Source organism: Schistocerca gregaria, unplaced genomic scaffold (genome assembly GCF_023897955.1).
Source record: "Schistocerca gregaria isolate iqSchGreg1 unplaced genomic scaffold, iqSchGreg1.2 ptg000407l, whole genome shotgun sequence".
Taxonomy (NCBI): Eukaryota; Metazoa; Arthropoda; class Insecta; order Orthoptera; family Acrididae; genus Schistocerca; species Schistocerca gregaria.
In genome coordinates, this window is record NW_026061844.1 from 1,669,627 (window position 1) to 1,741,715 (window position 72,089).

The following is a 72,089-nucleotide window of genomic DNA, read 5'->3' on the forward strand; positions in this document are numbered from 1 at the left end:
GGAGAATGTGAAAAGTGTTCATATGTAGTAAAAACCTGAGAAATCCTTCCGTTTCCGTCATTTGTTATCGAATCGACTTAAAGCCAGATCGTCACATAGGCCGCTTTTCTCTCTGAGACGGTTACATTTATCGTCTGCAAAGCTTATTCGCGTGCTGCGGTATGCGGAGACTCTAAAAGCACCATAGTAGAACACAGAAGAAGCTTCTAAATTGAAGCAATAGCCAGTAAGAAGTAGTACAATACAAGTTTTAGTTGTCGATTATTCACTTTTTAGCCGGCTTTGGTGGCTTGGACATGACCTAGGTCCTTAAGATTTTGCATGAAAGAAGGACTAGCAGCCGCGTTGTATGGGAGAATGTTAAAAGTGTTCATATGTAGTAAAAACCTGAGAAATCCGTCCGTTTTCGTCATTTGTTATCGAATCGACTTAAAGCCAGATCGTCACATTGGCCGCTTTTCTCTCTGAAACGGTTACATTTATCGTCTGCAACGCTATCTCGCGTGCTGCGGTGTGCGGAGACACTAAAAGCACCATAGTAGAACACAGAAGAAGCTTCTATGTTGAAGTAATAGCCAGTAAGAAGTAGTACAATTCAAGTTTTAGTTGTCGATTATTCACTTTTTAGCCGGCTTTGGTGGCTTGGACATTAGGTGGAACCTTAAGATTTTGCATGAAAGGAAGACTAGCAGCCGCGTTGCACGGGAGAATGTGAAATGTGTTCATATGTAATAAAAACCTGAGAAATCCGTCCGTTTTCGTCATTTGTTATCGAATCGACTTAAAGCCATATCGTCAGATTGGCCGCTTTTCTCTCTAAGACGGTTACATTTATCGTCTGCAAAGCTTATTCGCGTGCTGCGGTATGCGGAGACACTAAAAGCACCATAGTAGAACACAGAAGGAGCTTCTAAGTTGAAGCAATAGCCAGTAAGAAGTAGTACAATTCAAGTTTTAGTTGTCGATTATTCACTTTTTAGCCGGCTTTGGTGGATTGGATATTACCTAGGACGTTAAGATTTTGCATGAAAGGAGGACTGGCAGCCGCGTTGCACAAGAAAATGTGAAATGTGTTCATATGTGGTAAAAACCTGAGAAATCCGTCCGCTTTCGTCATTTGTTATCGAATCGACTTAAAGCCAGATCGTCACATTGGCCGCTTTTCTCTCTGAAACGGTTACATTTATCGTCTGCAAAGCTATGCCGAGTGCTGCGGTATGCGGAAACACTAAAAGCACCATAGTAGAACACAGAAGAAGCTTCTAAGTTGAAGAAACAGAAAGTAAGAAGTAGTACAATTCAAGTTTTAGTTGTCGATTATTCACTTTATAGCCGGCTTTGGTGGCTTGGACATGACCTAGGACCTTAAGATTTTGCATGAAAGGAGGACTTTTAGCCGCGTTGCACGGGAGAATGTGAAAAGTGTTCATATGTAGTAAAAACCAGAGAAATCCGTCCGTTTTCGTCATTTGTTATCGAATCGACTTAAAGCCAGATCGTCACATTGGCCGTTCTTCTCTCTGAAACGGTTACATTTATCGTCTGAAATGCTATGTCGCGTGCTGCGGTATGCGGAAACACTAAAAGCACCATAGTAGAAAACAGAAGAAGCTTCTAAGTTGAAGAAACAGCCAGTAAGATGTAGTACAATTCAAGTTTTAATTATCGATTATTCACTTTTTAGCCGGCTTTGGTGGCTTGGATATGACCTAGGACCTTAAGATTTTGCATGAAAGGAGGACTAGCAGCCGCGTTGCACGGGAGAATGTGAAAAGTGTTCATATGTAGTAAAAACCTGAGAAATCCGTCCGTTTTCGTCATTTGTTATCGAATCGACTTAAAGCCAGATCGTCACATTGGCCGCTCTTCTCTCTGAAACGGTTACATTTATCGTCTGCAAAGCTATGTCGCGTGCTGCGGTATGTTGAAACACTAAAAGCACCATAGTAGAACACAGAAGAAGCTTCTAAGTTGAAGCAATAGCCAGTAAGAAGTAGTACAATTCAAGTTGTAGTTGTCGATTATTCACTTTTTAGCCGGCTTTGGTGGCTTGGACACCACCTAGGACCTTAAGATTTTGCATGAAAGGAGGACTTGCAGCTGCGTTGCACGGGAGAATGTGAAAAGTGTTCATATGTAGTAAAAACCTGAGAAATCCGTCCGTTTTTGTCATTTGTTATCGAATCGACTTAAAGCCAGATCGTCACGTTGGCCGCTCTTCTCTCTGAAACGGTTACATTTATCGTCTGCAAAGCTATGACGCGTGCTGCAGTATGCGGAAACACTAAAAGCACCATAGTAGAACACAGAAGAAGCTTCTAAGTTGAAGTAATAGCCAGTAAGAGGTAGTACAATTCAAGTTTTGGATGTCGATTATTCACTTTTTTGCCGGCTTTGGTGGCTATGACATGACCAAGGACCATAAGATTTTGCATGAAAGGAGGACTAGCAGCCGCGTTGTATGGGAGAATGTGAAAAGTGTTCATATGTAGTAAAAACCTGAGAAATCCGTTCGTTTTCGTCATTTGTTATCGAATCGACTTAAAGCCAGATCGTCACATTGGCAGCCTTTCTCTCTGAGACGGTTACATTTATCGTCTGCAAAGCTATGTCGCGTGCTGCGCTATGCGGAAACACTAAAAGCACCATAGTAGAACACAGAAGAAGCTTCTAAGTTGAAGAGACAGCCAGTAAGATGTAGTACAATTCAAGTTTTAACTATCGATTATTCACTTTTTAGCCGGCTTTGGTGGCTTGGATATGACCTAGGACCTTAAGATTTTGCATGAAAGGAGGACTAGCAGCCGCGTTGTATGGGAGAATGTGAAAAGTGTTCATATGTAGTAAAAACCTGAGAAATCAGTCCGTTTTCGTCATTTGTTATCGAATCGACTTAAAGCCAGATCGTCACATTGGCCGAATTTCTCTCTGAGACAGTTACATTTATCGTCTGCAAAGCTATGTCGCGTGCTGCGGTATGCGGAGACACTTAAAGCACCATAGAAGAACACAGAAGAAGCTTCTAAGTTGAAGTAATAGCCAGTAAGAAGTAGTACAATTCAAGTTTTAGCTGTCGTTTATTCACTTTTTAGCCGGCTATGGTGGCTTGGACATGACCAAGGTCCTTAAGATTTTGCATGAAAGGAGGACTAGCAGCCGCGTTCCATGGGATACTGTGAAAAGTGTTCATATGTAGTAAAAACCTTAGAAATCCGTCCGTTTTCGTCATTTGTTATCGAATCGACTTAAAGCAAGATCGTCACATTGGCAGCTTTTCTCTCTGAGACGGTTACATTTATCGTCTGCAAAGCTATGTCGCGTGCTGCGGTATGCGGAAACACTAAAAGCACCATAGTAGAACACAGAAGAGGCTTCTAAGTTGAAGAAACAGCCAGTAAGATGTAGTACAATTCAAGTTTTAATTATCGATTATTCACTTTTTAGCCGGCTTTGGTGGCTTGGATATGACCTAGGACCTTAAGATTTTGCATGAAAGGAGGACTAGCAGCCGCGTTGCACGGGAGAATGTGAAAAGTGTTCATATGTAGTAAAAACCTGAGAAATCCTTCCGTTTCCGTCATTTGTTATCGAATCGACTTAAAGCCAGATCGTCACATAGGCCGCTTTTCTCTCTGAGACGGTTACATTTATCGTCTGCAAAGCTTATTCGCGTGCTGCGGTATGCGGAGACTCTAAAAGCACCATAGTAGAACACAGAAGAAGCTTCTAAATTGAAGCAATAGCCAGTAAGAAGTAGTACAATACAAGTTTTAGTTGTCGATTATTCACTTTTTAGCCGGCTTTGGTGGCTTGGACATGACCTAGGTCCTTAAGATTTTGCATGAAAGAAGGACTAGCAGCCGCGTTGTATGGGAGAATGTTAAAAGTGTTCATATGTAGTAAAAACCTGAGAAATCCGTCCGTTTTCGTCATTTGTTATCGAATCGACTTAAAGCCAGATCGTCACATTGGCCGCTTTTCTCTCTGAAACGGTTACATTTATCGTCTGCAACGCTATCTCGCGTGCTGCGGTGTGCGGAGACACTAAAAGCACCATAGTAGAACACAGAAGAAGCTTCTATGTTGAAGTAATAGCCAGTAAGAAGTAGTACAATTCAAGTTTTAGTTGTCGATTATTCACTTTTTAGCCGGCTTTGGTGGCTTGGACATTAGGTGGAACCTTAAGATTTTGCATGAAAGGAAGACTAGCAGCCGCGTTGCACGGGAGAATGTGAAATGTGTTCATATGTAATAAAAACCTGAGAAATCCGTCCGTTTTCGTCATTTGTTATCGAATCGACTTAAAGCCATATCGTCAGATTGGCCGCTTTTCTCTCTAAGACGGTTACATTTATCGTCTGCAAAGCTTATTCGCGTGCTGCGGTATGCGGAGACACTAAAAGCACCATAGTAGAACACAGAAGGAGCTTCTAAGTTGAAGCAATAGCCAGTAAGAAGTAGTACAATTCAAGTTTTAGTTGTCGATTATTCACTTTTTAGCCGGCTTTGGTGGATTGGATATTACCTAGGACGTTAAGATTTTGCATGAAAGGAGGACTGGCAGCCGCGTTGCACAAGAAAATGTGAAATGTGTTCATATGTGGTAAAAACCTGAGAAATCCGTCCGCTTTCGTCATTTGTTATCGAATCGACTTAAAGCCAGATCGTCACATTGGCCGCTTTTCTCTCTGAAACGGTTACATTTATCGTCTGCAAAGCTATGCCGAGTGCTGCGGTATGCGGAAACACTAAAAGCACCATAGTAGAACACAGAAGAAGCTTCTAAGTTGAAGAAACAGAAAGTAAGAAGTAGTACAATTCAAGTTTTAGTTGTCGATTATTCACTTTATAGCCGGCTTTGGTGGCTTGGACATGACCTAGGACCTTAAGATTTTGCATGAAAGGAGGACTTTTAGCCGCGTTGCACGGGAGAATGTGAAAAGTGTTCATATGTAGTAAAAACCAGAGAAATCCGTCCGTTTTCGTCATTTGTTATCGAATCGACTTAAAGCCAGATCGTCACATTGGATGTTCTTCTCTCTGAAACGGTTACATTTATCGTCTGAAATGCTATGTCGCGTGCTGCGGTATGCGGAAACACTAAAAGCACCATAGTAGAAAACAGAAGAAGCTTCTAAGTTGAAGAAACAGCCAGTAAGATGTAGTACAATTCAAGTTTTAATTATCGATTATTCACTTTTTAGCCGGCTTTGGTGGCTTGGATATGACCTAGGACCTTAAGATTTTGCATGAAAGGAGGACTAGCAGCCGCGTTGCACGGGAGAATGTGAAAAGTGTTCATATGTAGTAAAAACCTGAGAAATCCGTCCGTTTTCGTCATTTGTTATCGAATCGACTTAAAGCCAGATCGTCACATTGGCCGCTCTTCTCTCTGAAACGGTTACATTTATCGTCTGCAAAGCTATGTCGCGTGCTGCGGTATGTTGAAACACTAAAAGCACCATAGTAGAACACAGAAGAAGCTTCTAAGTTGAAGCAATAGCCAGTAAGAAGTAGTACAATTCAAGTTGTAGTTGTCGATTATTCACTTTTTAGCCGGCTTTGGTGGCTTGGACACCACCTAGGACCTTAAGATTTTGCATGAAAGGAGGACTTGCAGCTGCGTTGCACGGGAGAATGTGAAAAGTGTTCATATGTAGTAAAAACCTGAGAAATCCGTCCGTTTTTGTCATTTGTTATCGAATCGACTTAAAGCCAGATCGTCACGTTGGCCGCTCTTCTCTCTGAAACGGTTACATTTATCGTCTGCAAAGCTATGACGCGTGCTGCAGTATGCGGAAACACTAAAAGCACCATAGTAGAACACAGAAGAAGCTTCTAAGTTGAAGTAATAGCCAGTAAGAGGTAGTACAATTCAAGTTTTGGATGTCGATTATTCACTTTTTTGCCGGCTTTGGTGGCTATGACATGACCAAGGACCATAAGATTTTGCATGAAAGGAGGACTAGCAGCCGCGTTGTATGGGAGAATGTGAAAAGTGTTCATATGTAGTAAAAACCTGAGAAATCCGTTCGTTTTCGTCATTTGTTATCGAATCGACTTAAAGCCAGATCGTCACATTGGCAGCCTTTCTCTCTGAGACGGTTACATTTATCGTCTGCAAAGCTATGTCGCGTGCTGCGCTATGCGGAAACACTAAAAGCACCATAGTAGAACACAGAAGAAGCTTCTAAGTTGAAGAGACAGCCAGTAAGATGTAGTACAATTCAAGTTTTAACTATCGATTATTCACTTTTTAGCCGGCTTTGGTGGCTTGGATATGACCTAGGACCTTAAGATTTTGCATGAAAGGAGGACTAGCAGCCGCGTTGTATGGGAGAATGTGAAAAGTGTTCATATGTAGTAAAAACCTGAGAAATCAGTCCGTTTTCGTCATTTGTTATCGAATCGACTTAAAGCCAGATCGTCACATTGGCCGAATTTCTCTCTGAGACAGTTACATTTATCGTCTGCAAAGCTATGTCGCGTGCTGCGGTATGCGGAGACACTTAAAGCACCATAGAAGAACACAGAAGAAGCTTCTAAGTTGAAGTAATAGCCAGTAAGAAGTAGTACAATTCAAGTTTTAGCTGTCGTTTATTCACTTTTTAGCCGGCTATGGTGGCTTGGACATGACCAAGGTCCTTAAGATTTTGCATGAAAGGAGGACTAGCAGCCGCGTTCCATGGGATACTGTGAAAAGTGTTCATATGTAGTAAAAACCTTAGAAATCCGTCCGTTTTCGTCATTTGTTATCGAATCGACTTAAAGCAAGATCGTCACATTGGCAGCTTTTCTCTCTGAGACGGTTACATTTATCGTCTGCAAAGCTATGTCGCGTGCTGCGGTATGCGGAGACACTAAAAGCACCATAGTAGAACACAGAAGGAGCTTCTAAGTTGAAGCAATAGCCAGTAAGAAGTAGTACAATTCAAGTTTTAGTTGTCGATTATTCACTTTTTAGCCGGCTTTGGTGGACTGGATATTACCTAGGACGTTAAGATTTTGCATGAAAGGAGGACTGGCAGCCGCGTTGCACAAGAAAATGTGAAATGTGTTCATATGTGGTAAAAACCTGAGAAATCCGTCCGCTTTCGTCGTTTGTTATCGAATCGACTTAAAGCCAGATCGTCACATTGGCCGCTTTTCTCTCTGAAACGGTTACATTTATCGTCTGCAAAGCTATGCCGAGTGCTGCGGTATGCGGAAACACTAAAAGCACCATAGTAGAACACAGAAGAAGCTTCTAAGTTGAAGAAACAGAAAGTAAGAAGTAGTACAATTCAAGTTTTAGTTGTCGATTATTCACTTTATAGCCGGCTTTGGTGGCTTGGACATGACCTAGGACCTTAAGATTTTGCATGAAAGGAGGACTTTTAGCCGCGTTGCACGGGAGAATGTGAAAAGTGTTTATATGTAGTAAAAACCAGAGAAATCCGTCCGTTTTCGTCATTTGTTATCGAATCGACTTAAAGCCAGATCGTCACATTGGCCGTTCTTCTCTCTGAAACGGTTACATTTATCGTCTGAAATGCTATGTCGCGTGCTGCGGTATGCGGAAACACTAAAAGCACCATAGTAGAAAACAGAAGAAGCTTCTAAGTTGAAGAAACAGCCAGTAAGATGTAGTACAATTCAAGTTTTAATTATCGATTATTCACTTTTTAGCCGGCTTTGGTGGCTTGGATATGACCTAGGACCTTAAGATTTTGCATGAAAGGAGGACTAGCAGCCGCGTTGCACGGGAGAATGTGAAAAGTGTTCATATGTAGTAAAAACCTGAGAAATCCGCCCGTTTTCGTCATTTGTTATCGAATCGACTTAAAGCCAGATCGTCACATTGGCCGCTCTTCTCTCTGAAACGGTTACATTTATCGTCTGCAAAGCTATGTCGCGTGCTGCGGTATGTTGAAACACTAAAAGCACCATAGTAGAACACAGAAGAAGCTTCTAAGTTGAAGCAATAGCCAGTAAGAAGTAGTACAATTCAAGTTGTAGTTGTCGATTATTCACTTTTTAGCCGGCTTTGGTGGCTTGGACACCACCTAGGACCTTAAGATTTTGCATGAAAGGAGGACTTGCAGCTGCGTTGCACGGGAGAATGTGAAAAGTGTTCATATGTAGTAAAAACCTGAGAAATCCGTCCGTTTTTGTCATTTGTTATCGAATCGACTTAAAGCCAGATCGTCACGTTGGCCGCTCTTCTCTCTGAAACGGTTACATTTATCGTCTGCAAAGCTATGACGCGTGCTGCAGTATGCGGAAACACTAAAAGCACCATAGTAGAACACAGAAGAAGCTTCTAAGTTGAAGTAATAGCCAGTAAGAGGTAGTACAATTCAAGTTTTGGATGTCGATTATTCACTTTTTTGCCGGCTTTGGTGGCTATGACATGACCAAGGACCATAAGATTTTGCATGAAAGGAGGACTAGCAGCCGCGTTGTATGGGAGAATGTGAAAAGTGTTCATATGTAGTAAAAACCTGAGAAATCCTTTTGTTTTCGTCATTTGTTATCGAATCGACTTAAAGCCAGATCGTCACATTGGCAGCCTTTCTCTCTGAGACGGTTACATTTATCGTCTGCAAAGCTATGTCGCGTGCTGCGCTATGCGGAAACACTAAAAGCACCATAGTAGAACACAGAAGAAGCTTCTAAGTTGAAGAGACAGCCAGTAAGATGTAGTACAATTCAAGTTTGAACTATCGATTATTCACTTTTTAGCCGGCTTTGGTGGCTTGGATATGACCTAGGACCTTAAGATTTTGCATGAAAGGAGGACTAGCAGCCGCGTTGTATGGGAGAATGTGAAAAGTGTTCATATGTAGTAAAAACCTGAGAAATCAGTCCGTTTTCGTCATTTGTTATCGAATCGACTTAAAGCCAGATCGTCACATTGGCCGAATTTCTCTCTGAGACAGTTACATTTATCGTCTGCAAAGCTATGTCGCGTGCTGCGGTATGCGGAGACACTTAAAGCACCATAGAAGAACACAGAAGAAGCTTCTAAGTTGAAGTAATAGCCAGTAAGAAGTAGTACAATTCAAGTTTTAGCTGTCGTTTATTCACTTTTTAGCCGGCTATGGTGGCTTGGACATGACCAAGGTCCTTAAGATTTTGCATGAAAGGAGGACTAGCAGCCGCGTTCCATGGGATACTGTGAAAAGTGTTCATATGTAGTAAAAACCTTAGAAATCCGTCCGTTTTCGTCATTTTTGTTATCGAATCGACTTAAAGCAAGATCGTCACATTGGCAGCTTTTCTCTCTGAGACGGTTACATTTATGGTCTGCAAAGCTATGTCGCGTGCTGCGGTGTGCGGAGACACTAAAAGCACCATAGTAGAACACAGAAGAAGCTTCTAAGTTGAAGTAATAGCCAGTAAGAAGTAGTACAATTCAAGTTTTAGTTGTCGATTATTCACTTTTTAGCCGGCTTTGGTGGCTTGGACATAAACTAGGACCTTAAGATTTTGCATGAAAGGAGTACTTGCAGCCGCGTTGCACGGGAGAATGTGAAATATGTTCATATGTAGTAAAAACCTGAGAAATCAGTCCGTTTTCGTCGTTTGTTATCGAATCGACTTAAAGCCAGATCGTCACATTGGCCGAATTTCTCTCTGAGACAGTTACATTTATCGTCTGCAAAGCTATGTCGCGTGCTGCGGTATGCGGACACACTAAAAGCACCATAGTAGAACACAGAAGAAGCTTCTAAGTTGAAGAGACAGCCAGTAAGATGTAGTACAATTCAAGTTTTAACTATCGATTATTCACTTTTTAGCCGGCTTTGGTGGCTTGGATATGACCTAGGACCTTAAGATTTTGCATGAAAGGAGGACTAGCAGCCGCGTTGTATGGGAGAATGTGAAAAGTGTTCATATGTAGTAAAAACCTGAGAAATCAGTCCGTTTTCGTCATTTGTTATCGAATCGACTTAAAGCCAGATCGTCACATTGGCCGAATTTCTCTCTGAGACAGTTACATTTATCGTCTGCAAAGCTATGTCGCGTGCTGCGGTATGCGGAGACACTTAAAGCACCATAGAAGAACACAGAAGAAGCTTCTAAGTTGAAGTAATAGCCAGTAAGAAGTAGTACAATTCAAGTTTTAGCTGTCGTTTATTCACTTTTTAGCCGGCTATGGTGGCTTGGACATGACCAAGGTCCTTAAGATTTTGCATGAAAGGAGGACTAGCAGCCGCGTTCCATGGGATACTGTGAAAAGTGTTCATATGTAGTAAAAACCTTAGAAATCCGTCCGTTTTCGTCATTTGTTATCGAATCGACTTAAAGCAAGATCGTCACATTGGCAGCTTTTCTCTCTGAGACGGTTACATTTATCGTCTGCAAAGCTATGTCGCGTGCTGCGGTATGCGGAGACACTAAAAGCACCATAGTAGAACACAGAAGGAGCTTCTAAGTTGAAGCAATAGCCAGTAAGAAGTAGTACAATTCAAGTTTTAGTTGTCGATTATTCACTTTTTAGCCGGCTTTGGTGGATTGGATATTACCTAGGACGTTAAGATTTTGCATGAAAGGAGGACTAACAGCCGCGTTGCACGGGAGAATGTGAAAAGTGTTCATATGTATTAAAAACCTGAGAAATCCGTCCGTTTTCGTCATTTGTTATCGAATCGACTTAAAGCCAGATCGTCACATTGGCCGCTCTTCTCTCTGAAACGGTTACATTTATCGTCTGCAAAGCTATGTCGCGTGCTGCGGTATGTTGAAACACTAAAAGCACCATAGTAGAACACAGAAGAAGCTTCTAAGTTGAAGCAATAGCCAGTAAGAAGTAGTACAATTCATGTTGTAGTTGTCGATTATTCACTTTTTAGCCGGCTTTGGTGGCTTGGACACCACCTAGGACCTTAAGATTTTGCATGAAAGGAGGACCTGCAGCTGCGTTGCACGGGAGAATGTGAAAAGTGTTCATATGTAGTAAAAACCTGAGAAATCCGTCCGTTTTTGTCATTTGTTATCGAATCGACTTAAAGCCAGATCGTCACGTTGGCCGCTCTTCTCTCTGAAACGGTTACATTTATCGTCTGCAAAGCTATGACGCGTGCTGCAGTATGCGGAAACACTAAAAGCACCATAGTAGAACACAGAAGAAGCTTCTAAGTTGAAGTAATAGCCAGTAAGAGGTAGTACAATTCAAGTTTTGGATGTCGATTATTCACTTTTTTGCCGGCTTTGGTGGCTATGACATGACCAAGGACCATAAGATTTTGCATGAAAGGAGGACTAGCAGCCGCGTTGTATGGGAGAATGTGAAAAGTGTTCATATGTAGTAAAAACCTGAGAAATCCGTTCGTTTTCGTCATTTGTTATCGAATCGACTTAAAGCCAGATCGTCACATTGGCAGCCTTTCTCTCTGAGACGGTTACATTTATCGTCTGCAAAGCTATGTCGCGTGCTGCGCTATGCGGAAACACTAAAAGCACCATAGTAGAACACAGAAGAAGCTTCTAAGTTGAAGAGACAGCCAGTAAGATGTAGTACAATTCAAGTTTGAACTATCGATTATTCACTTTTTAGCCGGCTTTGGTGGCTTGGATATGACCTAGGACCTTAAGATTTTGCATGAAAGGAGGACTAGCAGCCGCGTTGTATGGGAGAATGTGAAAAGTGTTCATATGTAGTAAAAACCTGAGAAATCAGTCCGTTTTCGTCATTTGTTATCGAATCGACTTAAAGCCAGATCGTCACATTGGCCGAATTTCTCTCTGAGACAGTTACATTTATCGTCTGCAAAGCTATGTCGCGTGCTGCGGTATGCGGAGACACTTAAAGCACCATAGAAGAACACAGAAGAAGCTTCTAAGTTGAAGTAATAGCCAGTAAGAAGTAGTACAATTCAAGTTTTAGCTGTCGTTTATTCACTTTTTAGCCGGCTATGGTGGCTTGGACATGACCAAGGTCCTTAAGATTTTGCATGAAAGGAGGACTAGCAGCCGCGTTCCATGGGATACTGTGAAAAGTGTTCATATGTAGTAAAAACCTTAGAAATCCGTCCGTTTTCGTCATTTGTTATCGAATCGACTTAAAGCAAGATCGTCACATTGGCAGCTTTTCTCTCTGAGACGGTTACATTTATCGTCTGCAAAGCTATGTCGCGTGCTGCGGTATGCGGAGACACTAAAAGCACCATAGTAGAACACAGAAGGAGCTTCTAAGTTGAAGCAATAGCCAGTAAGAAGTAGTACAATTCAAGTTTTAGTTGTCGATTATTCACTTTTTAGCCGGCTTTGGTGGATTGGATATTACCTAGGACGTTAAGATTTTGCATGAAAGGAGGACTGGCAGCCGCGTTGCACAAGAAAATGTGAAATGTGTTCATATGTGGTAAAAACCTGAGAAATCCGTCCGCTTTCGTCATTTGTTATCGAATCGACTTAAAGCCAGATCGTCACATTGGCCGCTTTTCTCTCTGAAACGGTTACATTTATCGTCTGCAAAGCTATGCCGAGTGCTGCGGTATGCGGAAACACTAAAAGCACCATAGTAGAACACAGAAGAAGCTTCTAAGTTGAAGAAACAGAAAGTAAGAAGTAGTACAATTCAAGTTTTAGTTGTCGATTATTCACTTTATAGCCGGCTTTGGTGGCTTGGACATGACCTAGGACCTTAAGATTTTGCATGAAAGGAGGACTTTTAGCCGCGTTGCACGGGAGAATGTGAAAAGTGTTCATATGTAGTAAAAACCAGAGAAATCCGTCCGTTTTCGTCATTTGTTATCGAATCGACTTAAAGCCAGATCGTCACATTGGCCGTTCTTCTCTCTGAAACGGTTACATTTATCGTCTGAAATGCTATGTCGCGTGCTGCGGTATGCGGAAACACTAAAAGCACCATAGTAGAAAACAGAAGAAGCTTCTAAGTTGAAGAAACAGCCAGTAAGATGTAGTACAATTCAAGTTTTAATTATCGATTATTCACTTTTTAGCCGGCTTTGGTGGCTTGGATATGACCTAGGACCTTAAGATTTTGCATGAAAGGAGGACTAGCAGCCGCGTTGCACGGGAGAATGTGAAAAGTGTTCATATGTAGTAAAAACCTGAGAAATCCGCCCGTTTTCGTCATTTGTTATCGAATCGACTTAAAGCCAGATCGTCACATTGGCCGCTCTTCTCTCTGAAACGGTTACATTTATCGTCTGCAAAGCTATGTCGCGTGCTGCGGTATGTTGAAACACTAAAAGCACCATAGTAGAACACAGAAGAAGCTTCTAAGTTGAAGCAATAGCCAGTAAGAAGTAGTACAATTCAAGTTGTAGTTGTCGATTATTCACTTTTTAGCCGGCTTTGGTGGCTTGGACACCACCTAGGACCTTAAGATTTTGCATGAAAGGAGGACTTGCAGCTGCGTTGCACGGGAGAATGTGAAAAGTGTTCATATGTAGTAAAAACCTGAGAAATCCGTCCGTTTTTGTCATTTGTTATCGAATCGACTTAAAGCCAGATCGTCACGTTGGCCGCTCTTCTCTCTGAAACGGTTACATTTATCGTCTGCAAAGCTATGACGCGTGCTGCAGTATGCGGAAACACTAAAAGCACCATAGTAGAACACAGAAGAAGCTTCTAAGTTGAAGTAATAGCCAGTAAGAGGTAGTACAATTCAAGTTTTGGATGTCGATTATTCACTTTTTTGCCGGCTTTGGTGGCTATGACATGACCAAGGACCATAAGATTTTGCATGAAAGGAGGACTAGCAGCCGCGTTGTATGGGAGAATGTGAAAAGTGTTCATATGTAGTAAAAACCTGAGAAATCCGTTCGTTTTCGTCATTTGTTATCGAATCGACTTAAAGCCAGATCGTCACATTGGCAGCCTTTCTCTCTGAGACGGTTACATTTATCGTCTGCAAAGCTATGTCGCGTGCTGCGCTATGCGGAAACACTAAAAGCACCATAGTAGAACACAGAAGAAGCTTCTAAGTTGATGAGACAGCCAGTAAGATGTAGTACAATTCAAGTTTGAACTATCGATTATTCACTTTTTAGCCGGCTTTGGTGGCTTGGATATGACCTAGGACCTTAAGATTTTGCATGAAAGGAGGACTAGCAGCCGCGTTGTATGGGAGAATGTGAAAAGTGTTCATATGTAGTAAAAACCTGAGAAATCAGTCCGTTTTCGTCATTTGTTATCGAATCGACTTAAAGCCAGATCGTCACATTGGCCGAATTTCTCTCTGAGACAGTTACATTTATCGTCTGCAAAGCTATGTCGCGTGCTGCGGTATGCGGAGACACTTAAAGCACCATAGAAGAACACAGAAGAAGCTTCTAAGTTGAAGTAATAGCCAGTAAGAAGTAGTACAATTCAAGTTTTAGCTGTCGTTTATTCACTTTTTAGCCGGCTATGGTGGCTTGGACATGACCAAGGTCCTTAAGATTTTGCATGAAAGGAGGACTAGCAGCCGCGTTCCATGGGATACTGTGAAAAGTGTTCATATGTAGTAAAAACCTTAGAAATCCGTCCGTTTTCGTCATTTGTTATCGAATCGACTTAAAGCAAGATCGTCACATTGGCAGCTTTTCTCTCTGAGACGGTTACATTTATCGTCTGCAAAGCTATGTCGCGTGCTGCGGTATGCGGAGACACTAAAAGCACCATAGTAGAACACAGAAGGAGCTTCTAAGTTGAAGCAATAGCCAGTAAGAAGTAGTACAATTCAAGTTTTAGTTGTCGATTATTCACTTTTTAGCCGGCTTTGGTGGATTGGATATTACCTAGGACGTTAAGATTTTGCATGAAAGGAGGACTGGCAGCCGCGTTGCACAAGAAAATGTGAAATGTGTTCATATGTGGTAAAAACCTGAGAAATCCGTCCGCTTTCGTCATTTGTTATCGAATCGACTTAAAGCCAGATCGTCACATTGGCCGCTTTTCTCTCTGAAACGGTTACATTTATCGTCTGCAAAGCTATGCCGAGTGCTGCGGTATGCGGAAACACTAAAAGCACCATAGTAGAACACAGAAGAAGCTTCTAAGTTGAAGAAACAGAAAGTAAGAAGTAGTACAATTCAAGTTTTAGTTGTCGATTATTCACTTTATAGCCGGCTTTGGTGGCTTGGACATGACCTAGGACCTTAAGATTTTGCATGAAAGGAGGACTTTTAGCCGCGTTGCACGGGAGAATGTGAAAAGTGTTCATATGTAGTAAAAACCAGAGAAATCCGTCCGTTTTCGTCATTTGTTATCGAATCGACTTAAAGCCAGATCGTCACATTGGCCGTTCTTCTCTCTGAAACGGTTACATTTATCGTCTGAAATGCTATGTCGCGTGCTGCGGTATGCGGAAACACTAAAAGCACCATAGTAGAAAACAGAAGAAGCTTCTAAGTTGAAGAAACAGCCAGTAAGATGTAGTACAATTCAAGTTTTAATTATCGATTATTCACTTTTTAGCCGGCTTTGGTGGCTTGGATATGACCTAGGACCTTAAGATTTTGCATGAAAGGAGGACTAGCAGCCGCGTTGCACGGGAGAATGTGAAAAGTGTTCATATGTAGTAAAAACCTGAGAAATCCGCCCGTTTTCGTCATTTGTTATCGAATCGACTTAAAGCCAGATCGTCACATTGGCCGCTCTTCTCTCTGAAACGGTTACATTTATCGTCTGCAAAGCTATGTCGCGTGCTGCGGTATGTTGAAACACTAAAAGCACCATAGTAGAACACAGAAGAAGCTTCTAAGTTGAAGCAATAGCCAGTAAGAAGTAGTACAATTCAAGTTGTAGTTGTCGATTATTCACTTTTTAGCCGGCTTTGGTGGCTTGGACACCACCTAGGACCTTAAGATTTTGCATGAAAGGAGGACTTGCAGCTGCGTTGCACGGGAGAATGTGAAAAGTGTTCATATGTAGTAAAAACCTGAGAAATCCGTCCGTTTTTGTCATTTGTTATCGAATCGACTTAAAGCCAGATCGTCACGTTGGCCGCTCTTCTCTCTGAAACGGTTACATTTATCGTCTGCAAAGCTATGACGCGTGCTGCAGTATGCGGAAACACTAAAAGCACCATAGTAGAACACAGAAGAAGCTTCTAAGTTGAAGTAATAGCCAGTAAGAGGTAGTACAATTCAAGTTTTGGATGTCGATTATTCACTTTTTTGCCGGCTTTGGTGGCTATGACATGACCAAGGACCATAAGATTTTGCATGAAAGGAGGACTAGCAGCCGCGTTGTATGGGAGAATGTGAAAAGTGTTCATATGTAGTAAAAACCTGAGAAATCCGTTCGTTTTCGTCATTTGTTATCGAATCGACTTAAAGCCAGATCGTCACATTGGCAGCCTTTCTCTCTGAGACGGTTACATTTATCGTCTGCAAAGCTATGTCGCGTGCTGCGCTATGCGGAAACACTAAAAGCACCATAGTAGAACACAGAAGAAGCTTCTAAGTTGAAGAGACAGCCAGTAAGATGTAGTACAATTCAAGTTTGAACTATCGATTATTCACTTTTTAGCCGGCTTTGGTGGCTTGGATATGACCTAGGACCTTAAGATTTTGCATGAAAGGAGGACTAGCAGCCGCGTTGTATGGGAGAATGTGAAAAGTGTTCATATGTAGTAAAAACCTGAGAAATCAGTCCGTTTTCGTCATTTGTTATCGAATCGACTTAAAGCCAGATCGTCACATTGGCCGAATTTCTCTCTGAGACAGTTACATTTATCGTCTGCAAAGCTATGTCGCGTGCTGCGGTATGCGGAGACACTTAAAGCACCATAGAAGAACACAGAAGAAGCTTCTAAGTTGAAGTAATAGCCAGTAAGAAGTAGTACAATTCAAGTTTTAGCTGTCGTTTATTCACTTTTTAGCCGGCTATGGTGGCTTGGACATGACCAAGGTCCTTAAGATTTTGCATGAAAGGAGGACTAGCAGCCGCGTTCCATGGGATACTGTGAAAAGTGTTCATATGTAGTAAAAACCTTAGAAATCCGTCCGTTTTCGTCATTTGTTATCGAATCGACTTAAAGCAAGATCGTCACATTGGCAGCTTTTCTCTCTGAGACGGTTACATTTATGGTCTGCAAAGCTATGTCGCGTGCTGCGGTGTGCGGAGACACTAAAAGCACCATAGTAGAACACAGAAGAAGCTTCTAAGTTGAAGTAATAGCCAGTAAGAAGTAGTACAATTCAAGTTTTAGTTGTCGATTATTCACTTTTTAGCCGGCTTTGGTGGCTTGGACATGAACTAGGACCTTAAGATTTTGCATGAAAGGAGTACTTGCAGCCGCGTTGCACGGGAGAATGTGAAATATGTTCATATGTAGTAAAAACCTGAGAAATCAGTCCGTTTTCGTCGTTTGTTATCGAATCGACTTAAAGCCAGATCGTCACATTGGCCGAATTTCTCTCTGAGACAGTTACATTTATCGTCTGCAAAGCTATGTCGCGTGCTGCGGTATGCGGAGACACTTAAAGCACCATAGTAGAACACAGAAGAAGCTTCTAAGTTGAAGTAATAGCCAGTAAGACGTAGTATAATTCAAGTTTTAGTTATCGACTATTCACTTTTTAGCCGGCTTTGGTGGCTTTTACATGACCTAGGACCTTACGATTTTGCATGAAAGGAGGTCTAGCAGCCACGTTGCATGGGAGAATGTGTAAAGTGTTCATATGAAGTAAAAACCTGAGAAATCCGTCCGTTTTCGTCATTTGTTATCGAATCGACTTGAAGCCAGATCGTCACATTGGCCGCTTTTCTCTCTGAGACGGTTACATTTATCGTCTGCAAAGCTATGTCGCGTGCTGCGGTGTGCGGAGACACTAAAAGCACCATAGTAGAACACAGAAGAAGCATCTAAGTTGAAGAAATAGCCAGTAAGAGGTAGTAGTATGAGAGTTTTAGTTGTCGATTATTCACCTTTTAGCCGACTTTGTTGGCTTCTACATGACCTAGGACCTTAAGATTTTGCATGAAAGGAGGTCTAGCAGCCGCTTTGCATAGGAGAATGTGAAGAGTGTTCATATGTACTAAAATCCTGAGAAATCCGTCCGTTTTCGTCATTTGTTATCGAATCGACTTAAAGCCAGATCGTCACATTGGCCGTTCTTCTCTCTGAAACGGTTACATTTATCGTCTGCAATGCTATGTCGCATGCTGCGGTATGCGGAAACACTAAAAGCACCATAGTAGAAAACAGAAGAAGCTTCTAAGTTGAAGAAACAGCCAGTACGATGTAGTACAATTCAAGATTTAATTATCGATTATTCACTTTTTAGCCGGCTTGGTGGCTTGGATATGACCTAGGACCTTACGATTTTGCATGAAAGGAGGACTAGCAGCCGCGTTGTATGGGAGAATGTGAAAAGTGTTCATATGTAGTAAAAACCTGAGAAATCCGTCCGTTTTCGTCATTTGTTATCGAATCGACTTAAAGCCAGATCGTCACATTGGCAGCCTTTCTCTCTGAGACGGTTACATTTATCGTCTGCAAAGCTATGTAGCGTGCTGCGCTATGCGGAAACACTAAAAGCACCATAGTAGAACACAGAAGAAGCTTCTAAGTTGAAGAGACAGCCAGTAAGATGTAGTACAATTCAAGTTTTAACTATCGATTATTCACTTTTTAGCCGGCTTTGGTGGCTTGGATATGACCTAGGACCTTAAGATTTTGCATGAATTAGGACTAGCAGCCGCGTTGTATGGGAGAATGTGAAAAGTGTTCATATGTAGTAAAAACCTGAGAAATCAGTCCGTTTTCGTCATTTGTTATCGAATCGACTTAAAGCCAGATCGTCACATTGGCCGAATTTCTCTCTGAGACAGTTACATTTATCGTCTGCAAAGCTATGTCGCGTGCTGCGGTATGCGGAGACACTTAAAGCACCATAGAAGAACACAGAAGAAGCTTCTAAGTTGAAGTAATAGCCAGTAAGAAGTAGTACAATTCAAGTTTTAGCTGTCGTTTATTCACTTTTTAGCCGGCTATGGTGGCTTGGACATGACCAAGGTCCTTAAGATTTTGCATGAAAGGAGGACTAGCAGCCGCGTTCCATGGGATACTGTGAAAAGTGTTCATATGTAGTAAAAACCTTAGAAATCCGTCCGTTTTCGTCATTTGTTATCGAATCGACTTAAAGCAAGATCGTCACATTGGCAGCTTTTCTCTCTGAGACGGTTACATTTATCGTCTGCAAAGCTATGTCGCGTGCTGCGGTATGCGGAGACACTAAAAGCACCATAGTAGAACACAGAAGGAGCTTCTAAGTTGAAGCAATAGCCAGTAAGAAGTAGTACAATTCAAGTTTTAGTTGTCGATTATTCACTTTTTAGCCGGCTTTGGTGGATTGGATATTACCTAGGACGTTAAGATTTTGCATGAAAGGAGGACTGGCAGCCGCGTTGCACAAGAAAATGTGAAATGTGTTCATATGTGGTAAAAACCTGAGAAATCCGTCCGCTTTCGTCATTTGTTATCGAATCGACTTAAAGCCAGATCGTCACATTGGCCGCTTTTCTCTCTGAAACGGTTACATTTATCGTCTGCAAAGCTATGCCGAGTGCTGCGGTATGCGGAAACACTAAAAGCACCATAGTAGAACACAGAAGAAGCTTCTAAGTTGAAGAAACAGAAAGTAAGAAGTAGTACAATTCAAGTTTTAGTTGTCGATTATTCACTTTATAGCCGGCTTTGGTGGCTTGGACATGACCTAGGACCTTAAGATTTTGCATGAAAGGAGGACTTTTAGCCGCGTTGCACGGGAGAATGTGAAAAGTGTTCATATGTAGTAAAAACCAGAGAAATCCGTCCGTTTTCGTCATTTGTTATCGAATCGACTTAAAGCCAGATCGTCACATTGGCCGTTCTTCTCTCTGAAACGGTTACATTTATCGTCTGAAATGCTATGTCGCGTGCTGCGGTATGCGGAAACACTAAAAGCACCATAGTAGAAAACAGAAGAAGCTTCTAAGTTGAAGAAACAGCCAGTAAGATGTAGTACAATTCAAGTTTTAATTATCGATTATTCACTTTTTAGCCGGCTTTGGTGGCTTGGATATGACCTAGGACCTTAAGATTTTGCATGAAAGGAGGACTAGCAGCCGCGTTGCACGGGAGAATGTGAAAAGTGTTCATATGTAGTAAAAACCTGAGAAATCCGCCCGTTTTCGTCATTTGTTATCGAATCGACTTAAAGCCAGATCGTCACATTGGCCGCTCTTCTCTCTGAAACGGTTACATTTATCGTCTGCAAAGCTATGTCGCGTGCTGCGGTATGTTGAAACACTAAAAGCACCATAGTAGAACACAGAAGAAGCTTCTAAGTTGAAGCAATAGCCAGTAAGAAGTAGTACAATTCAAGTTGTAGTTGTCGATTATTCACTTTTTAGCCGGCTTTGGTGGCTTGGACACCACCTAGGACCTTAAGATTTTGCATGAAAGGAGGACTTGCAGCTGCGTTGCACGGGAGAATGTGAAAAGTGTTCATATGTAGTAAAAACCTGAGAAATCCGTCCGTTTTTGTCATTTGTTATCGAATCGACTTAAAGCCAGATCGTCACGTTGGCCGCTCTTCTCTCTGAAACGGTTACATTTATCGTCTGCAAAGCTATGACGCGTGCTGCAGTATGCGGAAACACTAAAAGCACCATAGTAGAACACAGAAGAAGCTTCTAAGTTGAAGTAATAGCCAGTAAGAGGTAGTACAATTCAAGTTTTGGATGTCGATTATTCACTTTTTTGCCGGCTTTGGTGGCTATGACATGACCAAGGACCATAAGATTTTGCATGAAAGGAGGACTAGCAGCCGCGTTGTATGGGAGAATGTGAAAAGTGTTCATATGTAGTAAAAACCTGAGAAATCCGTTCGTTTTCGTCATTTGTTATCGAATCGACTTAAAGCCAGATCGTCACATTGGCAGCCTTTCTCTCTGAGACGGTTACATTTATCGTCTGCAAAGCTATGTCGCGTGCTGCGCTATGCGGAAACACTAAAAGCACCATAGTAGAACACAGAAGAAGCTTCTAAGTTGAAGAGACAGCCAGTAAGATGTAGTACAATTCAAGTTTGAACTATCGATTATTCACTTTTTAGCCGGCTTTGGTGGCTTGGATATGACCTAGGACCTTAAGATTTTGCATGAAAGGAGGACTAGCAGCCGCGTTGTATGGGAGAATGTGAAAAGTGTTCATATGTAGTAAAAACCTGAGAAATCAGTCCGTTTTCGTCATTTGTTATCGAATCGACTTAAAGCCAGATCGTCACATTGGCCGAATTTCTCTCTGAGACAGTTACATTTATCGTCTGCAAAGCTATGTCGCGTGCTGCGGTATGCGGAGACACTTAAAGCACCATAGAAGAACACAGAAGAAGCTTCTAAGTTGAAGTAATAGCCAGTAAGAAGTAGTACAATTCAAGTTTTAGCTGTCGTTTATTCACTTTTTAGCCGGCTATGGTGGCTTGGACATGACCAAGGTCCTTAAGATTTTGCATGAAAGGAGGACTAGCAGCCGCGTTCCATGGGATACTGTGAAAAGTGTTCATATGTAGTAAAAACCTTAGAAATCCGTCCGTTTTCGTCATTTGTTATCGAATCGACTTAAAGCAAGATCGTCACATTGGCAGCTTTTCTCTCTGAGACGGTTACATTTATGGTCTGCAAAGCTATGTCGCGTGCTGCGGTGTGCGGAGACACTAAAAGCACCATAGTAGAACACAGAAGAAGCTTCTAAGTTGAAGTAATAGCCAGTAAGAAGTAGTACAATTCAAGTTTTAGTTGTCGATTATTCACTTTTTAGCCGGCTTTGGTGGCTTGGACATGAACTAGGACCTTAAGATTTTGCATGAAAGGAGTACTTGCAGCCGCGTTGCACGGGAGAATGTGAAATATGTTCATATGTAGTAAAAACCTGAGAAATCAGTCCGTTTTCGTCGTTTGTTATCGAATCGACTTAAAGCCAGATCGTCACATTGGCCGAATTTCTCTCTGAGACAGTTACATTTATCGTCTGCAAAGCTATGTCGCGTGCTGCGGTATGCGGAGACACTTAAAGCACCATAGTAGAACACAGAAGAAGCTTCTAAGTTGAAGTAATAGCCAGTAAGACGTAGTATAATTCAAGTTTTAGTTATCGACTATTCACTTTTTAGCCGGCTTTGGTGGCTTTTACATGACCTAGGACCTTACGATTTTGCATGAAAGGAGGTCTAGCAGCCACGTTGCATGGGAGAATGTGTAAAGTGTTCATATGAAGTAAAAACCTGAGAAATCCGTCCGTTTTCGTCATTTGTTATCGAATCGACTTGAAGCCAGATCGTCACATTGGCCGCTTTTCTCTCTGAGACGGTTACATTTATCGTCTGCAAAGCTATGTCGCGTGCTGCGGTGTGCGGAGACACTAAAAGCACCATAGTAGAACACAGAAGAAGCATCTAAGTTGAAGAAATAGCCAGTAAGAGGTAGTAGTATGAGAGTTTTAGTTGTCGATTATTCACCTTTTAGCCGACTTTGTTGGCTTCTACATGACCTAGGACCTTAAGATTTTGCATGAAAGGAGGTCTAGCAGCCGCTTTGCATAGGAGAATGTGAAGAGTGTTCATATGTACTAAAATCCTGAGAAATCCGTCCGTTTTCGTCATTTGTTATCGAATCGACTTAAAGCCAGATCGTCACATTGGCCGTTCTTCTCTCTGAAACGGTTACATTTATCGTCTGCAATGCTATGTCGCATGCTGCGGTATGCGGAAACACTAAAAGCACCATAGTAGAAAACAGAAGAAGCTTCTAAGTTGAAGAAACAGCCAGTACGATGTAGTACAATTCAAGATTTAATTATCGATTATTCACTTTTTAGCCGGCTTGGTGGCTTGGATATGACCTAGGACCTTACGATTTTGCATGAAAGGAGGACTAGCAGCCGCGTTGTATGGGAGAATGTGAAAAGTGTTCATATGTAGTAAAAACCTGAGAAATCCGTCCGTTTTCGTCATTTGTTATCGAATCGACTTAAAGCCAGATCGTCACATTGGCAGCCTTTCTCTCTGAGACGGTTACATTTATCGTCTGCAAAGCTATGTAGCGTGCTGCGCTATGCGGAAACACTAAAAGCACCATAGTAGAACACAGAAGAAGCTTCTAAGTTGAAGAGACAGCCAGTAAGATGTAGTACAATTCAAGTTTTAACTATCGATTATTCACTTTTTAGCCGGCTTTGGTGGCTTGGATATGACCTAGGACCTTAAGATTTTGCATGAATTAGGACTAGCAGCCGCGTTGTATGGGAGAATGTGAAAAGTGTTCATATGTAGTAAAAACCTGAGAAATCAGTCCGTTTTCGTCATTTGTTATCGAATCGACTTAAAGCCAGATCGTCACATTGGCCGAATTTCTCTCTGAGACAGTTACATTTATCGTCTGCAAAGCTATGTCGCGTGCTGCGGTATGCGGAGACACTTAAAGCACCATAGAAGAACACAGAAGAAGCTTCTAAGTTGAAGTAATAGCCAGTAAGAAGTAGTACAATTCAAGTTTTAGCTGTCGTTTATTCACTTTTTAGCCGGCTATGGTGGCTTGGACATGACCTAGGACCTTAAGATTTTGCATGAAAGGAGTACTTGCAGCCGCGTTGCACGGGAGAATGTGAAATGTGTTCATATGTAGTAAAAACCTGAGAAATCCGTCCGTTTTCGTCATTTGTTATCGAATCGACTTAAAGCTAGAATGTCACATTGGCCGCCCTTCTCTCTGAAACGGTTACATTTATCGTCTACAAAGCTATGTCGCGTGCTGCGGTATGCGGAAACACTAAAAGCACCATAGTAGAACACAGAAGAAGCTTCTATGTTGAAGTAATAGCCAGTAAGAGGTAGTACAATTGAAGTTTTAGTTGTCGATTATTCACTCTTTAGCCGGCTTTGGTGTCTTGGACATGACCAAGGACCTTAAGATTTTGCATGAAATGAGGACTAGCAGCCGCGTTCCATGGGATACTGTGAAAAGTGTTCATATGTAGTAAAAAACTTAGAAATCCGTCCGTTTTCGTCATTTGTTATCGAATCGACTTAAAGCAAGATCGTCACATTGGCAGCTTTTCTCTCTGAGACGGTTACATTTATCGTCTGCAAAGCTATGTCGCGTGCTGCGGTGTGCGGAGACACTAAAAGCACCATAGTAGAACACTGAAGAAGCTTCTAAGTTGAAGTAATAGCCAGTAAGAAGTAGTACAATTCAAGTTTTAGTTGTCGATTATTCACTTTTTAGCCGGCTTTGGTGGCTTGGACATGAACTAGGAACTTAAGATTTTGCATGAAAGGAGTACTTGCAGCCGCGTTGCACGGGAGAATGTGAAATGTGTTCATATGTAGTAAAAACCTGATAAATCCGTCCGTTTTCGTCATTTGTTATCGAATCGACTTAAAGCTAGATCGTCACATTGGCCGCCCTTCTCTCTGAAACGGTTACATTTATCGTCTACAAAGCTATGTCGCGTGCTGCGGTATGCGGAAACACTAAAAGCACCATAGTAGAACACAGAAGAAGCTTCTATGTTGAAGTAATAGCCAGTAAGACGCTGTACAATTGAAGTTTTAGTTGTCGATTATTCACTCTTTAGCCGGCTTTGGTGTCTTGGACATGACCAAGGACCTTAAGATTTTGCATGAAAGGAGGACTAGCAGCCGCGTTCCATGGGATACTGTGAAAAGTGTTCATATGTAGTAAAAACCTTAGAAATCCGTCCGTTTTCGTCATTTGTTATCGAATCGACTTAAAGCAAGATCGTCACATTGGCAGCTTTTCTCTCTGAGACGGTTACATTTATCGTCTGCAAAGCTATGTCGCGTGCTGCGGTGTGCGGAGACACTAAAAGCACCATAGTAGAACACAGAAGAAGCTTCTAAGTTGAAGTAATAGCCAGTAAGAAGTAGAACAATTCAAGTTTTAGTTGTCGATTATTCACTTTTTAGCCGACTTTGGTGCCTTGGACATGAACTAGGACCTTAAGATTTTGCATGAAAGTAGTACTTGCAGCCGCGTTGCACGGGAGAATGTGAAATATGTTCATATGTGGTAAAATCCTGAGAAATCCGTCCGTTTTCGTCATTTGTTATCGATTCGACTTAAAGCCAGATCGTCACATTGGCCGCTCTTCTCTCTGAAACGGTTACATTTATCGTCTACAGAGCTGTGTCGCGTGCTGCGGTATGCGGAAACACTAAAAGCACCATAGTAGAGCACAGAAGAAGCTTCTAAGTTGAAGTAATAGCCAGTAAGAAGTAGTGCAATTCAAGTTTTAGTTGTCGATCATTCACTTTTTAGCTGGCTTTGGTGGCTTCGACATGACGTAGGACCTTAAGATTTTGCATGAAAGGAGGACTAGCAGCCGCGTTGCATGGGAGAATGTGAAAAGTGTTCATATGTAGTAAAAACCACAGAATTCCGTCCGTTTTCGTCATTTGTTATCGAATCGACTTAAAGCTAGATCGTCACATTGGCCGCCCTTCTCTCTGAAACGGTTACATTTATCGTCTACAAAGCTATGTCGCGTGCTGCGGTATGCGGAAACACTAAAAGCACCATAGTAGAACACAGAAGAAGCTTCTATGTTGAAGTAATAGCCAGTAAGACGCTGTACAATTGAAGTTTTAGTTGTCGATTATTCACTCTTTAGCCGGCTTTGGTGGCTTGGACATGACCAAGGACCTTAAGATTTTGCATGAAAGGAGGACTAGCAGCCGCGTTCCATGGGATACTGTGAAAAGTGTTCATATGTAGTAAAAACCTTAGAAATCCGTCCGTTTTCGTCATTTGTTATCGAATCGACTTAAAGCAAGATCGTCACATTGGCAGCTTTTCTCTCTGAGACGGTTACATTTATCGTCTGCAAAGCTATGTCGCGTGCTGCGGTGTGCGGAGACACTAAAAGCACCATAGTAGAACACAGAAGAAGCTTCTAAGTTGAAGTAATAGCCAGTAAGAAGTAGTACAATTCAAGTTTTAGTTGTCGATTATTCACTTTTTAGCCGGCTTTGGTGGCTTGGACATGAACTAGGACCTTAAGATTTTGCATGAAAGGAGTACTTGCAGCCGCGTTGCACGGGAGAATGTGAAATATGTTCATATGTAGTAAAAACCTGAGAAATCCGTCCTTTTTCGTCATTTGTTATCGAATCGACTTGAAGCCAGATCGTCACATTGGCCGCTTTTCTCTATGAGACTGTTACATTTATCGTCTGCAAAGCTATGTAGCGTGCTGCCGTCTGCGGAGACCCTAAAAGCACCATAGGAGAACACAGAAGAAGCTTCTAAGTTGAAGTAATAGCCAGTAAGAAGTAGTACAATTCAAGTTTTAGTTGTCGATTATTCACTTTTTAGCCGGCTTTGGTGGCTTGGACATGAACTAGGACCTTAAGATTTTGCATGAAAGGAGTACTTGCAGCCGCGTTGCACGGGAGAATGTGAAATATGTTCATATGTAGTAAAAACCTGAGAAATCCGTCCTTTTTCGTCATTTGTTATCGAATCGACTTGAAGCCAGATCGGCACATTGGCCGCTTTTCTCTCTGAGACGGTTACATTTATCGTCTGCCAAGGTATGTCGCGTGCTGCGGTAAGCGGAGACACTAAAAGCACCATAGTAGAACACAGAAGAAGCTTCTAAGTTGAAGTAATAGCCAGTAAGACGTAGTACAATTCAAGTTTTAGTTATCGATTATTCACTTTTTAGCCGGCTTTGGTGGCTTTTACATGACCTAGGACCTTACGATTTTGCATGAAAGGAGGTCTAGCAGCCACGTTGCATGGGAGAATGTGTAAAGTGTTCATATGAAGTAAAAACCTGAGAAATCCGTCCGTTTTCGTCATTTGTTATCGAATCGACTTGAAGCCAGATCGTCACATTGGCCGCTTTTCTCTCTGAGACGGTTACATTTATCGTCTGCAAAGCTATGTCGCGTGCTGCGGTGTGCGGAGACACTAAAAGCACCATAGTAGAACACAGAAGAAGCATCTAAGTTGAAGAAATAGCCAGTAAGAGGTAGTAGAATTAGAGTTTTAGTTGTCGATTATGCACCTTTTAGCCGACTTTGTTGGCTTCTACTTGACCTAGGACCTTAAGATTTTGCATGAAAGGAGGTCTAGCAGCCGCTTTGCACAGGAGAATGTGAAGAGTGTTCATATGTACTAAAATCCTGAGAAATCCGTCCGTTTTCGTCATTTGTTTTCGAATCGACTTAAAGCCAGATCGTCACATTGGCCGTTCTTCTCTCTGAAACGGTTACATTTATCGTCTGCAATGCTATGTCGCGTGCTGCGGTATGCGGAAACACTAAAAGCACCATTGTAGAAAACAGAAGAAGCTTCTAAGTTGAAGAAACAGCCAGTAAGATGTAGTACAATTCAAGTTTAATTATCGATTATTCACTTTTTAGCCGGCTTTGGTGGCTTGGATATGACCTAGGACCTTAAGATTTTGCATGAAAGGACGACTAGCAGCCGCGTTGCACGGGAGAATGTGAAAAGTGTTCATATGTAGTAAAAACCTGAGAAAACCGTCCGTTTCCGTCATTTGTTATCGAATCGACTTAAAGCCAGATCGTCACATTGGCCGCTTTTCTCTCTGAGACGGTTACATTTATCGTCTGCAAAGCTAAGTCGCGTGCTGCGGTATGCGGAGACACTAAAAGCACCATAGTAGAACACAGAAGAAGCTTCTAAGTTGAAGCAATAGCCAGTAAGAAGTAGTACAATTCAAGTTTTGGATGTCGATTATTCACTTTTTTGCCGGCTTTGGTGGCTATGACATGACCTAGGACCATAAGATTTTGCATGAAAGGAGGACTAGCAGCCGCGTTGTATGGGAGAATGTGAAAAGTGTTCATATGTAGTAAAAACCTGAGAAATCAGTCCGTTTTCGTCATTTGTTATCGAATCGACTTAAAGCCAGATCGTCACATTGGCCGCCTTTCTCTCTGAGACGGTTACATTTATCGTCTGCAAAGCTATGTCGCGTGCTGCGCTATGCGGAAACACTAAAAGCACCATAGTAGAACACAGAAGTAGCTTCTAAGTTGAAGAGACAGCCAGTAAGATGTAGTACAATTCAAGTTTTAACTATCGATTATTCACATTTTAGCCGGCTTTTGTGGCTTGGATATGACGTAGGACCTTAAGATTTTGCATGAAAGGAGGACTAGCAGCCGCGTTGTATGGGAGAATGTGAAAAGTGTTCATATGTAGTAAAAACCTGAGAAATCAGTCCGTTTTCGTCATTTGTTATCGAATCGACTTAAAGCCAGATCGTCACATTGGCCGAATTTCTCTCTGAGACAGTTACATTTATCGTCTGCAAAGCTATGTCGCGTGCTGCGGTATGCGGAGACACTTAAAGCACCATAGAAGAACACAGAAGAAGCTTCTAAGTTGAAGTAATAGCCAGTAAGAAGTAGTACAATTCAAGTTTTAGCTGTCGATTATTCACTTTTTAGCCGGCTATGGTGGCTTGGACATGACCTAGGACCTTAAGATTTTGCATGAAAGGAGTACTTGCAGCCGCGTTGCACGGGAGAATGTGAAATGTGTTCATATGTAGTAAAAACCTGATAAATCCGTCCGTTTTCGTCATTTGTTATCGAATCGACTTAAAGCTAGATCGTCACATTGGCCGCCCTTCTCTCTGAAACGGTTACATTTATCGTCTACAAAGCTATGTCGCGTGCTGCGGTATGCGGAAACACTAAAAGCACCATAGTAGAACACAGAAGAAGCTTCTATGTTGAAGTAATAGCCAGTAAGACGCTGTACAATTGAAGTTTTAGTTGTCGATTATTCACTCTTTAGCCGGCTTTGGTGTCTTGGACATGACCAAGGACCTTAAGATTTTGCATGAAAGGAGGACTAGCAGCCGCGTTCCATGGGATACTGTGAAAAGTGTTCATATGTAGTAAAAACCTTAGAAATCCGTCCGTTTTCGTCATTTGTTATCGAATCGACTTAAAGCAAGATCGTCACATTGGCAGCTTTTCTCTCTGAGACGGTTACATTTATCGTCTGCAAAGCTATGTCGCGTGCTGCGGTGTGCGGAGACACTAAAAGCACCATAGTAGAACACAGAAGAAGCTTCTAAGTTGAAGTAATAGCCAGTAAGAAGTAGAACAATTCAAGTTTTAGTTGTCGATTATTCACTTTTTAGCCGACTTTGGTGCCTTGGACATGAACTAGGACCTTAAGATTTTGCATGAAAGTAGTACTTGCAGCCGCGTTGCACGGGAGAATGTGAAATATGTTCATATGTGGTAAAATCCTGAGAAATCCGTCCGTTTTCGTCATTTGTTATCGATTCGACTTAAAGCCAGATCGTCACATTGGCCGCTCTTCTCTCTGAAACGGTTACATTTATCGTCTACAGAGCTGTGTCGCGTGCTGCGGTATGCGGAAACACTAAAAGCACCATAGTAGAGCACAGAAGAAGCTTCTAAGTTGAAGTAATAGCCAGTAAGAAGTAGTGCAATTCAAGTTTTAGTTGTCGATCATTCACTTTTTAGCTGGCTTTGGTGGCTTCGACATGACCTAGGACCTTAAGATTTTGCATGAAAGGAGGACTAGCAGCCGCGTTGCATGGGAGAATGTGAAAAGTGTTCATATGTAGTAAAAACCACAGAATTCCGTCCGTTTTCGTCATTTGTTATCGAATCGACTTAAAGCTAGATCGTCACATTGGCCGCCCTTCTCTCTGAAACGGTTACATTTATCGTCTACAAAGCTATGTCGCGTGCTGCGGTATGCGGAAACACTAAAAGCACCATAGTAGAACACAGAAGAAGCTTCTATGTTGAAGTAATAGCCAGTAAGACGCTGTACAATTGAAGTTTTAGTTGTCGATTATTCACTCTTTAGCCGGCTTTGGTGGCTTGGACATGACCAAGGACCTTAAGATTTTGCATGAAAGGAGGACTAGCAGCCGCGTTCCATGGGATACTGTGAAAAGTGTTCATATGTAGTAAAAACCTTAGAAATCCGTCCGTTTTCGTCATTTGTTATCGAATCGACTTAAAGCAAGATCGTCACATTGGCAGCTTTTCTCTCTGAGACGGTTACATTTATCGTCTGCAAAGCTATGTCGCGTGCTGCGGTGTGCGGAGACACTAAAAGCACCATAGTAGAACACAGAAGAAGCTTCTAAGTTGAAGTAATAGCCAGTAAGAAGTAGTACAATTCAAGTTTTAGTTGTCGATTATTCACTTTTTAGCCGGCTTTGGTGGCTTGGACATGAACTAGGACCTTAAGATTTTGCATGAAAGGAGTACTTGCAGCCGCGTTGCACGGGAGAATGTGAAATATGTTCATATGTAGTAAAAACCTGAGAAATCCGTCCTTTTTCGTCATTTGTTATCGAATCGACTTGAAGCCAGATCGTCACATTGGCCGCTTTTCTCTATGAGACTGTTACATTTATCGTCTGCAAAGCTATGTAGCGTGCTGCCGTCTGCGGAGACCCTAAAAGCACCATAGGAGAACACAGAAGAAGCTTCTAAGTTGAAGTAATAGCCAGTAAGAAGTAGTACAATTCAAGTTTTAGTTGTCGATTATTCACTTTTTAGCCGGCTTTGGTGGCTTGGACATGAACTAGGACCTTAAGATTTTGCATGAAAGGAGTACTTGCAGCCGCGTTGCACGGGAGAATGTGAAATATGTTCATATGTAGTAAAAACCTGAGAAATCCGTCCTTTTTCGTCATTTGTTATCGAATCGACTTGAAGCCAGATCGGCACATTGGCCGCTTTTCTCTCTGAGACGGTTACATTTATCGTCTGCCAAGGTATGTCGCGTGCTGCGGTATGCGGAGACACTAAAAGCACCATAGTAGAACACAGAAGAAGCTTCTAAGTTGAAGTAATAGCCAGTAAGACGTAGTACAATTCAAGTTTTAGTTATCGATTATTCACTTTTTAGCCGGCTTTGGTGGCTTGGACACCACCTAGGACCTTACGATTTTGCATGAAAGGAGGTCTAGCAGCCACGTTGCATGGGAGAATGTGTAAAGTGTTCATATGAAGCAAAAACCTGAGAAATCCGTCCGTTTTCGTCATTTGTTATCGAATCGACTTGAAGCCAGATCGTCACATTGGCCGCTTTTCTCTCTGAGACGGTTACATTTATCGTCTGCAAAGCTATGTCGCGTGCTGCGGTGTGCGGAGACACTAAAAGCACCATAGTAGAACACAGAAGAAGCATCTAAGTTGAAGAAATAGCCAGTAAGAGGTAGTAGAATTAGAGTTTTAGTTGTCGATTATTCACCTTTTAGCCGACTTTGTTGGCTTCTACATGACCTAGGACCTTAAGATTTTGCATGAAAGGAGGTCTAGCAGCCGCTTTGCATAGGAGAATGTGAAGAGTGTTCATATGCACTAAAATCCTGAGAAATCCGTCCGTTTTCGTCATTTGTTTTCGAATCGACTTAAAGCCAGATCGTCACATTGGCCGTTCTTCTCTCTGAAACGGTTACATTTATCGTCTGCAATGCTATGTCGCGTGCTGCGGTATGCGGAAACACTAAAAGCACCATTGTAGAAAACAGAAGAAGCTTCTAAGTTGAAGAAACAGCCAGTAAGATGTAGTACAATTCAAGTTTTAATTATCGATTATTCACTTTTTAGCCGGCTTTGGTGGCTTGGATATGACCTAGGACCTTAAGATTTTGCATGAAAGGAGGACTAGCAGCCGCGTTGCACGGGAGAATGTGAAAAGTGTTCATATGTAGTAAAAACCTGAGAAAACCGTCCGTTTCCGTCATTTGTTATCGAATCGACTTAAAGCCAGATCGTCACATTGGCCGCTTTTCTCTCTGAGACGGTTACATTTATCGTCTGCAAAGCTAAGTCGCGTGCTGCGGTATGCGGAGACACTAAAAGCACCATAGTAGAACACAGAAGAAGCTTCTAAGTTGAAGCAATAGCCAGTAAGAAGTAGTTCAATTCAAGTTGTAGTTGTCGATTATTCACTTTTTAGCCGGCTTTGGTGGCTTGGACACCACCTAGGACCTTAAGATTTTGCATGAAAGGAGGACTTGCAGCTGCGTTGCACGGGAGAATGTGAAAAGTGTTCATATGTAGTAAAAACCTGAGAAATCCGTCCGTTTTTGTCATTTGTTATCGAATCGACTTAAAGCCAGATCGTCACGTTGGCCGCTCTTCTCTCTGAAACGGTTACATTTATCGTCTGCAAAGCTATGACGCGTGCTGCAGTATGCGGAAACACTAAAAGCACCATAGTAGAACACAGAAGAAGCTTCTAAGTTGAAGTAATAGCCAGTAAGAGGTAGTACAATTCAAGTTTTGGATGTCGATTATTCACTTTTTTGCCGGCTTTGGTGGCTATGACATGACCTAGGACCATAAGATTTTGCATGAAAATAGGACTAGCAGCCGCGTTGTATGGCAGAATGTGAAAAGTGTTCATATGTAGTAAAAACCTGAGAAATCAGTCCGTTTTCGTCATTTGTTATCGAATCGACTTAAAGCCAGATCGTCACATTGGCCGCCTTTCTCTCTGAGACGGTTACATTTATCGTCTGCAAAGCTATGTCGCGTGCTGCGCTATGCGGAAACACTAAAAGCACCATAGTAGAACACAGAAGTAGCTTCTAAGTTGAAGAGACAGCCAGTAAGATGTAGTACAATTCAAGTTTTAACTATCGATTATTCACTTTTTAGCCGGCTTTGGTGGCTTGGATATGACCTAGGACCTTAAGATTTTGCATGAAAGGAGGACTAGCAGCCGCGTTGTATGGGAGAATGTGAAAAGTGTTCATATGTAGTAAAAACCTGAGAAATCAGTCCGTTTTCGTCATTTGTTATCGAATCGACTTAAAGCCAGATCGTCACATTGGCCGAATTTCTCTCTGAGACAGTTACATTTATCGTCTGCAAAGCTATGTCGCGTGCTGCGGTATGCGGAGACACTTAAAGCACCATAGAAGAACACAGAAGAAGCTTCTAAGTTGAAGTAATAGCCAGTAAGAAGTAGTACAATTCAAGTTTTAGCTGTCGATTATTCACTTTTTAGCCGGCTATGGTGGCTTGGACATGACCTAGGACCTTAAGATTTTGCATGAAAGGAGTACTTGCAGCCGCGTTGTATGGGAGAATGTGAAATGTGTTCATATGTAGTAAAAACCTGATAAATCCGTCCGTTTTCGTCAATTGTTATCGAATCGACTTAAAGCTAGATCGTCACATTGGCCGCCCTTCTCTCTGAAACGGTTACATTTATCGTCTACAAAGCTATGTCGCGTGCTGCGGTATGCGGAAACACTAAATGCACCATAGTAGAACACAGAAGAAGCTTCTATGTTGAAGTAATAGCCAGTAAGACGCTGTACAATTGAAGTTTTAGTTGTCGATTATTCACTCTTTAGCCGGCTTTGGTGTCTTGGACATGACCAAGGACCTTAAGATTTTGCATGAAAGGAGGACTAGCAGCCGCGTTCCATGGGATACTGTGAAAAGTGTTCATATGTAGTAAAAACCTTAGAAATCCGTCCGTTTTCGTCATTTGTTATCGAATCGACTTAAAGCAAGATCGTCACATTGGCAGCTTTTCTCTCTGAGACGGTTACATTTATCGTCTGCAAAGCTATGTCGCGTGCTGCGGTGTGCGGAGACACTAAAAGCACCATAGTAGAACACAGAAGAAGCTTCTAAGTTGAAGTAATAGCCAGTAAGAAGTAGAACAATTCAAGTTTTAGTTGTCGATTATTCACTTTTTAGCCGACTTTGGTGGCTTGGACATGAACTAGGACCTTAAGATTTTGCATGAAAGTAGTACTTGCAGCCGCGTTGCACGGGAGAATGTGAAATATGTTCATATGTAGTAAAAACCTGAGAAATCTGTCCTTTTTCGTCATTTGTTATCGAATCGACTTGAAGCCAGATCGTCACATTGGCCGCTTTTCTCTCTGAGACGGTTACATTTATCGTCTGCGAAGGTATGTCGCGTGCTGCGGTATGCGGAGACACTAAAAGCACCATAGTAGAACACAGAAGAAGCTTCTAAGTTGAAGTAATAGCCAGTAAGACGTAGTACAATTCAAGTTTTAGTTGTCGATCATTCACTTTTTAGCTGGCTTTGGTGGCTTCGACATGACCTAGGACCTTAAGATTTTGCATGAAAGGAGGACTAGCAGCCGCGTTGCATGGGAGAATGTGAAAAGTGTTCATATGTAGTAAAAACCACAGAAATCCGTCCGTTTTCGTCATTTGTTATCGAATCGACTTAAAGCCAGATCGTCACATTGGCCGCTTTTCTCTATGAGACTGTTACATTTATCGTCTGCAAAGCTATGTAGCGTGCTGCCGTCTGCGGAGACCCTAAAAGCACCATAGGAGAACACAGAAGAAGCTTCTAAGTTGAAGTAATAGCCAGTAAGAAGTAGTACAATTGAAGTTTTAATTGTCGATTATTCACTTTTTAGCCGGCTATGGTGGCTCGTACATGACCTAGGACATTAAGATTTTGCATGAAAGGAGGACTAGCAGCCGCGTTGCACTGGAGAATGTAAAAAGTGTTCATATGTGGTAAAATCCTGAGAAATCCGTCCGTTTTCGTCATTTGTTATCGATCCGACTTAAAGCCAGATCGTCACATTGGCCGCTCTTCTCTCTGAAACGGTTACATTTATCGTCTACAGAGCTGTGTCGCGTGCTGCGGTATGCGGAAACACTAAAAGCACCATAGTAGAGCACAGAAGAAGCTTCTAAGTTGAAGTAATAGCCAGTAAGAAGTAGTGCAATTCAAGTTTTAGTTGTCGATCATTCACTTTTTAGCTGGCTTTGGTGGCTTCGACATGACCTAGGACCTTAAGATTTTGCATGAAAGGAGGACTAGCAGCCGCGTTGCATGGGAGAATGTGAAAAGTGTTCATATGTAGTAAAAACCACAGAAATCCGTCCGTTTTCGTCATTTGTTATCGAATCGACTTAAAGCCAGATCGTCACATTGGTCGCTTTTCGCTCTGAGACGGTTACATTTATCGTCTGCAAAGCTATGTCACGTGCTGCGGTATGCGGAAACACTAAAAGCACCATAGTAGAACACAGAAGAAGCTTCTATGTTGAAGTAATAGCCAGTAAGAAGTAGTACAATTGAAGTTTTAGTTGTCGATTATTCACTTTGTAGCCGGCTTTGGTGGCTTGGACATGACCGATGACCTTAAGATTTTGCATGAAAGGAGGACTAGCAGCCGCGTTGCATGGGAGAATGTGAAAAGTGTTCATATGTAGTAAAAACCTGAGAAATCCGTCTGTTTTCTTCATTTGTTATCGAATCGACTTATAGCCTGATCGTCACATTGGCCGCTTTTCTCTCTGAGACGGTTACATTTATCGTCTGCAAAGCTATGTGGCGTGCTGCGGTATGCGGAGACACTAAAAGCACCTTAGTAGAACACAGAAGAAGCTTCTAAGTTGAAGTAATAGCCAGTAAGAAGTATTAAAATTCAAGTTTTAGTTATCGATTATTGACTTTTCAGCCGGCTTTGGTAGCTTGGACATGACCTAGGACCTTAAGATTTTGCATGAAAGGGGGTCTAGCAGCCGTGTTGCATGGGAGAATGTGAAAAGTGTTCATATGTAGTAAAAACCTGAGAAATCCGTCCGTTTTCGTCATTTGTTATCGAATCGACTTAAAGCCAGATCGTCACATTGGCCGCTTTTCTCTCTGAGACGGTTACATTTATCGTCTGCAAAGCTATGTCGCGTGCTGCGGTGTGCGGAGACACTAAAAGCACCATAGTAGAACACAGAAGAAGCTTCTAAGTTGAAGTAATAGCCAGTAAGAAGTGGTAGAATTCAAGTTTTAGTTGTCGATTATTCACTTTTTAGCCGGCTTTGGTGGCTTTTACATGACCTAGGACCTTAAGATTTTGCATGAAAGGAGGTCTAGCAGCCGCGTTGCATGGGAGAATGTGAAAAGTGTTCATATGTACGAGGGTCGGTCAGAAAGTAATGCCTCCCATTTTTTTTCTACTTAAAAAAATTAATTTAAGTGAAAAATTTGAATTTGGCGCCATTCCTCAAACCTTCTTCTGCAATCCACTGCAGTAGTAACTTTCTGTGTCAACAGGTGGCAGCACAGCAGAAGTTTGTAAGATGGCCGACATCGATGTTCGTTTGAGACAGCGTTGTGTGATTGAATTCTTGAATGCAGAAGGTGAAACGCCTATACGCATTCATGAAAGACTGAAGAAGGTGTATGGTGTTGTGACAGTGGATGTCAGCACTGTTAGACGATGGGTTCGTCGTTGTAATGAAGCTGAAGGGCAAACACCGTTGACTGACGAAAAGCGGAGCGGCAGGCCGGTGAGTGCAGTGACTCCACACAACATTCAGCAAGTTGATGACATCATTCGTGGTGACCGTCGGGTGACTGCAGATGAAGTGTGTCGCATTATTTCTCTTAGTAAAGGCAGTGTGATCACGATTATTAAACAATTGGGGTACTCAAAAGTTTGTGCACGGTGGGTTCCAAGAATGTTAACCGATCAGAATAAAGAGGCAAGGAAAACAATAGCCTCCCAACACTTGCAGCGCTTCCGTTTGGAGGGAGATGAGTTTCTGAAAAAAATTGTGACCGGGGACGAAACATGGGTGCATTTTTTTGAACCCGAATCAAAGAGGCAGTCAATGAAGTGGCGTCACACAAGCTCGCCGAGGAAGAAAGAATTCAAAACTGTGCGATCGGCAGGGAAAGTTATGGCAACAGTTTTCTGGGATACAGAGGGTGTGATTCTGGTTGATTTTTTGGAGCAGGGATGCACAATAAATTCTGTTCAATACGTCACAACCCTCAAAAAACTTAAAGCACGTCTTCAGCGAGTTCGCCCAACAAAATCAATGGCAGGTGTTCTTCTTTTGCATGACAATGCAAGACCACACACCAGTCGTCACACCTCTGACGAGATTGTCAAAATTGGATGGGAAGTTTTGCCTCATCCCCCATACAGCCCTGACCTGGCACCATCAGACTTCCATCTGTTCGGGCCACTAAAAGAAGCTCATCGTGGGATTCATTTTGAAGATGAGGAGGCCGTCAAAACATCCGTGCGTCAATGGCTTAGGAAGCAGAGCTGTGATTTTTACCGTGCTGGGATACATGCCCTTGTTCAAAGATGGACCAAAACTGTAGAGATGGGAGGAGATTACATTGAAAAATGACAAAGTGATCCTCAATGTTGTGGTTTTCAACCTATGTAATTGCATTTAAATTTCCTGACAATTAAACGTAGAAAAAAAATAGGAGGCATTACTTTTTGACTGACCCTCGTAGTAAAAACCTGAGAAATCCGTCCGTTTTCGTCATTTGTTATCGAATCGCCTTAAAGCCAGATCGTCACATTGGCCGCTCTACTCTCTGAAACGGTTACACTTATCGTCTGCAAAGCTATGTCGCGTGCTGCGGTATGCCGAAACACTAAAAGCACCATAGTAGAACACAGAAGAAGCTTCTAAGTTGAAGTAATAGCCAGTAAGAAATAGTACAATTTAAGTTTTAGTTGTCGATTATTCTCATTTTAGCCCGCTTTGGTGGCTTGGACATGACCTAGGACCTTAAGATTTTGCATGAAAGGAGGACTAGCAGCCGCGTTGGACGGGAGAATGTGAAAAGTGTTCATATGTAGTAAAAACCTGAGAAATCCGTCCGTTTTCGTCATTTGTTATCGAATCGACTTAAAGCCAGATCGTCACATTGGCCGCTCTTCTCTCTGAAACGGTTACATTTATCGTCTGCAAAGCTATGTCGCGTGCTGCGGTATGTTGAAACACTAAAAGCACCATAGTAGAACACAGAAGAAGCTTCTAAGTTGAAGTAATAGCCAGTAAGAAGTACTACAATTCAAGTTTTAGTTGTCGATTATTCACTTTTTAGCCGGCTTTGGTGGCTTGGACATGACCTAGGACCTTAAGATTTTGCATGAAAGGAGTACTTGCAGCCGCGTTGCACGGGAGAATGTGAAATGTGTTCATATGTAGTAAAAACCTGAGAAACCCGTCCATTTTCGTCATTTGTTATCGAATCGACTTAAAACCAGATCGTCACATTGGCCGCTTTTCTCTCTGAGACGGTTACATTTATCGTCTGCAAAGCTACGTCGCATGCTGCGGTGTGCGGAGACTCTAAAAGCACACACGCGAGACAGATAGAAGCTTCTAAGTTGAAGTACACTAGATCGCGTGTTAGTACAATTGAAGTTTTAGTTGTCGATTATTAACTTTTAAGCCGGCTTTGGTGGATTGGACATGACCTAGGACCTTAAGATTTTGCATGAAAGGAGGACTAGCAGCCGCGTTGCACGGGAGAATGTGAAAAGTGTTCATATGTAGCAAAAACCTGAGAATTCCGTCAGTTTTCGTCATTTGGTATCGAATCGACTTAAAGCCAGATCGTCATATTGGCTGCTTTTCTCTCTGAGACTGTTACATTTATCGTCTGCAAAGCTATGTCGCGTGCTGCGGTCTGCAGAAACACTAAAAGCACCATAGTAGAACACAGAAGAAGCTTCTAAGTTGAAGTAATAGCCAGTAAGAAGTAGTACAATTCAACTTTTAGTTGTCGATTATTCACTTTTTAGATGACTTTGGTGGCTTGGACATGACCTAGGACCTTAAGATTTTGCATGAAAGGAGGACTAGCAGCCGCGTTGCACGGGAGAATGTGAAAAGTGTTCATATGTAGTAAAAACCTGAGAAACCCGTCCGTTTTCGTCATTTGTTATCGAATCGACTTAAAGCCAGATCGTCACATTGGCCGCTTTTCTCTCTGAGAAGGTTACATTTATTGTCTGCATAGCTATGTCGCATGCTGCGGTATGCGGAGACACTAAAAGCACCATAGTAGAACACAGAAGAAGCTTCTAAGTTGAAGTAATAGCCAGTAAGAAGTAGTACAATTCAACTTTTAGTTGTCGATTATTCACTTTTTAGCCGGCTTTGGTGGCTTGGACATGACCAAGGACCTTAAGAATTTGCATGAAAGGAGTACTTGCAGCCGCGTTGCACGGGAAAATGTGAAATGTGTTCATATGTAGTAAAAACCTGAGAAATCCGTCCGTTTTCGTCATTTGTTATCGAATCGACTTAAAGCCAGATCGTCAAATTGGCCGCCTTTCTCTCTGAGAAGGTTACATTTATTGTCTGCAAAGCTATGTCGCGTGCTGCGGTATGCGGAGACACTAAAAGCACCATAGAAGAACACAGAAGATGCTTCTAAGTTGAAGTAATAGCCAGTAAGAAGTAGTACAATTCAAGTTTTAGTTGGTGATTATTCACTTTTTAGCCGGCTTTGGTGGCTTGGACATGACCTAGGACGTTAAGATTTTGCATGAAAGGAGGACTAGCATCCGCGTTGCGTGGGAGAATGTGAAAAGTGTTCATATGTAGTAAAAACCTGAGAAATCCGTCCGTTTTCGTCATTTTTTATCGAATCGACTTAAAGCCAGATCGTCATATTGGCTGCTTTTCTCTCTGAGACTGTTACATTTATCGTCTGCAAAGCTATGTCGCGTGCTGCGGTCTGCAGAAACACTAAAAGCACCATAGTAGAACACAGAAGAAGCTTCTAAGTTGAAGTAATAGCCAGTAAGAAGTAGTACAATTCAACTTTTAGTTGTCGATTATTCACTTTTTAGATGACTTTGGTGGCTTGGACATGACCTAGGACCTTAAGATTTTGCATGAAAGGAGGACTGGCAGCCGCGTTGCACGGGAGAATGTGAAAAGTGTTCATATTTAGTAAAAACCTGAGAAACCCGTCCGTTTTCGTCATTTGTTATCGAATCGACTTAAAGCCAGATCGTCACATTGGCCGCTTTTCTCTCTGAGAAGGTTACATTTATTGTCTGCATAGCTATGTCGCATGCTGCGGTATGCGGAGACACTAAAAGCACCATAGTAGAACACAGAAGAAGCTTCTAAGTTGAAGTAATAGCCAGTAAGAAGTAGTACAATTCAACTTTTAGTTGTCGATTATTCACTTTTTAGCCGGCTTTGGTGGCTTGGACATGACCAAGGACCTTAAGAATTTGCATGAAAGGAGTACTTGCAGCCGCGTTGCACGGGAAAATGTGAAATGTGTTCATATGTAGTAAAAACCTGAGAAATCCGTCCGTTTTCGTCATTTGTTATCGAATCGACTTAAAGCCAGATCGTCAAATTGGCCGCCTTTCTCTCTGAGAAGGTTACATTTATTGTCTGCAAAGCTATGTCGCGTGCTGCGGTATGCGGAGACACTAAAAGCACCATAGAAGAACACAGAAGATGCTTCTAAGTTGAAGTAATAGCCAGTAAGAAGTAGTACAATTCAAGTTTTAGTTGGTGATTATTCACTTTTTAGCCGGCTTTGGTGGCTTGGACATGACCTAGGACGTTAAGATTTTGCATGAAAGGAGGACTAGCATCCGCGTTGCGTGGGAGAATGTGAAAAGTGTTCATATGTAGTAAAAACCTGAGAAATCCGTCCGTTTTCGTCATTTGTTATTGAATCGACTTAAAGCCAGATCGTCAAATTGGCCGCTTTTCTCTCTGAGACGGTTACATTTATCGTCTGCAAAGCTATGTCGCGTGCTGCGGTATGCGGAGACACTAAACGCACCATAGTAGAACACAGAAGAAGCTTCTAAGTTGAAGTAATAGCCAGTAATAAGTAGTACAATTCAAGTTTTAGTTGTCGATTATTCACTTTTTAGCCGGCATTGGTAGCTCGGACATCACCTAGGACGTTAAGATTTTGCATGAAACGAGGACTGGCAGCCGCGTTGCACGGGGGAATATAAAAAGTGTTCATATGTAGTAAAAACCTGAGAAATCCGTCCGTTTTCGTCATTTGTTATCGAATCGACTTAAAGCCAGATCGTCAAATTGGCCGCCTTTCTCTCTGAGAAGGTTACATTTATTGTCTGCAAAGCTATGTCGCGTGCTGCGGTATGCGGAGACACTAAAAGCACCATAGAAGAACACTGAAGATGCTTCTAAGTTGAAGTAATAGCCAGTAAGAAGTAGTACAATTCAAGTTTTAGTTGGTGATGATTCACTTTTTAGCCGGCTTTGGTGGCTCGGACATGACCTAGGACGTTAAGATTTTGCATGAAAGGAGGACTAGCATCCGCGTTGCATGGGAGAATGTGAAAAGTGTTCATATGTAGTAAAAACTTGAGAAATCCGTCCGTTTTCGTCATTTGTTATCGAATCGACTTAAAGCCAGATCGTCAAATTGGCCGCTTTTCTCTCTGAGACGGTTACATTTATCGTCTGCAAAGCTATGTCGCGTGCTGCGGTATGCGGAGACACTACACGCACCATATTAGAACACAGAAGAAGCTTCTAAGTTGAAGTAATAGCCAGTAAGAAGTAGTACAATTGAAGTATTAATTGTCGATTATTCACTTTTTAGCCGGCTTTGGTGGCGTGGACATGAGGTGGAACCATAAGATTTTGCATGAAAGGAAGACTAGCAGCCACGTTGCACGGGAGAAAGTGAAAAGTGTTCATATGTAGTAAAAACCTGAGAAATCCGTCCGTTATCGTCATTTTTTATCGAATCGACTTAAAGCCAGATCGTCACATTGGCTGCTTTTCTCTCTGAGACTGTTACATTTATCGTCTGCAAAGCTATGTCGCGTGCTGCGGTCTGCAGAAACACTAAAAGCACCATAGTAGAACACAGAAGAAGCTTCTAAGTTGAAGTAATAGCCAGTAAGAAGTAGTACAATTCAACTTTTAGTTGTCGATTATTCACTTTTTAGATGACTTTGGTGGCTTGGACATGACCTAGGACCTTAAGATTTTGCATGAAAGGAGGACTGGCAGCCGCGTTCCACGGGAGAATGTGAAAAGTGTTCATATGTAGTAAAAACCTGAGAAACCCGTCCGTTTTCGTCATTTGTTATCGAATCGACTTAAAGCCAGATCGTCACATTGGCCGCTTTTCTCTCTGAGAAGGTTACATTTATTGTCTGCATAGCTATGTCGCATGCTGCGGTATGCGGAGACACTAAAAGCACCATAGTAGAACACAGAAGAAGCTTCTAAGTTGAAGTAATAGCCAGTAAGAAGTAGTACAATTCAACTTTTAGTTGTCGATTATTCACTTTTTAGCCGGCTTTGGTGGCTTGGACATGACCAAGGACCTTAAGAATTTGCATGAAAGGAGTACTTGCAGCCGCGTTGCACGGGAAAATGTGAAATGTGTTCATATGTAGTAAAAACCTGAGAAATCCGTCCGTTTTCGTCATTTGTTATCGAATCGACTTAAAGCCAGATCGTCACATTGGCCGCCTTTCTCTCTGAGAAGGTTACATTTATCATCTGCAAAACTATGTCGCGTGCTGCGGTATGCGGAGACACTAAAAGCACCATAGTAGAACGCAGAAGAAGCTTCTAAGTTGAAGTAATAGCCAGTAAGAAGTAATACAATTCAAGTTTTAGTTGTCGATTATTCACATTTTAGCCGGCTTTGGTGGCTTGGACGTGACCTAGCACCTTAAGATTTAGCATGAAAGGAGGACTAGCAGCCGCGTTGCTCGGGAGAATGTGAAAACTGTTCATATGTAGTAAAAACCTGAGAAATCCGTCAGTTTTCGTCATTTGTTATCGAATCGACTTAAAGCCAGATCGTCAATTTGGCCGCTCTTCTCTCTGAGACGGTTACATTTATCGTCTGCAAAGCTATGTCGCGTGCTGCGGTCTGCGGAGACACTAAAAGCACCATAGGAGAACACAGAAGAAGCTTTTAAGTTGAAGTAAAAGAAAGTAAGAAGTAGCACAATTGAAGTTTTAGTTGTCGTTTATTCACTTTTTAGCCGGCTTTGGTGGCCTGGACATGACCTAGGACCTTAAGATTTTGCATGAAAGGAGGACTAGCAGCCGAGTTGCATGGCAGAATGTGAAAAGTGTTCATATGTAGTAAAAACCTAGGAAATCCGTGCGTTTTCGTCATTTGTTATCGAATCGACTTAAAGCCAGATCGTCACATTGGCCGCCTTTCTCACTGAGAAGGTTACATTTATCATCTGCAAAACTATGTTGCGTGCTGCGGTATGCGGAGACACTAAAAGCACCATAGTAGAACGCAGAAGAAGCTTCTAAGTTGAAGTAATAGCCAGTAAGAAGTAATACAATTCAAGTTTTAGTTGTCGATTATTCACTTTTTAGCCGGCTTTGGTGGCTTGGACATCACCTAGGACGTTAAGATTGTGCATGAAAGGAGGACTTGCAGCCGCGTTGCACGGGAGAATGTGAGAAGTGTTCATATGTGGTAAAAACCTGAGAAATGCTTGCGTTTTCGTCATTTGTTATCGAATCGACTTAAAGCCAGATCGTCACATTGGCCGCTTTTCTCTCTGAGACGGTTACATTTATCGTCTGCAAAGCTATGTCGTGTGCTGCGGTATGCGGAGACACTAAAAGCACCATAGTAGAACACAGAAGAAGCTTCTAAGTTGAAGTAATAGCCAGTAAGGAGTAGTACAATTGAAGTTTTAGTTGTCGATTATTAACTTTTAAGCCGGCTTTGGTGGATTGGACATGACCTAGGACCTTAAGATTTTGCATGAAAGGAGGACTAGCAGCCGCGTTGCACGGGAGAATGTGAAAAGTGTTCATATGTAGCAAAAACCTGAGAATTCCGTCAGTTTTCGTCATTTGGTATCGAATCGACTTAAAGCCAGATCGTCATATTGGCTGCTTTTCTCTCTGAGACTGTTACATTTATCGTCTGCAAAGCTATGTCGCGTGCTGCGGTCTGCAGAAACACTAAAAGCACCATAGTAGAACACAGAAGAAGCTTCTAAGTTGAAGTAATAGCCAGTAAGAAGTAGTACAATTCAACTTTTAGTTGTCGATTATTCACTTTTTAGATGACTTTGGTGGCTTGGACATGACCTAGGACCTTAAGATTTTGCATGAAAGGAGGACTAGCAGCCGCGTTGCACGGGAGAATGTGAAAAGTGTTCATATGTAGTAAAAACCTGAGAAACCCGTCCGTTTTCGTCATTTGTTATCGAATCGACTTAAAGCCAGATCGTCACATTGGCCGCTTTTCTCTCTGAGAAGGTTACATTTATTGTCTGCATAGCTATGTCGCATGCTGCGGTATGCGGAGACACTAAAAGCACCATAGTAGAACACAGAAGAAGCTTCTAAGTTGAAGTAATAGCCAGTAAGAAGTAGTACAATTCAACTTTTAGTTGTCGATTATTCACTTTTTAGCCGGCTTTGGTGGCTTGGACATGACCAAGGACCTTAAGAATTTGCATGAAAGGAGTACTTGCAGCCGCGTTGCACGGGAAAATGTGAAATGTGTTCATATGTAGTAAAAACCTGAGAAATCCGTCCGTTTTCGTCATTTGTTATCGAATCGACTTAAAGCCAGATCGTCAAATTGGCCGCCTTTCTCTCTGAGAAGGTTACATTTATTGTCTGCAAAGCTATGTCGCGTGCTGCGGTATGCGGAGACACTAAAAGCACCATAGAAGAACACAGAAAATGCTTCTAAGTTGAAGTAATAGCCAGTAAGAAGTAGTACAATTCAAGTTTTAGTTGGTGATTATTCACTTTTTAGCCGGCTTTGGTGGCTTGGACATGACCTAGGACGTTAAGATTTTGCATGAAAGGAGGACTAGCATCCGCGTTGCGTGGGAGAATGTGAAAAGTGTTCATATGTAGTAAAAACCTGAGAAATCCGTCCGTTTTCGTCATTTTTTATCGAATCGACTTAAAGCCAGATCGTCATATTGGCTGCTTTTCTCTCTGAGACTGTTACATTTATCGTCTGCAAAGCTATGTCGCGTGCTGCGGTCTGCAGAAACACTAAAAGCACCATAGTAGAACACAGAAGAAGCTTCTAAGTTGAAGTAATAGCCAGTAAGAAGTAGTACAATTCAACTTTTAGTTGTCGATTATTCACTTTTTAGATGACTTTGGTGGCTTGGACATGACCTAGGACCTTAAGATTTTGCATGAAAGGAGGACTGGCAGCCGCGTTGCACGGGAGAATGTGAAAAGTGTTCATATTTAGTAAAAACCTGAGAAACCCGTCCGTTTTCGTCATTTGTTATCGAATCGACTTAAAGCCAGATCGTCACATTGGCCGCTTTTCTCTCTGAGAAGGTTACATTTATTGTCTGCATAGCTATGTCGCATGCTGCGGTATGCGGAGACACTAAAAGCACCATAGTAGAACACAGAAGAAGCTTCTAAGTTGAAGTAATAGCCAGTAAGAAGTAGTACAATTCAACTTTTAGTTGTCGATTATTCACTTTTTAGCCGGCTTTGGTGGCTTGGACATGACCAAGGAGCTTAAGAATTTGCATGAAAGGAGTACTTGCAGCCGCGTTGCACGGGAAAATGTGAAATGTGTTCATATGTAGTAAAAACCTGAGAAATCCGTCCGTTTTCGTCATTTGTTATCGAATCGACTTAAAGCCAGATCGTCAAATTGGCCGCCTTTCTCTCTGAGAAGGTTACATTTATTGTCTGCAAAGCTATGTCGCGTGCTGCGGTATGCGGAGACACTAAAAGCACCATAGAAGAACACAGAAGATGCTTCTAAGTTGAAGTAATAGCCAGTAAGAAGTAGTACAATTCAAGTTTTAGTTGGTGATTATTCACTTTTTAGCCGGCTTTGGTGGCTTGGACATGACCTAGGACGTTAAGATTTTGCATGAAAGGAGGACTAGCATCCGCGTTGCGTGGGAGAATGTGAAAAGTGTTCATATGTAGTAAAAACCTGAGAAATCCGTCCGTTTTCGTCATTTGTTATTGAATCGACTTAAAGCCAGATCGTCAAATTGGCCGCTTTTCTCTCTGAGACGGTTACATTTATCGTCTGCAAAGCTATGTCGCGTGCTGCGGTATGCGGAGACACTAAACGCACCATAGTAGAACACAGAAGAAGCTTCTAAGTTGAAGTAATAGCCAGTAATAAGTAGTACAATTCAAGTTTTAGTTGTCGATTATTCACTTTTTAGCCGGCATTGGTAGCTCGGACATCACCTAGGACGTTAAGATTTTGCATGAAACGAGGACTGGCAGCCGCGTTGTACGGGGGAATATAAAAAGTGTTCATATGTAGTAAAAACCTGAGAAATCCGTCCGTTTTCGTCATTTGTTATCGAATCGACTTAAATCCAGATCGTCACATTGGCCGCCTTTCACTCTGAGAAGGTTACATTTATTGTCTGCAAAGCTATGTCGCGTGCTGCGGTATGCGGAGACACTAAAAGCACCATAGAAGAACACAGAAGATGCTTCTAAGTTGAAGTAATAGCCAGTAAGAAGTAGTACAATTCAAGTTTTAGTTGGTGATTATTCACTTTTTAGCCGGCTTTGGTGGCTTGGACATGACCTAGGACGTTAAGATTTTGCATGAAAGGAGGACTAGCATCCGCGTTGCATGGGAGAATGTGAAAAGTGTTCATATGTAGTAAAAACCTGAGAAATCCGTCCTTTTTCGTCATTTGTTATCGAATCGACTTAAAGCCAGATCGTCAAATTGGCCGCTTTTCTCTCTGAGACGGTTACATTTATCGTCTGCAAAGCTATGTCGCGTGCTGCGGTATGCGGAGACACTAAACGCACCATAGTAGAACACTGAAGAAGCTTCTAAGTTGAAGCAATAGCCAGAAAGAAGTAGTACAATTGAAGTTTTAGTTGTCGATTATTCACTTTTTAGCCGGCTTTGGTGGCTTGGACATGACCTAGGACCATAAGATTTTGCATGAAAGGAGGACTAACAGCCGCGTTGCACGGGAGAATGTGAAAAGTGTTCATATGTAGTAAAAACCTGAGAAATCCGTCCGTTTTCGTCATTTGTTATCGAATCGACTTAAAGGCAGATCGTCACACTGGCCCCTTTTCTCTCTGAGACGGTTACATTTATCGTCTGCAACGCTATGTCGCGTGCTGCGGTATGCGGAGACACTAAAAGCACCATAGTAGAACACAGAAGAAGCTTCTAAGTTGAAGTAATAGCCAGTAAGAAGTAATACAATTCAAGTTTTAGTTGTCGATTATTCACATTTTAGCAGGCTTTGGTGGCTTGGACATCACCTAGGACCTTAAGATTTTGCATGAAAGGTGGACTAGCAGCCGCGTTGCACGGGAGAATGTGAAAAGTGTTCATATGTAGTAAAAACCTGAGAAATCCGTCCGTTTTCGTCATTTGTTATCGAATCGCCTTAAAGCCAGATCGTCACATTGGCCGCTCTACTCTCTGAAACGGTTACACTTATCGTCTGCAAAGCTATGTCGCGTGCTGCCGTATGCCGAAACACTAAAAGCACCATAGTAGAACACAGAAGAAGCTTCTAAGTTGAAGTAATAGCCAGTAAGAAATAGTACAATTTAAGTTTTAGTTGTCGATTATTCTCATTTTAGCCCGCTTTGGTGGCTTGGACATGACCTAGGACCTTAAGATTTTGCATGAAAGGAGGACTAGCAGCCGCGTTGGACGGGAGAATGTGAAAAGTGTTCATATGTAGTAAAAACCTGAGAAATCCGTCCGTTTTCGTCATTTGTTATCGAATCGACTTAAAGCCAGATCGTCACATAGGCCGCTCTTCTCTCTGAAACGGTTACATTTATCGTCTGCAAAGCTATGTCGCGTGCTGCGGTATGTTGAAACACTAAAAGCACCATAGTAGAACACAGAAGATGCTTCTAAGTTGAAGTAATAGCCAGTAAGAAGTACTACAATTCAAGTTTTAGTTGTCGATTATTCACTTTTTAGCCGGCTTTGGTGGCTTGGACATGACCTAGGACCTTAAGATTTTGCATGAAAGGAGTACTTGCAGCCGCGTTGCACGGGAGAATGTGAAAAGTGTTCATATGTAGTAAAAACCTGAGAAATCCGTCCGTTTTCGTCATCTGTGATCGAATCGCCTTAAAGCCAGTTGGTCACATTGGCCGCTCTACTCTCTGAAACGCTTACACTTATCGTCTGCAAAGCTATGTCGCGTGCTGCGGTATGCCGAAACACTAAAAGCACCATAGTAGAACACAGAAGAAGCTTCTAAGTTGAAGTAATAGCCAGTAAGAAGTAGTACAATTCAAGTTTTAGTTGGTGATTATTCACTTTTTAGCCGGCTTTGGCGGCTTGGACATGACCTAGGACGTTAAGATTTTGCATGACAGGAGGACTAGCATCCGCGTTGCGTGGGAGAATGTGAAAAGTGTTCATATGTAGTAAAAACCTGAGAAATCCGTCCGTTTTCGTCATTTGTTATCGAATCGACTTAAAGCCAGATCGTCAAATTGGCCGCTTTTCTCTCTGAGACGGTTACATTTATCGTCTGCAAAGCTATGTCGCGTGCTGCGGTATGCGGAGACACTAAACGCACCATAGTAGAACACAGAAGAAGCTTCTAAGTTGAAGTAATAGCCAGTAATAAGTAGTACAATTCAAGTTTTAGTTGTCGATTATTCACTTTTTAGCCGGCATTGGTAGCTCGGACATCACCTAGGACGTTAAGATTTTGCATGAAAGGAGGACTGGCAGCCGCGTTGCACGGGGGAATATAAAAAGTGTTCATATGTAGTAAAAACCTGAGAAATCCGTCCGTTTTCGTCATTTGTTATCGAATCGACTTAAAGCCAGATCGTCACATTGGCCGCCTTTCTCTCTGAGAAGGTTACATTTATTGTCTGCAAAGCTATGTCGCGTGCTGCGGTATGCGGAGACACTAAAAGCACCATAGAAGAACACAGAAGATGCTTCTAAGTTGAAGTAATAGCCAGTAAGAAGTAGTACAATTCAAGTTTTAGTTGGTGATTATTCACTTTTTAGCCGGCTTTGGTGGCTTGGACATGACCTAGGACGTTAAGATTTTGCATGAAAAGAGGACTAGCATCCGCGTTGCATGGGAGAATGTGAAAAGTGTTCATATGTAGTAAAAACCTGAGAAATCCGTCCGTTTTCGTCATTTGTTATCGAATCGACTTAAAGCCAGATCGTCAAATTGGCCGCTTTTCTCTCTGAGACGGTTACATTTATCGTCTGCAAAGCTATGTCGCGTGCTGCGGTATGCGGAGACACTAAACGCACCATAGTAGAACACTGAAGAAGCTTCTAAGTTGAAGCAATAGCCAGAAAGAAGTAGTACAATTGAAGTTTTAGTTGTCGATTATTCACTTTTTAGCCGGCTTTGGTGGCTTGGACATGACCTAGGACCATAAGATTTTGCATGAAAGGAGGACTAACAGCCGCGTTGCACGGGAGAATGTGAAAAGTGTTCATATGTAGTAAAAACCTGAGAAATCCGTCCGTTTTCGTCATTTGTTATCGAATCGACTTAAAGCCAGATCGTCACATTGGCCGCTCCACTCTCTGCAACGGTTCATTTATCGTCTGCAAAGCTATGTCGCGCGCTGCAGTATGCGGAAACGCTAAAAGCACCATAGTAGAACACAGAAGAAGCTTCTAAGTTGAAGTAATAGCCAGTAAGAGGTAGTACAATTCAAGTTTTAGTTGTCGATTATTCACTTTTTAGCCGGCTTTGGTGGCTTGGACATGACCTAGGACGTTAAGATTTTGCATGAAAGGAGGACTGGCAGCCGCGTTGCACGGGAGAATGTGAAAAGTGTTCATATGTAGTAAAAACCTGAGAAATCCGTCCGTTTTCGTCATCTGTGATCGAATCGCCTTAAAGCCAGTTGGTCACATTGGCCGCTCTACTCTCTGAAACGCTTACACTTATCGTCTGAAAAGCTATGTCGCGTGCTCCGGTATGCCGAAACACTAAAAGCACCATAGTAGAACACAGAAGAAGCTTCTAAGTTGAAGTAATAGCCAGTAAGAAGTAGTACAATTTAAGTTTTAGTTGTCGATTATTCACATTTTAGCCGGCTTTGGTGGCTTGGACATGACCTAGGACCTTAAGATTTTGCATGAAAGGAGGACTAGCAGCCGCGTTGGACGGGAGAATGTGAAAAGTGTTCATATGTAGTAAAAACCTGAGAAATCTGTCCGTTTTCGTCATTTTTTATCGAATCGACTTAAAGCCAGATCGTCACATTGGCCGCACTTCTCTCTGAAACGGTTACATTTATCGTCTGCAAAGCTATGTCGCGTGCTGCGGTATGCTGAAACACTAAACGCACCATAGTAGAACACAGAAGAAGCTTCTCAGTTGAAGTAATAGCCAGTAAGAAGTAGTACGATTCAAGTTTTAGTTATCGATTATTCACTTTTTAGCCGGCTTTGGTGGCTTTTACATGACCTAGGACCTTAAGATTTTGCATGAAAGGAGGTCTAGCAGCCGCGTTGCATGGGAGAATGTGAAAAGTGTTCATATGAAGTAAAAAACCTGAGAAATCCGTCCGTTTTCGTCATTTGTTATCGAATCGACTTAAAGCCAGATCGTCACATTGGCCGCTTTTCTCTCTGAGACGGTTACATTTATCGTCTGCAAAGCTATGTCGCGTGCTGCGGTATGCGGAGACACTGAAAGTACCATAGTAGAACACAGAAGAAGCTTCTAAGTTGAAGTAATAGCCAGTAAGAAGTTATACGATTCAAGTTTTAGTAGTCGATTATTCACATTTTAGCCGGCTTTGGTGGCTTGGACATGACCTAGGACGTTAAGATTTTGCATGAAATGAGGACTAGCAGCCGCGTTGCACGAGAGAATGTGAAAAGTGTTCATATGTAGTAAAAACTTGCGAAATCCATCCGTTTTCGTCATTTGTTATCGAATCGATTTAAAGCCAGATCGTCACAGTGGCCGCTCTTCTCTCTGAAACGGTTACATTTATCGTCTGCAAAGCTATGTCGCGTGCTGCGGTGTGCGGAGACACTAAAAGCACCATAGTAGAACACAGAAGAAGCTTCTAAGTTGAAGTAATAGTTAGTAAGAAGTAGTACAATTCAAGTTTTAGTTATCGATTATTCACTTTTCAGCCGGCTTTGGTGGCTTGGACTTGACCTAGGACCTTAAGATTTTGCATGAAAGGAGGTCTAGCAGCCGCGTTGCATGGGAGAATGTGAAAAGTGTTCATATGTAGTAAAAACCTGAGAAACCCGTCCGTTTTCGTCATTTGTTATCGAATCGACTTAAAGCCAGATCGTCACATTGGCCGCTTTTCTCTCTGAGACGGTTACATTTATCGTCTGCAAAGCTACGTCGCATGCTGCGGTGTGCGGAGACTCTAAAAGCACCATAGTAGAACACAGAAGAAGCTTCCAAGTTGGAGTAATAGCCAGTAAGAAGTAGTACAATTCAAGTTTTAGTTATCGATTATTCACTTTTTAGCCGGCTTTGGTGGCTTTTACATGACCTAGGACCTTAAGATTTTGCATGAAAGGAGGACTAGCAGCCGCGTTGCAGGGGAGAATGTGAAAAGTGTTCATATGTAGTAAAAACCTGCGAAATCCGTCCGTTTTCGTCATTTGTTATCAAATCGACTTGAAGCCAGATCGTCACATTGGCCGCTCTTCTCTCTGAGACGGTTATATTTATCGTCTGCAAAGCTATGTCGCGTGCTGCGATATGCGGTAACACTAAGAGCACCATAGTAGAACACAGAAGAAGCTTCTATGTTGAAGAAATAGCCAGTAAGAAGTAGTACAATTCAACTTTTAGTTGTCGATTATTCACTTTTTAGATGACTTTGGTGGCTTGGACATGACCTAGGACCTTAATATTTTGCATGAAAGGAGGACTGGCAGCCGCGTTGCACAGGAGAATGTGAAAAGTGTTCATATGTAGTAAAAACCTGAGAAACCCGTCCGTTTTCGTCATTTGTTATCGAAACGACTTAAAGCCAGATCGTCACATTGGCCGCTTTTCTTTCTGAGAAGGTTACATTTATTGTCTGCATAGCTATGTCGCGTCCTGCGGTATGCGGAGACACTAAAAGCACCATAGTAGAACACAGAAGAAGCTTCTAAGTTGAAGTAATAGCCAGTAAGAAGTAGTACAATTCAAGTTTTAGTTGTCGATTATTCACTTTTTAGCCGGCTTTGGTGGCTTGGAGATGACCTAGTACCTTAAGAATTTGCATGAAAGGAGTACTTGCTGCCGCGTTGCACGGGAGAATGTGAAATGTGTTCATATGTAGTAAAAACCTGAGAAATCCGTCCGTTTTCGTCATTTGTTATCGAATCGACTTAAAGCCAGATCGTCACATTGGCCGCCTTTCTCTCTGAGAAGGTTACATTTATCATCTGCAAAACTATGTCGCGTGCTGCGGTATGCGGAGACACTAAAAGCACCATAGTAGAACGCAGAAGAAGCTTCTAAGTTGAAGTAATAGCCAGTAAGAAGTAATACAATTCAAGTTTTAGTTGTCGATTATTCACATTTTAGCCGGCTTTGGTGGCTTGGACGTGACCTAGCACCTTAAGATTTTGCATGAAAGGAGGACTAGCAGCCGCGTTGCTCGGGAGAATGTGAAAACTGTTCATATGTAGTAAAAACCTGAGAAATCCGTCAGTTTTCGTCATTTGTTATCGAATCGACTTAAAGCCAGATCGTCAATTTGGCCGCTTTTCTCTCTGAGACGGTTACATTTATCGTCTGCAAAGCTATGTCGCATGCTGCGGTATGCGGAGACACTAAAAGCACCATAGTAGAATACAGAAGAAGCTTCTAAGTTGAAGTAATAGCCAGTAAGAAGTAGTGCAATTCAAGTTTTAGTTATCGATTATTCACTTTTTAGCCGGCTTTGGCGGCTTTTACATGACCTAGGACCTTAAGATTTTGCATGAAAGGAGGTCTAGCAGCCGCGTTGTATGGGAGAATGTGAAAAGTGTTCATATGTAGTAAAAACCTGAGAAATCCGTCCGTTTTCGTCATTTTTTATCGAATCGACTTAAAGCCAGATCGTCACATTGGCCGCTTTTCTCTCTGAGACGGTTACATTTATCGTCTGCAAAGCTATGTCGCGTGCTGCGGTCTGCGGAGACACTAAAAGCGCCATAGGAGAACACAGAAGAAGCTTTTAAGTTGAAGTAAAAGAAAGTAAGAAGTAGCACAATTGAAGTTTTAGTTGTCGTTTATTCACTTTTTAGCCGGCTTTGGTGGCCTGGACATGACCTAGGACCTTAAGATTTTGCATGAAAGGAGGACTAGCAGCCGAGTTGCATGGCAGAATGTGAAAAGTGTTCATATGTAGTAAAAACCTAGGAAATCCGTCCGTTTTCGTCATTTGTTATCGAATCGACTTAAAGCCAGATCGTCACATTGGCCGCCTTTCTCACTGAGAAGGTTACATTTATCATCTGCAAAACTATGTCGCGTGCTGCGGTATGCGGAGACACTAAAAGCACCATAGTAGAACGCAGAAGAAGCTTCTAAGTTGAAGTAATAGCCAGTAAGAAGTAATACAATTCAAGTTTTAGTTGTCGATTATTCACATTTTAGCCGGCTTTGGTGGCTTGGACATGACCTAGCACCTTAAGATTTTGCATGAAAGGAGGACTAGCAGCCGCGTTGCATGGGAGAATGTGAAAACTGTTCATATGTAGTAAAAACCTGAGAAATCCGTCAGTTTTCGTCATTTGGTATCGAATCGACTTAAAGCCAGATCGTCAATTTGGCCGCTTTTCTCTCTGAGACGGTTACATTTATCGTCTGCAAAGCTATGTCGCATGCTGCGGTATGCGGAGACACTAAAAGCACCATAGTAGAATACAGAAGAAGCTTCTAAGTTGAAGTAATAGCCAGTAAGAAGTAGTGCAATTCAAGTTTTAGTTATCGATTATTCACTTTTTAGCCGGCTTTGGCGGCTTTTACATGACCTAGGACCTTAAGATTTTGCATGAAAGGAGGTCTAGCAGCCGCGTTGCACGGGAGAATGTGAAAAGTGTTCATATGTGGTAAAAACCTGAGAAATGCTTGCGTTTTCGTCATTTGTTATCGAATCGACTTAAAGCCAGATCGTCACATTGGCCGCTTTTCTCTCTGAGACTGTTACATTTATCTTCTGCAAAGCTATGTCACGTGCTGCGGTCTGCGGAGACACTAAAAGCACCATAGGAGAACACAGAAGAAGCTTCTAAGTTGAAGTAATAGAAAGTAAGAAGTAGTACAATTGAAGTTTTAGTTGTCGATTATTCACTTTTTAGCCGGCTTTGGTGGCTTGGACATGACCTAGGACCTTAAGATTTTGCATGAAAGGAGGACTAGCAGCCGCGTTGCACGGGAGAATGTGAAAAGTGTTCATATGTAGCAAAAACCTGAGAATTCCGTCAGTTTTCGTCATTTGGTATCGAATCGACTTAAAGCCAGATCGTCACATTGGCTGCTCTTCTCTCTGAAACGGTTACATTTATCGTCTACAAAGCTATGTCGCGTGCTGCGTTATGCAGAAACACTAAAAGCACCATAGTAGAACACAGAAGAAGCTTCTATGTTGAAGTAATAGCCAGTAAGAAGTAGTACAATTGAAGTTTTAGTTGTCGATTATTCACTTTTTAGCCGGCTTTGGTGGCGTGGACATGAGGTGGAACCATAAGATTTTGCATGAAAGGAAGACTAGCAGCCACGTTGCACGGGAGAAAGTGAAAAGTGTTCATATGTAGTAAAAACCTGAGAAATCCGTCCGTTTTCGTCATTTTTTATCGAATCGACTTAAAGCCAGATCGTCACATTGGCTGCTTTTCTCTCTGAGACTGTTACATTTATCGTCTGCAAAGCTATGTCGCGTGCTGCGGTCTGCAGAAACACTAAAAGCACCATAGTAGAACACAGAAGAAGCTTCTATGTTGAAGAAATAGCCAGTAAGAAGTAGTACAATTCAACTTTTAGTTGTCGATTATTCACTTTTTAGATGACTTTGGTGGCTTGGACATGACCTAGGACCTTAATATTTTGCATGAAAGGAGGACTGGCAGCCGCGTTGCACAGGAGAATGTGAAAAGTGTTCATATGTAGTAAAAACCTGAGAAATCCGTCCGTTTTCGTCATTTGTTATCGAAACGACTTAAAGCCAGATCGTCACATTGGCCGCTTTTCTCTCTGAGAAGGTTACATTTATTGTCTGCATAGCTATGTCGCGTCCTGCGGTATGCGGAGACACTAAAAGCACCATAGTAGAACACAGAAGAAGCTTCTAAGTTGAAGTAATAGCCAGTAAGAAGTAGTACAATTCAAGTTTTAGTTGTCGATTATTCACTTTTTAGCCGGCTTTGGTGGCTTGGAGATGACCTAGTACCTTAAGAATTTGCATGAAAGGAGTACTTGCTGCCGCGTTGCACGGGAGAATGTGAAATGTGTTCATATGTAGTAAAAACCTGAGAAATCCGTCCGTTTTCGTCATTTGTTATCGAATCGACTTAAAGCCAGATCGTCACATTGGCCGCCTTTCTCTCTGAGAAGGTTACATTTATCATCTGCAAAACTATGTCGCGTGCTGCGGTATGCGGAGACACTAAAAGCACCATAGTAGAACGCAGAAGAAGCTTCTAAGTTGAAGTAATAGCCAGTAAGAAGTAATACAATTCAAGTTTTAGTTGTCGATTATTCACATTTTAGCCGGCTTTGGTGGCTTGGACGTGACCTAGCACCTTAAGATTTTGCATGAAAGGAGGACTAGCAGCCGCGTTGCTCGGGAGAATGTGAAAACTGTTCATATGTAGTAAAAACCTGAGAAATCCGTCAGTTTTCGTCATTTGTTATCGAATCGACTTAAAGCCAGATCGTCAATTTGGCCGCTTTTCTCTCTGAGACGGTTACATTTATCGTCTGCAAAGCTATGTCGCATGCTGCGGTATGCGGAGACACTAAAAGCACCATAGTAGAATACAGAAGAAGCTTCTAAGTTGAAGTAATAGCCAGTAAGAAGTAGTGCAATTCAAGTTTTAGTTATCGATTATTCACTTTTTAGCCGGCTTTGGCGGCTTTTACATGACCTAGGACCTTAAGATTTTGCATGAAAGGAGGTCTAGCAGCCGCGTTGTATGGGAGAATGTGAAAAGTGTTCATATGTAGTAAAAACCTGAGAAATCCGTCCGTTTTCGTCATTTTTTATCGAATCGACTTAAAGCCAGATCGTCACATTGGCCGCTTTTCTCTCTGAGACGGTTACATTTATCGTCTGCAAAGCTATGTCGCGTGCTGCGGTCTGCGGAGACACTAAAAGCGCCATAGGAGAACACAGAAGAAGCTTTTAAGTTGAAGTAAAAGAAAGTAAGAAGTAGCACAATTGAAGTTTTAGTTGTCGTTTATTCACTTTTTAGCCGGCTTTGGTGGCCTGGACATGACCTAGGACCTTAAGATTTTGCATGAAAGGAGGACTAGCAGCCGAGTTGCATGGCAGAATGTGAAAAGTGTTCATATGTAGTAAAAACCTAGGAAATCCGTCCGTTTTCGTCATTTGTTATCGAATCGACTTAAAGCCAGATCGTCACATTGGCCGCCTTTCTCACTGAGAAGGTTACATTTATCATCTGCAAAACTATGTCGCGTGCTGCGGTATGCGGAGACACTAAAAGCACCATAGTAGAACGCAGAAGAAGCTTCTAAGTTGAAGTAATAGCCAGTAAGAAGTAATACAATTCAAGTTTTAGTTGTCGATTATTCACATTTTAGCCGGCTTTGGTGGCTTGGACATGACCTAGCACCTTAAGATTTTGCATGAAAGGAGGACTAGCAGCCGCGTTGCATGGGAGAATGTGAAAACTGTTCATATGTAGTAAAAACCTGAGAAATCCGTCAGTTTTCGTCATTTGGTATCGAATCGACTTAAAGCCAGATCGTCAATTTGGCCGCTTTTCTCTCTGAGACGGTTACATTTATCGTCTGCAAAGCTATGTCGCATGCTGCGGTATGCGGAGACACTAAAAGCACCATAGTAGAATACAGAAGAAGCTTCTAAGTTGAAGTAATAGCCAGTAAGAAGTAGTGCAATTCAAGTTTTAGTTATCGATTATTCACTTTTTAGCCGGCTTTGGCGGCTTTTACATGACCTAGGACCTTAAGATTTTGCATGAAAGGAGGTCTAGCAGCCGCGTTGCACGGGAGAATGTGAAAAGTGTTCATATGTGGTAAAAACCTGAGAAATGCTTGCGTTTTCGTCATTTGTTATCGAATCGACTTAAAGCCAGATCGTCACATTGGCCGCTTTTCTCTCTGAGACTGTTACATTTATCTTCTGCAAAGCTATGTCACGTGCTGCGGTCTGCGGAGACACTAAAAGCACCATAGGAGAACACAGAAGAAGCTTCTAAGTTGAAGTAATAGAAAGTAAGAAGTAGTACAATTGAAGTTTTAGTTGTCGATTATTCACTTTTTAGCCGGCTTTGGTGGCTTGGACATGACCTAGGACCTTAAGATTTTGCATGAAAGGAGGACTAGCAGCCGCGTTGCACGGGAGAATGTGAAAAGTGTTCATATGTAGCAAAAACCTGAGAATTCCGTCAGTTTTCGTCATTTGGTATCGAATCGACTTAAAGCCAGATCGTCACATTGGCTGCTCTTCTCTCTGAAACGGTTACATTTATCGTCTACAAAGCTATGTCGCGTGCTGCGTTATGCAGAAACACTAAAAGCACCATAGTAGAACACAGAAGAAGCTTCTATGTTGAAGTAATAGCCAGTAAGAAGTAGTACAATTGAAGTTTTAGTTGTCGATTATTCACTTTTTAGCCGGCTTTGGTGGCGTGGACATGAGGTGGAACCATAAGATTTTGCATGAAAGGAAGACTAGCAGCCACGTTGCACGGGAGAAAGTGAAAAGTGTTCATATGTAGTAAAAACCTGAGAAATCCGTCCGTTTTCGTCATTTTTTATCGAATCGACTTAAAGCCAGATCGTCACATTGGCTGCTTTTCTCTCTGAGACTGTTACATTTATCGTCTGCAAAGCTATGTCGCGTGCTGCGGTCTGCAGAAACACTAAAAGCACCATAGTAGAACACAGAAGAAGCTTCTATGTTGAAGAAATAGCCAGTAAGAAGTAGTACAATTCAACTTTTAGTTGTCGATTATTCACTTTTTAGATGACTTTGGTTTCTTGGACATGACCTAGGACCTTAATATTTTGCATGAAAGGAGGACTGGCAGCCGCGTTGCACAGGAGAATGTGAAAAGTGTTCATATGTAGTAAAAACCTGAGAAACCCGTCCGTTTTCGTCATTTGTTATCGAAACGACTTAAAGCCAGATCGTCACATTGGCCGCTTTTCTCTCTGAGAAGGTTACATTTATTGTCTGCATAGCTATGTCGCGTCCTGCGGTATGCGGAGACACTAAAAGCACCATAGTAGAACACAGAAGAAGCTTCTAAGTTGAAGTAATAGCCAGTAAGAAGTAGTACAATTCAAGTTTTAGTTGTCGATTATTCACTTTTTAGCCGGCTTTGGTGGCTTGGAGATGACCTAGTACCTTAAGAATTTGCATGAAAGGAGTACTTGCTGCCGCGTTGCACGGGAGAATGTGAAATGTGTTCATATGTAGTAAAAACCTGAGAAATCCGTCCGTTTTCGTCATTTGTTATCGAATCGACTTAAAGCCAGATCGTCACATTGGCCGCTTTTCTCTCTGAGAAGGTTACATTTATCATCTGCAAAACTATGTCGCGTGCTGCGGTATGCGGAGACACTAAAAGCACCATAGTAGAACGCAGAAGAAGCTTCTAAGTTGAAGTAATAGCCAGTAAGAAGTAATACAATTCAAGTTTTAGTTGTCGATTATTCACATTTTAGCCGGCTTTGGTGGCTTGGACGTGACCTAGCACCTTAAGATTTTGCATGAAAGGAGGACTAGCAGCCGCGTTGCTCGGGAGAATGTGAAAACTGTTCATATGTAGTAAAAACCTGAGAAATCCGTCAGTTTTCGTCATTTGTTATCGAATCGACTTAAAGCCAGATCGTCAATTTGGCCGCTTTTCTCTCTGAGACGGTTACATTTATCGTCTGCAAAGCTATGTCGCATGCTGCGGTATGCGGAGACACTAAAAGCACCATAGTAGAATACAGAAGAAGCTTCTAAGTTGAAGTAATAGCCAGTAAGAAGTAGTGCAATTCAAGTTTTAGTTATCGATTATTCACTTTTTAGCCGGCTTTGGCGGCTTTTACATGACCTAGGACCTTAAGATTTTGCATGAAAGGAGGTCTAGCAGCCGCGTTGTATGGGAGAATGTGAAAAGTGTTCATATGTAGTAAAAACCTGAGAAATCCGTCCGTTTTCGTCATTTTTTATCGAATCGACTTAAAGCCAGATCGTCACATTGGCCGCTTTTCTCTCTGAGACGGTTACATTTATCGTCTGCAAAGCTATGTCGCGTGCTGCGGTCTGCGGAGACACTAAAAGCGCCATAGGAGAACACAGAAGAAGCTTTTAAGTTGAAGTAAAAGAAAGTAAGAAGTAGCACAATTGAAGTTTTAGTTGTCGTTTATTCACTTTTTAGCCGGCTTTGGTGGCCTGGACATGACCTAGGACCTTAAGATTTTGCATGAAAGGAGGACTAGCAGCCGAGTTGCATGGCAGAATGTGAAAAGTGTTCATATGTAGTAAAAACCTAGGAAATCCGTCCGTTTTCGTCATTTGTTATCGAATCGACTTAAAGCCAGATCGTCACATTGGCCGCCTTTCTCACTGAGAAGGTTACATTTATCATCTGCAAAACTATGTCGCGTGCTGCGGTATGCGGAGACACTAAAAGCACCATAGTAGAACGCAGAAGAAGCTTCTAAGTTGAAGTAATAGCCAGTAAGAAGTAATACAATTCAAGTTTTAGTTGTCGATTATTCACATTTTAGCCGGCTTTGGTGGCTTGGACATGACCTAGCACCTTAAGATTTTGCATGAAAGGAGGACTAGCAGCCGCGTTGCATGGGAGAATGTGAAAACTGTTCATATGTAGTAAAAACCTGAGAAATCCGTCAGTTTTCGTCATTTGGTATCGAATCGACTTAAAGCCAGATCGTCAATTTGGCCGCTTTTCTCTCTGAGACGGTTACATTTATCGTCTGCAAAGCTATGTCGCATGCTGCGGTATGCGGAGACACTAAAAGCACCATAGTAGAATACAGAAGAAGCTTCTAAGTTGAAGTAATAGCCAGTAAGAAGTAGTGCAATTCAAGTTTTAGTTATCGATTATTCACTTTTTAGCCGGCTTTGGCGGCTTTTACATGACCTAGGACCTTAAGATTTTGCATGAAAGGAGGTCTAGCAGCCGCGTTGCACGGGAGAATGTGAAAAGTGTTCATATGTGGTAAAAACCTGAGAAATGCTTGCGTTTTCGTCATTTGTTATCGAATCGACTTAAAGCCAGATCGTCACATTGGCCGCTTTTCTCTCTGAGACTGTTACATTTATCTTCTGCAAAGCTATGTCACGTGCTGCGGTCTGCGGAGACACTAAAAGCACCATAGGAGAACACAGAAGAAGCTTCTAAGTTGAAGTAATAGAAAGTAAGAAGTAGTACAATTGAAGTTTTAGTTGTCGATTATTCACTTTTTAGCCGGCTTTGGTGGCTTGGACATGACCTAGGACCTTAAGATTTTGCATGAAAGGAGGACTAGCAGCCGCGTTGCACGGGAGAATGTGAAAAGTGTTCATATGTAGCAAAAACCTGAGAATTCCGTCAGTTTTCGTCATTTGGTATCGAATCGACTTAAAGCCAGATCGTCACATTGGCTGCTCTTCTCTCTGAAACGGTTACATTTATCGTCTACAAAGCTATGTCGCGTGCTGCGTTATGCAGAAACACTAAAAGCACCATAGTAGAACACAGAAGAAGCTTCTATGTTGAAGTAATAGCCAGTAAGAAGTAGTACAATTGAAGTTTTAGTTGTCGATTATTCACTTTTTAGCCGGCTTTGGTGGCGTGGACATGAGGTGGAACCATAAGATTTTGCATGAAAGGAAGACTAGCAGCCACGTTGCACGGGAGAAAGTGAAAAGTGTTCATATGTAGTAAAAACCTGAGAAATCCGTCCGTTTTCGTCATTTTTTATCGAATCGACTTAAAGCCAGATCGTCACATTGGCTGCTTTTCTCTCTGAGACTGTTACATTTATCGTCTGCAAAGCTATGTCGCGTGCTGCGGTCTGCAGAAACACTAAAAGCACCATAGTAGAACACAGAAGAAGCTTCTAAGTTGAAGTAATAGCCATTAAGAAGTAGTACAATTCAACTTTTAGTTGTCGATTATTCACTTTTTAGATGACTTTGGTGGCTTGGACATGACCTAGGACCTTAAGATTTTGCATGAAAGGAGGACTGGCAGCCGCGTTGCACGGGAGAATGTGAAAAGTGTTCATATGTAGTAAAAACCTGAGAAACCCGTCCGTTTTCGTCATTTGTTATCGAATCGACTTAAAGCCAGATCGTCACATTGGCCGCTTTTCTCTCTGAGAAGGTTACATTTATTGTCTGCATAGCTATGTCGCATGCTGCGGTATGCGGAGACACTAAAAGCACCATAGTAGAACACAGAAGAAGCTTCTAAGTTGAAGTAATAGCCAGTAAGAAGTAGTACAATTCAACTTTTAGTTGTCGATTATTCACTTTTTAGCCGGCTTTGGTGGCTTGGACATGACCAAGGACCTTAAGAATTTGCATGAAAGGAGTACTTGCAGCCGCGTTGCACGGGAGAATGTGAAATGTGTTCATATGTAGTATAAACCTGAAAAATCCGTCTGTTTTCGTCATTTGTTATCGAATCGACTTAAAGCCAGATCGTCAAATTGGCCGCCTTTCTCTCTGAGAAGGTTACATTTATTGTCTGCAAAGCTATGTCGCGTGCTGCGGTATGCGGAGACACTAAAAGCACCATAGAAGAACACAGAAGATGCTTCTAAGTTGAAGTAATAGCCAGTAAGAAGTAGTACAATTCAAGTTTTAGTTGGTGATTATTCACTTTTTAGCCGGCTTCGGTGGCTTGGACATGACCTAGGACGTTAAGATTTTGCATGAAAGGAGGACTAGCATCCGCGTTGCATGGGAGAATGTGAAAAGTGTTCATATGTAGTAAAAACCTGAGAAATCAGTCCGTTTTCGTCATTTGTTATCGAATCGACTTAAAGCCAGATCGTCACATTTGCCCCTCTTCTCTCTGAAACGGTTACATTTATCGTCTGCAAAGCTATGTCGCGTGCTGCGGTATGCGGAAACACTAAGAGCACCATAGTAGAACACAGAAGAAGCTTCTATGTTGATGTGATAGCCAGTAAGAAGTAGTACAATTAAAGTTTTAGTTGTCGATTATTCACTTTTTAGCCGGCTTTGGTGGCTTTTACATGACCTAGGACCTTAAGATTTTGCATGAAAGGAGGTCTAGCAGCCGCGTTGCACGGGAGAATGTGAAAAGTGTTCATATGTAGTAAAAACCTGAGAAATCCGTCCGTTTTCGTCATTTGTTATCGAATCGACTTAAAGCCAGATCGTCACATTGGCCGCTTTTCTCTCTGAGACTGTTACATTTATCTTCTGCAAAGCTATGTCACGTGCTGCGGTCTGCGGAGACACTAAAAGCACCATAATAGAACACAGAAGAAGCTTCTAAGTTGAAGTAATAGAAAGTAAGAAGTAGTACAATTGAAGTTTTAGTTGTCGATTATTCACTTTTTAGCCGGCTTTGGTGGCTTGGACATGACCTAGGACCTTAAGATTTTGCATGAAAGGAGGACTAGCAGCCGCGTTGCATGGCAGAATGTGAAAAGTGTTCATATGTAGTAAAAACCAGAGAAATGCGTCCGTTTTCGTCATTTGTTATCGAATTGACTTGAAGCCAGATCGTCACATTGGCCGCTTTTCTCTCTGAGACGGTTACATTTATCGTCTGCAAAGCTATGTCGCGTGCTGCGGTATGCGGAGACACTAAAAGCACCATAGTAGAACACAGAAGAAGCTTCTAAGTTGAAGTAATAGCCAGTAAGAAGTAGTAAAATTGAAGTTTTAGTTGTCGATTATTCACTTTTTAGCCGGCTTTGGTGGCTTGGACATGACCTGGGACCATAAGATTTTACATGAAAAGAGGACTGGCAGCCGCGTTGCACGGGAGAATGTGAAAAGTGTTCATATGTGGTAAAAACCTGATATATCCGTCCGTTTTCGTCATTGGTTATCGAAACGACTTAAAGGCAGATCGTCACATTGGCCGCTTTTCTCTCTGAGACGGTTACATTTATCGTCTGCAACGCTATGTCGCGTGCTGCGGTATGCGGAGACACTAAAAACACCATAGTAGAACACAGAAGAAGCTTCTAAGTTGAAGTAATAGCCAGTAAGAAGAAATACAATTCAAGTTTTAGTTGTCGATTATTCACATTTTAGCCGGCTTTGGTGGCTTGGACATGACCTAGGACCTTAACATTTTGCCTGAAAGGAGGACTAGCAGCCGCGTTGCACGGGAGAATGTGAAAAGTGTTCATATGTAGTAAAAACCTGAGAAATCCGTCCGTTTTCGTCATTTGTTATCGAATCGACTTAAAGCCAGATCGTCACATTGGCCGCTCTTCTCTCTGAAACGGTTACATTTATCGTCTGCAAAGCTATGTAGCGTGCTGCGGTATGCGGAGACACTAAAAGCACCATAGTAGAACAGAGAAGAAACTTCAAAGTTGAAGTAATAGCCAGTAAGAAGTAGTACAATTCAAGTTTTAGTTGTCGATTATTCACTTTTTAGCCGGCTTTGGTGGCTTGGATATGACCTAGGACCATAAGATTTTGCATGAAAGGAGGACTAGCAGACGCGTTGCACGGGAGAATGTGAAAAGTGTTCATATGTAGTAAAAACCTGAGAAATCCGTCCGTTTTCGTCATTTGTTATCGAATCGACTTAAAGCCACATAGTCACATTGGCCGCTCTACTCTCTGAAACGGTTACATTTATCGTCTGCAAAGCTATGTCGCGTGCTGCAGTATGCGGAAACACTAAAAGCACCATAGTAGAACACTGAAGAAGCTTCTATGTTGAAGTAATAGCCAGTAAGAAGTAGTGCAATTGAAGTTTTAGTTGTCGATTATTCACATTTTAGCCGGCTTTGGTGGCTTGGACATGAGGTGGAACCATAAAATTTTGCATGAAAGGAAGACTAGCAGCCACGTTGCACCGGAGAATGTGAAAAGTGTTCATTTGCAGTAAAAACCTGAGAAATCCATCGTTTTCGTCATTTGTTATCAAATCGTCTTAAAGCCAGATCGTCACATTGGCTGCTTTTCTCTCTGAGACGGTTACATTTATCGTCTGCAAATCTATGTCACCTGCTGTGGTATGCGGAGACACTAAAAGCACCATAGTAGAACACAGAAGAAGCTTCTAAGTTGAAGCAATAGCCAGTAAGAAGTAGTACAATTGAAGTTTTAGTTGTCGATTATTCACTTTTTAGCCGGCTTTGGTGGCTTGGACATGACCTAGGATAATAAGATTTTGCATGAAAGGAGGACTAACAGCCGCGTTGCACGGGAGAATGTGAAAAGTATTCATATGTAGTAAAAACCTGAGAATTCCGTCCGTTTTCCTCATTTGTTATCGAATCGTCTTAAAGCCAGATCGTCACATTGGCCGCTTTTCTATCTGAGACGGTTACATTTATCGTCTGCAAAGCTATGTCGCGTGCTGCGGTATGCGGAGACACTAAAAGCACCATAGTAGAACACTGAAGAAGCTTCTAAGTTGAAGCAATAGCCAGAAAGAAGTAGTACAATTGAAGTTTTAGTTGTCGATTATTCACTTTTTAGCCGGCTTTGGTGGCCTGGACATGACCTAGGACCTTAAGATTTTGCATGAAAGGAGGACTAGCAGCCGAGTTGCATGGCAGAATGTGAAAAGTGTTCATATGTAGTAAAAACCTAGGAAATCCGTCCGTTTTCGTCATTTGTTATCGAATCGACTTAAAGCCAGATCGTCACATTGGCCGCCTTTCTCTCTGAGAAGATTACATTTATTGTCTGCAAAGCTATGTCGCGTGCTGCAGTATGCGGAGACACTAAAAGCACCATAGAAGAACACAGATGATGCTTCTAAGTTGAAGTAATAGCCAGTAAGAAGTAGTACAATTAAAGTTTTAGTTGTCGATTATTCACTTTTTAGCCGGCTTTGGTGGCTTGGACATCACCTAGGACGTTAAGATTATGCATGAAAGGAGGACTTGCAGCCGCGTTGCACGGGAGAATGTGAAAAGTGTTCATATGTGGTAAAAACCTGAGAAATGCTTGCGTTTTCGTCATTTGTTATCGAATCGACTTAAAGCCAGATCGTCACATTGGCCGCTTTTCTCTCTGAGACGGTTACATTTATCGTCTGCAAAGCTATGTCGTGTGCTGCGGTATGCGGAGACACTAAAAGCACCATAGTAGAACACAGAAGAAGCTTCTAAGTTGAAGTAATAGCCAGTAAGGAGTAGTACAATTGAAGTTTTAGTTGTCGATTATTCACTTTTTAGCCGGCTTTGGTGGCGTGGACATGAGGTGGAACCATAAGATTTTGCATGAAAGGAGGACTGGACGCCGCGTTGCACGGGAGAATGTGAAAAGTGTTCATATGTAGTAAAAACCTGAGAAATCCGTCCGTTTTCGTCATTTTTTATCGAATCGACTTAAAGCCAGATCGTCACATTGGCTGCTTTTCTCTCTGAGACTGTTACATTTATCGTCTGCAAAGCTATGTCGCGTGCTGCGGTCTGCAGAAACACTAAAAGCACCATAGTAGAACACAGAAGAAGCTTCTAAGTTGAAGTAATAGCCAGTAAGAAGTAGTACAATTCAACTTTTAGTTGTCGATTATTCACTTTTTAGATGACTTTGGTGGCTTGGACATGACCTAGGACCTTAAGATTTTGCATGAAAGGAGGACTGGCAGCCGCGTTGCACGGGAGAATGTGAAAAGTGTTCATATGTAGTAAAAACCTGAGAAACCCGTCCGTTTTCGTCATTTGTTATCGAATCGACTTAAAGCCAGATCGTCACATTGGCCGCTTTTCTCTCTGAGAAGGTTACATTTATTGTCTGCATAGCTATGTCGCATGCTGCGGTATGCGGAGACACTAAAAGCACCATAGTAGAACACAGAAGAAGCTTCTAAGTTGAAGTAATAGCCAGTAAGAAGTAGTACAATTCAACTTTTAGTTGTCGATTATTCACTTTTTAGTCGGCTTTGGTGGCTTGGACATGACCAAGGACCTTAAGAATTTGCATGAAAGGAGTACTTGCAGCCGCGTTGACGGGAGAATGTGAAATGTGTTCATATGTAGTATAAACCTGAGAAATCCGTCAGTTTTCGTCATTTGTTATCGAATCGACTTAAAGCCAGATCGTCAAATTGGCCGCCTTTCTCTCTGAGAAGGTTACATTTATTGTCTGCAAAGCTATGTCGCGTGCTGCGGTATGCGGAGACACTAAAAGCACCATAGAAGAACACAGAAGATGCTTCTAAGTTGAAGTAATAGCCAGTAAGAAGTAGTACAATTCAAGTTTTAGTTGGTGATTATTCACTTTTTAGCCGGCTTTGGTGGCTTGGACATGACCTAGGACGTTAAGATTTTGCATGAAAGGAGGACTAGCATCCGCGTTGCATGGGAGAATGTGAAAAGTGTTCATATGTAGTAAAAACCTGAGAAATCAGTCCGTTTTCGTCATTTGTTATCGAATCGACTTAAAGCCAGATCGTCACATTGGCCGCTCTTCTCTCTGAAACGGTTACATTTATCGTCTGCAAAGCTATGTCGCGTGCTGCAGTATGCGGAAACACTAAGAGTACCATAGTAGAACACAGAAGAAGCTTCTATGTTGATGTGATAGCCAGTAAGAAGTAGTACAATTAAAGTTTTATTTGTCGATTATACACTTTTTAGCCGGCTTTGGTGGCTTTTACATGACCTAGGACCTTAAGATTTTGCATGAAAGGAGGTCTAGCAGCCGCGTTGCACGGGAGAATGTGAAAAGTGTTCATATGTAGTAAAAACCTGAGAAATCCGTCCGTTTTCGTCATTTGTTATCGAATCGACTTAAAGCCAGATCGTCACATTGGCCGCTTTTCTCTCTGAGACTGTTACATTTATCTTCTGCAAAGCTATGTCACGTGCTGCGGTCTGCGGAGACACTAAAAGCACCATAGGAGAACACAGAAGAAGCTTCTAAGTTGAAGTAATAGAAAGTAAGAAGTAGTACAATTGAAGTTTTAGTTGTCGATTATTCACTTTTTAGCCGGCTTTGGTGGCTTGGACATGACCTAGGACCTTAAGATTTTGCATGAAAGGAGGACTAGCAGCCGCGTTGCATGGCAGAATGTGAAAAGTGTTCATATGTAGTAAAAACCAGAGAAATGCGTCCGTTTTCGTCATTTGTTATCGAATTGACTTGAAGCCAGATCGTCACATTGGCCGCTTTTCTCTCTGAGACGGTTACATTTATCGTCTGCAAAGCTATGTCGCGTGCTGCGGTATGCGGAGACACTAAAAGCACCATAGTAGAACACAGAAGAAGCTTCTAAGTTGAAGTAATAGCCAGTAAGAAGTAGTAAAATTGAAGTTTTAGTTGTCGATTATTCACTTTTTAGCCGGCTTTGGTGGCTTGGACATGACCTGGGACCATAAGATTTTACAAGAAAAGAGGACTGGCAGCCGCGTTGCACGGGAGAATGTGAAAAGTGTTCATATGTGGTAAAAACCTGATATATCCGTCCGTTTTCGTCATTTGTTATCGAATCGACTTAAAGGCAGATCGTCACATTGGCCGCTTTTCTCTCTGAGCCGGTTACATTTATCGTCTGCAACGCTATGTCGCGTGCTGCGGTATGCGGAGACACTAAAAACACCATAGTAGAACACAGAAGAAGCTTCTAAGTTGAAGTAATAGCCAGTAAGAAGAAATACAATTCAAGTTTTAGTTGTCGATTATTCACTTTTTAGCCGGCTTTGGTGGCTTGAATATGACCTAGGACCATAAGATTTTGCATGAAAGGAGGACTAGCAGACGCGTTGCACGGGAGAATGTGAAAAGTGTTCATATGTAGTAAAAACCTGAGAAATCCGTCCGTTTTCGTCATTTGTTATCGAATCGACTTAAAGCCACATAGTCACATTGGCCGCTCTACTCTCTGAAACGGTTACATTTATCGTCTGCAAAGCTATGTCGCGTGCTGCAGTATGCGGAAACACTAAAAGCACCATAGTAGAACACTGAAGAAGCTTCTATGTTGAAGTAAGAGCCAGTAAGAAGTAGTGCAATTGAAGTTTTAGTTGTCGATTATTCACATTTTAGCCGGCTTTGGTGGCTTGGACATGAGGTGGAACCATAAACTTTTGCATGAAAGGAAGACTAGCAGCCACGTTGCACCGGAGAATGTGAATAGTGTTCATATGTAGTAAAAACCTGAGAAATCCATCGTTTTCGTCATTTGTTATCAAATCGTCTTAAAGCCAGATCGTCACATTGGCTGCTTTTCTCTCTGAGACGGTTACATTTATCGTCTGCAAATCTATGTCGCCTGCTGTGGTATGCGGAGACACTAAAAGCACCATAGTAGAACACTGAAGAAGCTTCTAAGTTGAAGCAATAGCCAGTAAGAAGTAGTACAATTGAAGTTTTAGTTGTCGATTATTCACTTTTTAGCCGGCTTTGGTGGCTTGGACATGACCTAGGATAATAAGATTTTGCATGAAAGGAGGACTAACAGCCGCGTTGCACGGGAGAATGTGAAAAGTGTTCATATGTAGTAAAAACCTGAGAAATCCGTCCGTTTTCGTCATTTGTTATCGAATCGTCTTAAAGCCAGATCGTCACATTGGCCGCTTTTCTCTCTGAGACGGTTACATTTATCGTCTGCAAAGCTATGTCGCGTGCTGCGGTATGCGGAGACACTAAAAGCACCATAGTAGAACACTGAAGAAGCTTCTAAGTTGAAGCAATAGCCAGAAAGAAGTAGTACAATTGAAGTTTTAGTTGTCGATTATTCACTTTTTAGCCGGCTTTGGTGGCTTGGACATGACCTAGGACCATAAGATTTTGCATGAAAGGAGGACTAACAGCCGCGTTGCACGGGAGAATGTGAAAAGTGTTCATATGTAGTAAAAGCCTGAGAAATCCGTCCGTTTTCGTCATTTGTTATCGAATCGACTTAAAGCCAGATCGTCACATTGGCCCCTCTTCTCTCTGAAACGGTTACATATATCGTCTGCAAAGCTATGTCGCGTGCTGCAGTATGCGGAAACCCTAAAAGCACCATAGTAGAACACAGAAGAAGCTTCTAAGTTGAAGTAATAGCCAGTAAGAAGTATTTCAATTCAAATTTAGTTGTCGATTATTCACTTTTTAGCCGGCTTTGGTGGCTTGGACATGACCTAGGACCTTAAGATTTTGCATGAAAGGAGGACTAGCAGCCGCGTTGCACGGGAGAATGTGAAAAGTGTTCATATGTAGTAAAAACCTGAGAAATCCGTCCGTTTTCGTCATTTGTTATCGAATCGACTTAAAGCCAGATCGTCACATTGGCCCCTCTTCTCTCTGAAACGGTTACATTTATCGTCTGCAAAGCTATGTCGCGTGCTGCGGTATGCGGAAACACTAAGAGCACCATAGTAGAACACAGAAGAAGCTTCTATGTTGATGTGATAGCCAGTAAGAAGTAGTACAATTAAAGTTTTAGTTGTCGATTATTCACTTTTTAGCCGGCTTTGGTGGCTTTTACATGACCTAGGACCTTAAGATTTTGCATGAAAGGAGGTCTAGCAGCCGCGTTGCACGGGAGAATGTGAAAAGTGTTCATATGTAGTAAAAACCTGAGAAATCCGTCCGTTTTCGTCATTTGTTATCGAATCGACTTAAAGCCAGATCGTCACATTGGCCGCTTTTCTCTCTGAGACTGTTACATTTATCTTCTGCAAAGCTATGTCACGTGCTGCGGTCTGCGGAGACACTAAAAGCACCATAGGAGAACACAGAAGAAGCTTCTAAGTTGAACTAATAGAAAGTAAGAAGTAGTACAATTGAAGTTTTAGTTGTCGATTATTCACTTTTTAGCCGGCTTTGGTGGCTTGGACATGACCTAGGACCTTACGATTTTGCATGAAAGGAGGACTAGCAGCCGCTTTGCATGGCAGAATGTGAAAAGTGTTCATATGTAGTAAAAACCAGAGAAATGCGTCCGTTTTCGTCATTTGTTATCGAATTGACTTGAAGCCAGATCGTCACATTGGCCGCTTTTCTCTCTGAGACGGTTACATTTATCGTCTGCAAAGCTATGTCACGTGCTGCGGTATGCGGAGACACTAAAAGCACTATAGTAGAACACAGAAGAAGCTTCTAAGTTGAAGTAATAGCCAGTAAGAAGTAGAAAAATTGAAGTTTTAGTTGTCGATTATTCACTTTTTAGCCGGCTTTGGTGGCTTGGACATGACCTGGGACCATAAGATTTTACATGAAAAGAGGACTGGCAGCCGCGTTGCACGGGAGAATGTGAAAAGTGTTCATATGTGGTAAAAACCTGATATATCCGTCCGTTTTCGTCATTTGTTATCGAATCGACTTAAAGGCAGATCGTCACATTGGCCGCTTTTCTCCCTGAGACGGTTACATTTATCGTCTGCAACGCTATGTCGCGTGCTGCGGTATGCGGAGACACTAAAAACACCATAGTAGAACACAGAAGAAGCTTCTAAGTTAAAGTAATAGCCAGTAAGAAGAAATACAATTCAAGTTTTAGTTTTCGATTATTCACATTTTAGCCGGCTTTGGTGGCTTGGACATGACCTAGGACCTTAACATTTTGCCTGAAAGGAGGACTAGGAGCCGCGTTGCACGGGAGAATGTGAAAAGTGTTCATATGTAGTAAAAACCTGAGAAATCCGTCCGTTTTCGTCATTTGTTATCGAATCGACTTAAAGCCAGATCGTCACATTGGCCGCTCTTCTCTCTGAAACGGTTACATTTATCGTCTGCAAAGCTATGTAGCGTGCTGCGGTATGCGGAGACACTAAAAGCACCATAGTAGAACACAGAAGAAACTTCAAAGTTGAAGTAATAGCCAGTAAGAAGTAGTACAATTCAAGTTTTAGTTGTCGATTATTCACTTTTTAGCGGGCTTTGGTGGCTTGGATATGACCTAGGACCATAAGATTTTGCATGAAAGGGGGATTAGCAGACGCGTTGCACGGGAGAATGTGAAAAGTGTTCATATGTAGTAAAAACCTGAGAAATCCGTCCGTTTTCGTCATTTGTTATCGAATCGACTTAAAGCCACATAGTCACATTGGCCGCTCTACTCTCTGAAACGGTTACATTTATCGTCTGCAAAGCTATGTCGCGTGCTGCAGTATGCGGAAACACTAAAAGCACCATAGTAGAACACTGAAGAAGCTTCTATGTTGAAGTAATAGCCAGTAAGAAGTAGTGCAATTGAAGTTTTAGTTGTCGATTATTCACATTTTAGCCGGCTTTGGTGGCTTGGACATGAGGTGGAACCATAAAATTTTGCATGAAAGGAAGACTAGCAGCCACGTTGCACCGGAGAATGTGAAAAGTGTTCATATGTAGTAAAAACCTGAGAAATCCATCGTTTTCGTCATTTGTTATCAAATCGTCTTAAAGCCAGATCGTCACATTGGCTGCTTTTCTCTCTGAGACGGTTACATTTATCGCCTGCAAATCTATGTCGCCTGCTGTGGTATGCGGAGACACTAAAAGCACCATAGTAGAACACTGAAGAAGCTTCTAAGTTGAAGCAATAGCCAGTAAGAAGTAGTACAATTGAAGTTTTAGTTGTCGATTATTCACTTTTTAGCCGGCTTTGGTGGCTTGGACATGACCTAGGATAATAAGATTTTGCATGAAAGGAGGACTAACAGCCGCGTTGCACGGGAGAATGTGAAAAGTGTTCATATGTAGTAAAAACCTGAGAAATCCGTCCGTTTTCGTCATTTGTTATCGAATCGTCTTAAAGCCAGATCGTCACATTGGCCGCTTTTCTCTCTGAGACGGTTACATTTATCGTCTGCAAAGCTATGTCGCGTGCTGCGGTATGCGGAGACACTAAAAGCACCATAGTAGAACACTGAAGAAGCTTCTAAGTTGAAGCAATAGCCAGTAAGAAGTAGTTCAATTCAAGTTTTAGTTGTCGATTATTCACTTTTTAGCCGGCTTTGGTGGCTTATATATGACCTAGGACCATAAGATTTTACATGAAAGGAGGACTAGCAGACGCGTTGCACGGGAGAA